This window comes from Xenopus tropicalis, chromosome 7, assembly GCF_000004195.4.
Source record: "Xenopus tropicalis strain Nigerian chromosome 7, UCB_Xtro_10.0, whole genome shotgun sequence".
Classification (NCBI taxonomy): Eukaryota; Metazoa; Chordata; class Amphibia; order Anura; family Pipidae; genus Xenopus; species Xenopus tropicalis.
Genome location: NC_030683.2, coordinates 9,094,427 through 9,156,427, shown reverse-complemented (window position 1 = coordinate 9,156,427; position 62,001 = coordinate 9,094,427). Strand labels below are relative to the sequence as shown.

The window sequence follows — 62,001 nt, the reverse complement described above, 5'->3', positions numbered from 1 at the left end:
GGCTTCAAAATTGGGTCAAGTTGTTATTATGGGGGACTTTAATTATCCGGACATTGACTGGAGTAATGGGGTGGCTAAGTCAGAAAAAGCTAGTAGGTTTGTAAATATGCTAAATGACAACTTTTTATTTCAGGTGGTTCAAGAACCTACTCGGAATGAGTCTATTTTGGACCTGGTAATATCTAATAATACTGAACTTATCTCTAACATTTGTGTGGGTGAGCATTTGGGGAACAGTGATCACAACATGGTCTCCTTTGAGATAATGCTGCAGAGACAGCGCTATAAGGGAGTAACTAAAACGCTCAATTTTAGACGTGCAGACTTTGCCAGTTTAAGGGCATCTCTGCAATGTGTCAACTGGGAAAGGCTTTTCATGGGGTTAGACACAGAAGGAAAATGGAACATCTTTAAAACATTGCTTTGCAGGTATACACAGCAGTATATTCCCCTTGTAAGCAAGGAGAGGCATCGCAAAGCAAAACCCTTATGGCTGAATAAAAGAGTTAAGGTCGAGGTTGGTAAGAAAAAACGTGCTTTTAAAGCATTCAAGTTAGCTGGGACAGCGGAAACTTTCATCAGGTACAAGGGGGCAAATAAAGCATGCAAAAAAGCTATCAGGCAAGCTAAAATAGAGATGGAAAGGGATATTGCAGCTAGGAGTAAAAAGAATCCAAAATTATTTTTTAATTATGTGAATAGTAAAAAAATGAAGCAAGAAGGGGTGGGAACTTTATTATCACGGGGAGGTACGTTGGTTGATGAGAACGGGGAAAAAGCTGAAATTTTGAACTCTTATTTTTCATCTGTCTATACATCTGAGGAGCCAGATAATGAAGGCTTCCCTTTTAATATACCCAGTGCTAGTAATTTAGCTACTGGCGCGTGGGTCACTCAGGAGGAAATTCAAAAGAGACTTGAACATGTAAAGGTAAACAAAGGTCCAGGACCGGATGGGATTCATCCCAGGGTATTAAATGAGCTGAGCGCTGTGATTGCCAAACCTCTTCACTTAATTTTTCAGGATTCATTGAGGTTTGGCATGGTGCCGAGAGACTGGCGGATTGCTAATGTGGTGCCGTTATTTAAAAAGGGATCTCGTTCTCAGCCTGAAAACTATAGGCCTGTTAGTCTCACATCAGTAGTAGGAAAGCTTCTGGAAGGGGTAATAAGGGATAGGATAGTTGAATACATTGCAGTTCACAATACTATTAGTTTGTGCCAGCATGGTTTTATGCGTAACAGATCTTGCCAGACTAATTTAGTTGCCTTTTATGAGGAGGTGAGCAGGAACCTTGATGCTGGAATGGCAGTTGATGTCATCTACTTAGATTTTGCTAAAGCGTTTGATACAGTACCTCACAGAAGTTTAATGATCAAATTGAGGAATATTGGCCTAGAACATAATATTTGTAATTGGATAGAAAACTGGCTGAAGGATAGAGTACAAAGAGTGGTGGTAAATGGAACATTTTCTAATTGGGCCAGTGTGGTTAGTGGAGTACCGCAGGGGTCAGTCCTTGGTCCTTTGCTTTTTAACTTGTTTATTAATGACCTGGAGGTGGGCATAGACAGTACTGTTTCTATTTTTGCTGATGACACTAAATTGTGCAAAACTATAAGTTCCATGCAGGATGCTGCCGCTTTGCAGAGCGATTTGACAAAATTGGAAAACTGGGCAGCAAACTGGAAAATGAGGTTCAATGTTGACAAGTGCAAAGTTATGCACTTTGGTAGGAATAATATAAACGCAAACTATCTACTGAATGGTAGTGTGTTGGGGGGATCCTTAATGGAGAAGGATCTGGGGGTTTTTGTAGATAACAAGTTGTCTAATTCCAGGCAGTGTCATTCTGTGGCTACTAAAGCAAATAAAGTGCTGTCTTGTATAAAAAAGGGCATTGACTCAAGGGATGAGAACATATTTTTGCCGCTTTATAGGTCCCTGGTAAGGCCTCACCTTGAGTATGGGGGGCAGTTTTGGGCTCCAGTCCTTAAGAAGGATATTAATGAGCTGGAGAGAGTGCAGAGACGTGCAACTAAACTGGTAAAGGGGATGGAAGATTTAAGCTATGAGGTTAGACTGTCAGGGTTGGGGTTGTTTTCTCTGGAAAAGAGGCGCTTGCGAGGGGACATGATTACTCTGTACAAGTACATTAGAGGGGATTATAGGCAGTTGGGGGATGTTCTTTTTTCCCATAAAAACAATCAGCGCACCAGAGGTCACCCCTATAGATTAGAGGAAAGGAGCTTCCATTTGAAGCAGCGTAGGTGGTTTTTCACGGTGAGGGCAGTGAGGCTGTGGAATGCCCTTCCTAGTGATGTGGTAATGGCAGACTCTGTTAATGCCTTTAAGAGGGGCCTGGATGAGTTTTTGAACAAGCAGAATATCCAAGGCTATTGTGATACTAATACCTACAGTTAGTATTACTGGTTGTATATATATAGTTTATGTATGTGAGTGTATAGATTGGTTAGTATAGGTTGTGTGCTGGGTTTACTCGGATGGGTTGAACTTGATGGACAATGGTCTTTTTTCAACCCTATGTAACTATGTAACTACAGTAGCCTTTACTGTAAACTGTCAGCGAGAGAATGTGACGTGTTTCAATCTACCTGCACTGCCCCATCCTATCAGGAAGGTTGTTGCCAGCCTGTCAATGACAATTCATGTTGCTAATGAGACAAGAAGGGTTGCTTTATAGCCTTATAAATAAGGGAGCTGCCCTACTGCTAAACTGTGAGCGGCTCATTCCTCACCTCATCTTCGGTGGCTTCTCCGAGAGGCTTGGATACCTAAACACAAAGAAGAGGATGGGGGACATATGAGGAGGCAATAAATGACATAATTCATGGGTCTGATTCTATATTAGGGAGTAATCTAACATTAAGTTATATAAATGACAGAATATACCTATATCATATTGGTAACTATATTATTATATGGATGGGTGCAGGCTGCCGCACTACACTGATACCCTGAAAGGGAGTTATACATAGCTACACATGCGGGAAGGAGTGTCACTCACCACTGTGGCCCCTGGGGGCCAGGACACGTGCTGCAAGCCTTCTTCCCGCAAGGCTTTGTCCTGAGTGAAATGATTGGTCAGTTTCATGAGGGGGTTGGATCCCCCGCATTCAGCTTCTACTAGTCCCCTCATTGCCATGGCGACACACTGCTAACAAAAAAAAAAAACAGGTCTGTTAGTCTTAACCAACATAGAAAGTGAATAGGGAGGGCACGCAGGTCAATTTCTAAACAGAGCCCTTAAAACTCCCCCAGAGCTTGAGGGCCACAGTTTGGGTGTCCCTGTTACAGACTTGCACTGCTCATCATTCCGATGTTTGTGTTGCACCGTCACAGGCTAACGATCAAATGATTAACGGGAATATAGGTGCCAGAGTGACAGACAGGGTGAGAGGGACAGCAGAATGGCCGTGGGTATGTAGGTGCCAGGCAGTGAGTATGTAGGTGCCAGGCAGTGGGTAGTTAAGTGCCAGGCAGTGGGTAGTTAAGTGCCAGGCAGTGGGTAGGTAAGTGCCAGGCAGTGGGTAGGTAAGTGCCAGGCAGTGGGTAGGTAAGTGCCAGGCAGTGGGTAGGTAAGTGCCAGGCAGTGGGTAGGTAAGTGCCAGGCAGTGGGTAGGTAAGTGCCAGGCAGTGGGTAGGTGGGTGCCAGGCGGGTGCCAGGCAGTGGGTGGGTGGGTGCCAGGCAGTGGGTAGGTGGGTGCCAGGCAGTGGGTGTGTAGGTGCCATGCAGAGTGACAGACAGGGGGTGAAGGGAATAGCATTACAGCTGTGGGTAGGTAGGTGCCAGGCAGTAGGTAGGTAGGTGCCAGGCAGTGGGTAGGTAGGTGCCAGGCAGTGGGTAGGTGAGTGCCAGGCAGTGAGTGTGTAGGTGTCAGGCAGTGGGTGTGTGGGTGCCAGGCAGTGGGTGTGTGGGTGCCAGGCAGTGGGTAGGTGGGTGCCAGGCAGTGGGTAGGTGGGTGCCAGGCAGTGGGTGTGTGGGTGCCAGGCAGTGGGTGTGTGGGTGCCAGGCAGTGGGTGTGTAGGTGCCAGGCAGTGGGTGTGTTGGTGCCAGGCAGTGGGTAGGTGGGTGTCAGGCAGTGGGTGTGTGGGTGCCAGGCAGTGGGTGTGTGGGTGTCAGGCAGTGGGTGTGTGGGTGCCAGGCAGTGGGTAGGTGGGTGCCAGGCAGTGGGTAGGTGGGTGCCAGGCAGTGGGTGTGTAGGTGCCATGTAGAGTGACAGACAGGGGGTGAAGGGAATAGCATTACAGCTGTGGGTAGGTAGGTGCCAGGCAGTGGGTAGGTGAGTGCCAGGCAGTGGGTGTGTGGGTGTCAGGCAGTGGGAGTGTGGGTGCCAGGCAGTGGGTGTGTGGGTGCCAGGCAGTGGGTAGGTGGGTGCCAGGCAGTGGGTAGGTGGGTGCCAGGCAGTGGGTGTGTGGGTGCCAGGCAGTGGGTAGGTGGGTGCCAGGCAGTGGGTAGGTGGGTGCCAGGCAGTGGGTAGGTGGGTGCCAGGCAGTGGGTGTGTGGGTGCCAGGCAGTGGGTAGGTGGGTGCCAGGCCAGTGGGTAGGTGGGTGCCAGGCAGTGGGTAGGTGGGTGCCAGGCAGTGGGTGTGTGGGTGCCAGGCAGTGGGTGTGTGGGTGCCAGGCAGTGGGTAGGTGGGTGCCAGGCAGTGGGTAGGTGGGTGCCAGGCAGTGGGTAGGTGGGTGCCAGGCAGTGGGTAGGTGGGTGCCAGGCAGTGGGTAGGTTGGGTGCCAGGCAGTGGGTAGGTGGGTGCCAGGCAGTGGGTAGGTGGGTGCCAGGCAGTGGGTAGGTGGGTGCCAGGCAGTGGGTAGGTGGGTGCCAGGCAGTGGGTGTGTGGGTGCCAGGCAGTGGGTAGGTGGGTGCCAGGCAGTGGGTGTGTGGGTGCCAGGCAGTGGGTAGGTGGGTGCCAGGCAGTGGGTGTGTGGGTGCCAGGCAGTGGGTGTGTGGGTGCCAGGCAGTGGGTAGGTGGGTGCCAGGCAGTGGGTGTGTGGGTGCCAGGCAGTGGGTAGGTGGGTGCCAGGCAGTGGGTAGGTGGGTGCCAGGCAGTGGGTAGGTGGGTGCCAGGCAGAGTGACAGACAGGGGTGAGGGCAATCACATTCCAGCTGTGGGTAGGTGCCAGTATGAGCAGGATAAGGTTGCTGGGAGTTGCTGCCCATTCCCTGTGGGTAGAGCCATGAGGAGCCGGTGGGACAGAGAGGTGAGTGGGTTCCGGACAGGGGGCAGTCGGGCCGGTAGGACAGAGGGGGGGGTGTATGGGAGGAAGCGGGGGGCCCGGGTACCGCAGGGAGTTATACCGGTGACAGGCAGCTCGGGTCCAACAGCCTCAGCCACTCACGTGACCGCGCACAGTTCCGCGCAGCCACCGCCCGGAAGTGACGTCACAGTTCTGCGCCCGGGCGCCTGCGTCATGTGGCTATTCCCCCCCGTCACACACAATAAAAGTTATATCAGTATGAGCGGGCGGGGAACACATGGGAACGCGTTGGGCCGACTGGGGCAGCTCAGAGCCGAGCCGATACTGACTGACTGACTGACTGAAGTGATCGCTCCGCCTCCTATTGAGCCCAATGTACAGTACCCTGGTTTCACCTGTAGGTGGCGCAGTGCTGAGAGTAACAGTACCCTGGTTTCACCTGTAGGTGGCGCAGTGCTGAGAGTAACAGTACCCCGGGCCAGCTACGATAGGGGAGGGTCACATTTATGTTATATCTTAATGCGTTCTAGACTGTGCTATTACTAGCAACTTTGCACTTGGTCTTCATTGTTTAGTGGACTTATAGTTTTTGAATTATTTGCCTTCCTTTTCTACATCTTTCCAGATTTCCAATGGGGGTGACTGATAGTTAAACTATTGCCCTGTGAGCTTGTTATAGTCCTTGTATTACATATCTTTCTTTTCAGCTCTCCCCCTATTCATATTACAGTCTCTCATTCAAACTACTGCCTGGTCGTTAAGGTAAACAAGACCCTAGCAACCAGATAGCTGCTGAAACTCCAAAGTGGAGAGCTGCTGAACAAAAAGCTAAATAACTGAAAACATTAAAACTAATTGCAGTTTTTCTCGGAATATCATTTTCTACATCATACAAAAACTTACTATAAATGTGAACAACCCATTAAAAAAGAGGGAGTCTAGGCTACTAAGAATGGGCTCAGAACACCTCGGGGTGGGGTTGTTGTTAAGTACTCCCAGTAATTACACTTTTATTTCTCCTTTAAACTATAATCAGGCGGGGGTGGGTTAGATGCCTAACGAGGTGCCTAACGAGACACGCCGGTGCCACATAAGGCTGATGCCACACCAGGCGTAGGGCTGATTTTTTCGGCAAGCGGAAAAACGCTTGCCGAAAAATCAGCCCTACGCCTGCTACTTGTGCCAGCACCCGAATGAATGGGATACGCTCGGGTGCAGGCACATGTAGCCGATATACGCACGAAAACGCGTGAGAATGCAAAGTCTCGCGTTTTCTTGCGTATATCGGCTACTTGTGCCTTCACCCGAGCGTATCCCATTCATTCGGGTGCAGGCACAAGTAGCAGGCGTAGGGCTGAATTTTCGGCAAGCGTTTTTCCGCTTGCCGAAAAAATCAGCCCTACGCCTGGTGTGGCATCAGCCTAATACAGAAATCATTTCAGTGTGGATCCCTAGAGAATGGTGTTTAGTTAGGAGGGACAGGTTTCCTAAACATTTATATTTTATAAAGTGCTCTGGGTTTGTTTATGTGGCCTGTGTTTTTGGCTACATTGTTGTTTGCACATTGCTGGGCCAGCCTTTGGGCCATAATCACTCCCCAGGGTCGGACTGGGCCGCCAGGACACTGGGAAAAAAAACACGGTGGGCCCCGGCAGCCCAGACCCCGGCCGACTGTTCCACCCCCTGACGCGTTAAACTTCTAAGTGCTCAGGGGAGGATGTTGGGTGGGGGTTAGTGAGACTCAGCGGTGGCCCCTGCAGGGGGGGTTAGTGAGACTCAGTGGTGGCCCCTGCAGGGGGGGTTAGTGAGACTCAGTGGTAGCCCCTGCAGGGGGGGTTAGTGAGACTCAGTGGTGGCCCCTGCGGGGGGGGTAAGGAAGGCTCTGCAGGGGAGGTGCAGGGGACGCGGCGGTGGGTGCCCCTGTGGCGGCAGCCCTGGTGGGCACTGCACCCCTCCCCCCAGTCCAACCCTGTAAACTATATGCAAAAGGTAGGAGCGCCGCTGCCTTGTGAGTATGAAATGACTTATTCAGCCCCAGACATGGCTTGGGAAGTGCAATCAGTGTTTGTTTGGGGGGGGGGGGTACACGGTCAGGAAGGCAGAGCTCAGCAAACTGCTTTCTACACCAGAGGCTACATGCAGAGACACCTTTAAGCTAACTTTTAGTACGTTATAGAATGGCCAGTTCTAAGCAGCTTTTCAATTGGTCTTCATTATTTATTTTGTATCGTTTTTTGAATTATTTGCCTTCTTCTTCTGCCTCTCTCCAGCTCTCAAATGGGCAGCCGGCAGCCAAAACCTATTGCTCTGTGAGGCTCCAGTTTTATTGTTATTGTTACTTTGTTGTACTTATTTTTCTATTCAAGTCCTCTCCTATTCATTTATCAGTCTGGTTTCTAAGGTCATTGGGACCTAGCAACCAAATAGCTGCTGAAACTCCTATAATATTAACATTCAGTAATTTGCAATTAGTCTTTTTTTTTTTTTATTCTTTGTGTTTTTTTTTCAGTTATTTGGCTTCTTGTTTGGCAGCTGCTTGGTTAGTATTCCAGCAGCCATCTAATTGCTATTATTTACCCAGCAACCAGGCAGTGATTTGAGTTTGTAACTGGAATGTGAAAAGGTGAAGGACAGAAAGGATAAGTAATGAAAAGTTACAATAAAATTGTAGCCTCAGACAGCAACAGATTGTTGTGTGCCGGGGTCAGCGACCCCCATCTGAGAGCTAGAAGGAGGCAGAAAAGGAAGGAAAATAATTAAAAAATTAAATAACGAAGCCCAGCTGTTGCTAGCAATAGGCCATTCTATAACACACCTAGGGGTATATCAATCATGCTGTGTAAGAAGTGGAGTAAAAGATTACTGCTCATCATTTCTTTCATTTTCTAGCATTTGAAATCTAATTGCTGATTGGTTGCCCAGGGCAACATCACCGGTAACGCTTCACTCCACTTTTTACACAGCCTGATAAATATACTCCTAAAAGGCGCCCCAGGCAACCTGGTCGGCCAACTCCGCAGGGGGGGCGGTGCGATTAGATCGGTCATTGAAGGCAATGACAAAGTAGCACTAGGGGTAGGTAGGAGAGGCCCCCCAATCGTTGTGCCCTAGGCAGCTGCCTCTTCTGCCTACCCCTAGTTCCGGCCCTGGCCCCAGCTTCAGGCTACTCAGTCTTATGGCCAGTAGCCCTGATACCCAGTTCCAAGGGGAGCTTGCACTTCCTATATTGGCCCAGTTCAGACTGGGGCAGTTAATATGATCCAGTTGAATAATACATGATTTGGCCACATACGTACAGTGGGCCAATCTTCTCTCTGGGCAGACCAACTGCAATATGACTCTTTCAAATCTGCAGCCTGAAAGATCAGTCCGACGGTCTGAGTGCATTTGCGGCTTTTGGGTTTTTCGTTTTGTTTGTTTAAAGAGACCAAAGAAAAGCAGCTTCCTGTTCCTGAAGAGCATGTGAAACAGAATTGAGTTTAAGAATACACTGAAACTAGAACGGCCAGTTCTGCATTAACAGCACCACAAGCCATCTGCAATATACCCCTAATGCTCCCTGTAGAACCTGCTGGCTGGATCCTGCCCCCCATTTCTAAGATGAGGCTTGGCTGTAACATGCAGGGATTATATCAGTAAGGGGGGGGGGGTACCTACTTACCTTTAATTCCATTAGCTAGCCAATCAAAACTAAACAAGACCTATAGGACCACATGACTTCCTCCTCACCACTGTTAAACAGTATAAGCCTAGTTTTTCAGCGCCCAAAATGTGCTGAAAAAGTCGCCCTCGGCTTATACTTGACTCGGGTGCCATGGGTCCCTCCAGACTAGCACCCTCTCTTCTTTGTGTGCAAATTAGGCCCCCCGCAACCAGACCCTCCAGTTCCCTGGCCTAGGCTCCCACTAGCAATACTTATTTCCTCTTACATCTCCTCCGGGACTGGGTCTGCTGCCAGTTTGCCAATGTGCAATGAGCATGGGGTAGTACTCATATTGCTTTTGTTGACTCTCTTCTCCGCTTACAGAGCTAGTTTACTGTTTTTCTTTGAAATAAATATTGAAAAACATATACCCCACTGATTCCTCAATTAATGTCATTTTATAGATATTTATTTTGATTATTAAAACTTAGCAGTAGCGGCTGCATTTCCCACCCTAGGCTTATACTCGAGTCAATAAGTTTTTCCAGTTTTCTTCGGTAAAATTAGGTACCTCGGCTTATATTCGGGTCGGCTTATACTCGAGTGTATATAGTATGTCAACGCAGTACAGAAACTCACGATAATCTCCATACTGATATGTCGGGACGTGGAAGAAATAGAATTTACAGCAATAAGTATGAAATTCCCATTTTCTTCCATGTCAGTTCACATTGGACCTACCAAGCAATGCCCAGTCTAACCAGGAGTGGGAATTAATATTATCCCTTTTAATCACAAGTAGATAAAAAAAGGCTCTATAAATCATAGAAAAGAATATTCAGTGCTAATGCTTTAACCGCCAGTGAATTTGAAACAAATTCCAACCATAGGAAATACTACCATGCCTGGCCCAAAACATACAGGACCTGTGGGTTCGGCCAGTGTCCTTGTTTAAGAGACAGCAAGTCAATAATACAATGAATGACAACATAACGCCCAGTGCAAACCATCAATCCGTACTGCTGCAACAGAACAGGACTTGTTGGCACAGACTTTAAAATAGACATGGGCCAGAAACTGCAAAAGCCAGATACAGTCTGGTGTAAAAGCCCAAAAAGTAAGCAAAAAATCAACTGCAAAGTGCAAACAATTCTAAAGTCAAACCAAGCTTGATACATAATAAGCCATACAGGTGTACAAGCACAGCCAGCTGCCATTCAAGCAGCTCCAGTTAAAAAAAACAGTTCTCACCAACCTGCTACCACGTGTGAACCTGACCAACATACAACACTGGGGCCCAACCCAGCATAAGAAAACCCAGCACACAAGTACCAGCAAACACTGGCCTAGCCGGCTGTGGCACATGGAAACAAAAAAAGAAACAAACAAAAACGGCCACATATGTATGTTGCCAAAAAACATTACATGTATAACTGGTTCCAATGCCAGCTACCGCACAATAACCTCTGGGACAGACTATATTACAAACAACAACAGCTCATACACGTATGAGAAAACTGCTAACAAGGCCAGCCCCTGCAGATAAACACTAAAACCAGAAAACTGCTACCATGCAAAAGCTGCTACAAGCCAGTTAAAAAACCCTCTGATTTGCTTAGAAACCCTGGCAAAAATCACCAACGGTAAGTCCCATAAACACTGGTGCAAGACTAGGAGCACAATTTGCAAGCACTGGCACAACAGCCAGGGCACAGCCCCACAAAGCACTGGCACAACAGCCAGGGCACAGCCCCACAAAGCACTGGCACAACAGCCAGGGCACAGCCCCACAAAGCACTGGCACAACAGCCAGGGCACAGCCCCACAAAGCACTGGCGCAACAGCCTGCCCACGGTTCCTAAGAGCACTGGTGCAAAAGCTAGAAGCAAAATTGAGCACCTTGGAGGTATTAGACAGGGGGGCTAATCCAGCACCAGGTAACACCATGGGCATACCCACACCTGCATTTCTTTCCAAAAAGCATCAATCTGAGGATTGTACATCATTGGGGCATCATGCAAAAATCTTCTAGCAGACTTGGAGCGAGCACCCCCGTGTCTGTGCAGAGGTGAAAAAAATACCCCTCGGAACACATAAACCATAAAAAGCAAAAAGAGTAAAACCTCTCATTCTGAGAAATTGGCACCGTACAGCTAAGAACTCAGTGGGTGTTGTTGAACTATAACAGCGCTCACCCATCAGCCCTTATACTGAACTTCGCTAAAGAGAAAACCCATTTCTCAGTAATGCACTGCTTAGAAAGGAAACAGTAGAATCATTACCAAACAAGGAGTAGCAGCTACTTGTCACGGCTACTATACTAAAGAAAATCCCCTGCCATAGACAATACTGAGAATTGCCTCTGCTAAAACACACACACACACTCCTATAATAATAGGTAACCCAGGGTTTCTCCCAGGCAGTGACAGGAGAGCCTATCACTGGTGGGAATCAAGGGGCATTAATATTCTGAAACAGATGGAATAGATTCCAACAAATCCATTCAGCTCCCACATCAGAACAGTATAGATTTATATAAGTTTACCACTTCCCTAAGGAGACACTGCCATGATATTTATGGGGTACTGTTTATCTCTAAATGACACTGTTACACAGCAAATAATTCCCTCTGCCATTTATCCTTTTATTCTTGTACCAACAAATGTATTTGTAGCTGTAATATTGGTGTGTAGGCGCCATCTCAGTGCATTGTGCTCGGGACTCCTCCAGTTACATGGGAGTAGGAGAAACAATAGGCTAGCTCAGTGCTGTCCAACTTCTGTTGTACCGAGGGCCGATAATGGAAGCCAGTTTTGACCACTCCCCTTTTTGAAACCGCACCCACTTGAAACCACACCAATGTTATCACATGACCATACCCATATTAATGGTTGTAGTACAGCAAAAACCTGCCATACTCTGCCTGCCCTACCCTGCCTGTGTGCCATACTCTGCCTGCCCTACCCTGCCTTTGCGTGTGCCATACTCTGCCTTCCCTACCCGGCCTGTGTGTGCCATACTCTGCCTTCCCTACCCTGCCTGTGTGTGCCATACTCTGCCTGCCCTTCCCTGCCTGTGTGTGCCATACTCTGCCTGCCCTACCCTGCCTGTGTGCCATACTCTGCCTTCCCTACCCTGCCTGTGTGTGCCATACTCTGCCTGCCCTACCCTGCCTTTGTGTGTGCCATACTCTGCCTTCCCTACCCTGCCTGTGTGTGCCATACTCTGCCTGCCCTACCCTGCCTGTGTGCCATACTCTGCCTTCCCTACCCTGCCTGCCCTACCCTGCCTGTGTGTGCCATACTCTGCCTGCCCTACCCTGCCTGTGTGCCATACTCTGCCTGCCCTACCCTGCCTTTGTGTGTGCCATACTCTGCCTTCCCTACCCTGCCTGTGTGTGCCATACTCTGCCTGCCCTACCCTGCCTGCGTGCCATGCTTTCACTGTGTGTGCCATTCTTGGCTGGTTTGTGCCATACTTGGCCTGTGTGTGCCATACTCTGCTTGCCGTATGCTGCCTGTGTGTGCCATACTCTGCTTGCCCTATGATGCCTGTGTGTACGGCACACACAGGCAGCATACAGTGACACAATGCTGGCACTGCTCCTACAGTCTGCACAATAACTATATATTTAAAAACTTTTTAATTGCAGTACCACCTCAGTATATGTTCTTTTTGTAGTGTGCAGGGATTATTTGTGGGTTTCTACTGCTCCTGAGGGGGGAACAGGGGAACAATGGGGGTGATTACAGCCTGAGCCTGAGGTGTGAACACTGCAGGGGGGGAACAATGCAGAGATTAAAAGGTGTGAACAGTACAGGGGATTACATATTTAAACAATACAGCCTGATTACAGCCTGAATCTGAGGTGAGAACCATGCAGGGGGGGCAGTTAATCTCAGTACTGATACCATTTAATGCTTACACAAGAGTAAGCCATCAAAGCAGCCAGACAGGTGGGGGGCCACACAGAGGGGGGTCGCGGGCCACCAGTTGGACAGCACTGGGTTAGCTGAAAGCAGTTCTAATGTGTAGCGCTGGCTGAAAGCTCAGACTCAGGCACACTTTACTGCTGCGCTGCAAGTTGGAGTGATATCCCCCCCCCTCCCCCTCCCCCTCCCCCTCCCCCTCCCCCCTCCCCCCCAGCAGCCGATCAGCAGAACAATGGGAAGGGAGCAAGATAGCAGCTCCCAGTAGGTATCAGAATAGCACTCAATAGTAAGAAATCCAAGTCCGGCTTGGGACTCCTCCAGTTACATGGGAGTAGGAGAAATAATAGGTTAAAAGAATTTGTTTCAGAAAGATTAATATATGGCCGGGGGCAGCCATTCAGGCTGGGAAAAAGGAGAAAAGGCACAGGTTAAATAGCAGATAACCGATAAACTCTGTAGAATACAATGGTGTTTTATCTGGTACTTTATAAATACAAATTGTTGTCACACAAATGCAATCGTAAAAAACCCGGAAAAGCTCTAAAACCATGAAGCAAAGATGCAGTAGATCTTCCAGTTGTAAAGAGAGACACCCGCCATTGACTTCCACATGATCTCGACAGGTTTTAGCCGGCGTGTTTTTTTCGGATTTATCGCAGTTTTTCTTTTGTTTTTTCCTGCAACCAAATCGTATTGTGGCACAAAAAATACAAAAAAATAAAATAAAAGTAAATGCCCCCCCCCTTAGTTCCATTGTCCGGAGGTTATGGGAAGGGAATGGCTACTGGAATGTCCCTAGTTATCCCACACACAGCGCCGGCTGCGGTCGTGGCACCGACAATGAACCTGTATCTGCCTGTTTAGCAATTTGGGATTTTGCCGATGTCGGCAGATGAATGTGCGGTTTCGGCGCTTGTGCATTTTATTTTTTCACACCACTTCCTGTTCTCCCTCTCACCACTTCCTGTTCCCTATTATCTCTCATTGCTTCCCCTGCCGTTGTGTAAATCACAAGCAGTCTATTTAGCACTTTGGTTAAAGAGAGATTACAGCCTCATTCCATGCAGCGATTGATTGGCCACAGCCTCGATTCTTATTTATGTGACATCACTTCCTGATCGAACACTTATTTGGAATATTTCATCAATTTCTGGCCACCATTTGCCATTGGGCCATGTATCAGTTTTGTTATAGGCCAGTACAGTTAATTCTTTGTATAAAATACAGCATGTCTATTCCATACCCCCCAACTGTCCCGCTTTCCGTGGGACAGTCCCGGTTTTGATAGCGCCTCGTTGGCGTTCCTTCTTCTTCAGCGGCTCCTCTGCGCATGCGTCTCCTTTCGTGTCAGTGACAGGCCCTTTTATAAGGTTGCGCCCCGTGCGTATTGACGTCACACGTACCCAGGGGCACAACCTTATAAAAGGGCCTGTCACCGACACGAAAGGAGACGCATGCACAGAGGAGCCGCTGAAGAAGAAGGAAGCACTGTGCATGGGTGGGGGGCACTGTCTCAATTGGGGGCACTGTGTATGGGGGGGTACTTTCTATTGGGGCAATTGGGGGCACTTTGTGTGGGGGGTATGGTCTATGGGGGCAGTTAGGGGCACTGTGTATGGGGGGGTACTCTCTATGGGGGCACTGTGTATGGGGGGTACTGTCTATGGGGGCAGTTGGGGGCACTGTGTATAGGGGGCACTGTCTATGGGGGCAGTTGGGGGCACTGTGTATGGGGGCACTGTGTATGGGGGTTACTGTGTATGGGGCAATTGGGGGCACTTTCTATGGGGGGCATTGTGTATGGGGGCACTGTGTATGGGGGTACTGTGTATGGGGCACTGTGTATGGGGGCACTGTGTATGGGGGGTACTGTGTATGGGGGGTACTGTCTATTGGGCCATTGGGGGTACTGTGTATGGGGGGGCAAAACTGGTACATAGTTATAACTCACTTATAACTCACTGCCTTCTCTCTATATTTGTATTTTATATGTAGGAGTTGCTATATTGGTTTCCTTAGGTAGTACAGTATGTGGGTATAGCACATTTGCGTCTGATCCCACCATTTCAACTATATAAAAGGAGTATTTTTTGAAAAAAAAATGGATGGGGTGTGGTAATTGGGGCTTTATTTATCCTTTAATGCGCATCTTTAATTCCACATTTGAAAAGACAATTCCCACATTTACTGCATTTCATTTTATTCTTTTCTTCAGCAAATGAAACCTGCCACTGAGTGAGAGTTACTGGAGTCAATGGGGGCTTCGTAGCTCAAATACCCCCAGCTTCACTATCGTGGGGGTGCTGGGCAGTTGTTGGGGGGTCAATGTAACAAAGCCCAGTGTGGCTGCAGGTGAAGCAGAACATCTTCCCCAAGGCAGGGGTAGGAGCTAGGACCCTTCTCCAAGGTGATTTCTAACATGGCCTTGACTTGTTGAATTAAAAAACTGATGATGGGAGCTGTAGTTCTCCAATATCTGGGGACCCAAGGTTGAGAAGCGCTGCCCTAAAGTCACATGTTTCAGTGGTTGAGGCCACAAGGCAGGCAGCAGAATCATGGTTTCTTATTTATAGCTTTCTGGTAACCACAGGCTTCCTGCCACGGGGCAGCAAGGCACCATGGGAAGAGGGTTTATATAGAATATATCACACAGGCTTCCTGGCACGGGGCAGCGAGGCACCATGGGAAGAGGGTTTATAAAGAATATATCACACGGGCTTCCTGGCACGGGGCAGCAAGGCACCATGGGAAGAGGGTTTATAAAGAATATATCACACAGGCTTCCTGGCACGGAGTAGCAAGGCACCATGGGAAGAGGGTTTATAAAGAATATATCACACTGGCTCCCTGGCACGGGGTAGCAAGGCACCATGGGAAGAGAGGTTTATAAAGAATATATCACACAGGCTCCCTGGCACGGGGTAGCAAGGCACCATGGGAAGAGGGTTTATAAAGAATATATCACACAGGCTCCCTGGCACGGGGTAGCAAGGCACCATGGGAAGAGGGTTTATAAAGAATATATCACACTGGCTCCCTGGCACGGGGTAGCAAGGCACCATGGGAAGAAGGTTTATAAAGAATATATCACACAGGCTCCCTGGCACGGGGTAGCAAGGCACCATGGGAAGAGGGTTTATAAAGAATATATCACACAGGCTCCCTGGCACGGGGTAGCAAGGCACCATGGGAAGAGGGTTTATATAGAATATATCACACAGGCTCCCTGGCACGGGGTAGCAAGGCACCATGGGAAGAGGGTTTATATAGAATATATCACACAGGCTTCCTGGCACGGGGTAGCAAGGCACCATGGGAAGAGGGTTTATAAAGAATATATCACACAGGCTTCCTGTCACGGGGTAGCAAGGCACCATGGGAAGAGGGTTTATAAAGAATATATCACACAGGCTTCCTGGCACGGGGTAGCAAGGCACCATGGGAAGAGAGTTTTTAAAGAATATATCATACAGGCTTCCTGGCACGGGGTAGCAAGGCACCATGGGAAGAGGGTTTATATAGAATATATCACACAGGCTTCCTGGCACGGGGTAGCAAGGCACCATGGGAAGAGGGTTTATAAAGAATATATCACACAGGCTTCCTGTCACGGGGTAGCAAGGCACCATGGGAAGAGGGTTTATAAAGAATATATCACACAGGCTTCCTGTCACGGGGTAGCAAGGCACCATGGGAAGAGGGTTTATAAAGAATATATCACACAGGCTCCCTGGCACAGGGTAGCAAGGCACCATGGAAAGAGAGGTTTTAAAGAATATATCACACAGGCTCCCTGGCACGGGGTAGCAAGGCACCATGGGAAGAGGGTTTATATAGAATATATCACACAGGCTCCCTGGCACGGGGTAGCAAGGCACCATGGGAAGAGGGTTTATAAAGAATATATCACACAGGCTCCCTGGCACGGGGTAGCAAGGCACCATGGGAAGAAGGTTTATAAAGAATATATCACACAGGCTTCCTGTCACGGGGTAGCAAGGCACCATGGGAAGAGGGTTTATAAAGAATATATCACACAGGCTCCCTGGCACGGGGTAGCAAGGCACCATGGAAAGAGAGGTTTTAAAGAATATATCACACAGGCTCCCTGGCACGGGGTAGCAAGGTACCCCACTGATTGGCAGTTCTGCTCCTGTCTGCCAGTCCTGCTGCTAATCTACCCCAATACATCTGCAAATAAACTCTTATATAAACCATCAAACATATATATAATTGTGGCTGGCGAGCCCGCTGTGTGAACTCTCTCATATAACCCATAGCTATGTAAGTTTCTTATGGTTAAATGTTTTTCAAAAAGCTTTGTACCAAATATTGGGTTATGTACAGTGCAGCAGATTCTTATGTTTTATACACTGTACATAAACAGCGCCCCCTAGTTGTACAGTTATGTTAATTACAAGTGAATTAATGGGCTTTGCAAATAAACTGATTTCCTACAAATTAGGCGTTACCTGTACTCCCAGTTTTTGTATACTATTCAGGCTTAGTCTAGAAAAATCAGTTTTTGGCTGATGACCGCCCATACGCTGAGGAAGCCCATGCCTTCTTCTGCTCTTTATATACCCGGGGTCAAGGGACCACTACCCAATCCTCCCTGTCACCTAGACACCCCAATACAGGATCAACACCATATAGGCACTCCCAGGGCATTTTCCTCTGCCTCCCACAGTAGATTAATGTTCCCTAGATCCATCCAGGGTCAGACTTACTGGCAAGAAACCACCAGTTCCTTTGTCAATCTGGCCCAGTTTTGCTGAGCAGTGTTCTGTGTGCCCCCCAGAGGTCAGATTGTGGTTTCAAGAAGAAATGATGTGAGTAGGAAACCAGCAAGATGCTCATCACACCTCAAAGTTACACTTGTACCCTGGGTGCAACTTATTCTCACAGTGGAGTCACAACTGGTGGAGAGTGAGTCAGTGCCTGCTACTGCTGCTGTGCAAAGGTGGTAAGTTAGTGTTCATTTTGTGCACTAATAATGAATTAATAAGTAATCAATAAGAACCTGCAAGGGTGCTCTGGGCTGACAGAATGCACTAGGGGGCTGCTGAATTGGGTTTGAATGCCAATTTGCCATCTCAATGACGTTGTGTCATTTTGGGGACTCCGGTTAGGCCCCCTTAGAAACCAATGGGGGTCACCATTAACGAAAATGCAGAATCTTTCATTTTTTTTCAATATAGTTATCTTCTTTATGAAATATTGATGATGTAGTCACATTATAAGTAAAGAAAGAGGAAGGATGCCTTGCAAACCCTTATATACACAAAGGCTCATTGTGTAACACTGGAAGCTCCATTTCACATCTCAGTACAGCACTTGGGTTCTGGTTCCGTCACTTGAACTGGTAAGTGCCGGCTTTATTCCTCACCCCCAGGCTGTATAAGGGCAGTGGTCCCCAAACTGTGAGGATGGACCCCCGGCTTGGAGAAAAGGCAGGGGAGGGCTGATAGGCTGACAGTTGGAAATAGTGCCCATTTTGCTTTACCCAAAGCCCAGTGTGAGGGTCAGTTAGGGTGAGAAACATATGGGGGAAACATATTTGCTGCTCTAGATCTTGAGAATGTGGCTGGACTGATTATTTCCTATACCTGCACCAAAGTCCAGTCCTTCAAATGGGGCTTGAACTGAAAACATCTGGTGTAAGGTGTATGTACTAGTCTGTTGGCCAACTATCATCCAGAATGGCTGGTTTCATAGATAGGGCCTTACATGTACAGACATATTCTTAACACTTAGGGGCAGATTTATTAACATGTGAGATTAGAGCTCACCACAGAAAAACTCTCCCACTTTCTATTCTTTCCAATGGGATTTTTAGAAATGTATTTACCATTGGGTGAAAGCTAGAGTTCACCCATTTAATAAATACACTTCTAAAATTCCCATAGGAACGAAGAGAAAGTGGGTGAGTTTCTATGTATTAAACTCTAAACTTACATTTGGATAAATAAATAATGTTCCCCAGTATGGGACTGAGGATACGACTCCTGGCACATTCACCCCAAGGCAGGATTAACAGCAGGGAGGTGGACAGTGTTGCAAAAATAGACCCATAAGAATCGGGGTCCTGAAAGCCCAAGTCATATAGAGCATAGGGCTGGTATTAATAAAAAGAGCAGGTCTGAGACCTTATTAAAGGGAAAGTTTGCCTAATGAAAGCAACTTCCAAATTTACATGCATTAATCATGTTCAGTGGTTTGAAAGTAATGTGTATTGTAAATGTCACTGCTACCGACAGCCTGAACTGCTGGTTCTGAGTCATGAAATAATACTCCAGGAGCGAGCTCCACTCCTCATCTAGCTTCTGCTACATTGTTTCAGGAGTCAGAACCGGTGGTGCAGTGACTAGCAAGGGACAGGCAGGTACTGCTTTTAATAACAATTGATATATCTGCTTTAGAATGACATTTTCTTTTATCATCCCTATGTTTTCTCTTGGGCTGAGTTCCCCTTCAACCTGACAATAAAACATAATAAATAGTGGTGCTGCTCACTGTTGTAGGAAAACCATTTCTATGATATTGGGGAAATTGTGTATAAAGCTGAATTAAAGAGGGATTTAATAGAATCTCGTGGAAATAAGGAACTGCCTCAGTGTAATTGGTCAAATATACTGTAACTCTAATGCATTCTATAGGCCAGGGATCCCCAACCTTTTATACCCGTGAGCCACATTCAAATGGAAAAAGTGCTGGGGAGCAACACAAGCATGGAAAAAGTTCCTAAGGGGGTGAAAATTAGAGCTATAAATGGCTATTTGGTAGCCACTATGTGGACTGGCAGCCTATAGAAGGTTCTGTTTGGCTTTACACTGGGTTTTATGCAATCCCCACTTGCCTCCTAGCCAAATAAGCACCTACTTTTGATGCTACCGGGAGCAACTTCCAAAGGGTTGGTGAGCAACCACTGGTTGGGGATCACAGGCTATAGGCTATTACCAATCTGACCAGGGTTTATTTGACCACTGTTATAGCTAAAATCACCAGTTTGTATTGGTATCTACACCCCAAAATCTCGCAGAGAGGCGCAGAGACTGCCTATGGGGAAGTGAAAGGAAAAGTAATAGGAAAGTGGAAGTGAGGGGTCAGTAGGAGACAGGGAAGTCAGAGAAGAGACATATAAATAAGGAGAAAGGGATTGTTAGCACCAAGGACAACTTTGTGTGTTCCTTCTGTACCATTTATACTCACCGGCTAATCAGTCGCCAGTACATCAGGGAAACGGCATTAAGGAATCATTAGGATTTCCCGCTGGGGTTGTTTCTCATTAGTGAGCGACGAGCCAATTCTATTGCAGCATTTCAGTTAATCAGCCAATGGGACTGGGAGTGAACGTGCAGGCAGTAGCCCCTAGGGTGTGATGGCTGATGGGAGGTTTTACCTGTGGAAAAGTCTCTGATACATCAGCACATTCACTTCACTATTCAATTTTGTAATAAAAAATATGAAACAAACTACCATTGATAATGATCATGAAAATAATGAGCTTTTTGGGCAAATCCTCCCTGATTTCCTCCGGAGAGAATCCTCCCCCAGTCTTTTTAAAACTAAGGTTAAAGACTACCTTTTGGAGCACTCGCCCAGCACCTGAACTGGGAACTGGCACTTATATTTGTCTATTTGTGTGTTAGTTACCCTCCCATATAGATTGTAAGCTCTACGGGGCAGGGACCTCCTTCCTCTTGTGTCCTCAACTCTTAACTTATTGCTGCTGTATTTATCTGTATTTATTGTTATACTTTGTATTTATCTATTATTATCTTATTAACCCCCTGTTTGTATTAATGTATTCTACTGTACAGCGCTGCGTACATAAGTAGCGCTTTATAAATAAAGATATACAGATACAGAGGGAACATTCAGCCCTGTAAATCTATGAGGCTTATGTAGGGATAATAGAATATTTTACATGTAAGCCATGGCAGCCAATCAGCATTTAGCGTTAACTGATATAGTTCAATTAGACCAGTGGATCTCAGCCTCCCTAATGCCGCGACCCTTGAATACAGTTCCTTGGGGTGACCCCCAACCATAAAATTATTCCTAAGACCATTGGAAATATGTGTTTTCCAATTGTCTTAGGCGACCCCTGTGACAGGGACGTTCCACCCCCAAAGGAATCCTGACCCACAGGTTAAGAACCGCTGAATTAGACTGATAAAAGCAAGTAATTCATTTTCCTGTTGTTCAGAGTTGGTGCCACGGCACCCCTTTAATACTGGCCACATATTGAATCCACATCCTGCCTGGCTAATGAGCAATTCATTTAGATGGCTGCACATAGGACGAGCAGTGGCGTTCTCCTGCAGTCCACCATAGGGGAGCACCCAATTTGTTGGTGCCCAGGGTAGTGGGACCTTGGGGTTGGCTTTCCCAGTGGGTACCCCAGACACTGAATATTTGAATTATTTTGAAAATTGGTGGCCACAAAGAGACAGCAGGCCACAAGTGGTGCCCAAAACACCAGTTTGATATGGGGGATACAGGGGGCCCACAGGGGGTTCTGAATATATTGTGTCCAACCCATTTCATGTTCCCAAGGGTTTTGCTGGGAGGCCCAGAAGCCCCTAGTTATACATCAGGGGGTCTGCAAGGTCCTGCAAGGGATTTGCTCCTCTGGGCACAAGTCATGGTTGGAAAAACACCCCTGCACAGTTATCAGCACAATCATATTGCTATTGAGCTCCCCAAAATGAGCGGCATCAGTAGGCCCAACCAATTGGATGAAAATGCCATTTTGGAACACTCCCTCCAAAGCGATTACCACTACTTGGCAACTGCTTCGAAACGCAATAACAATTCCATCCATTTCGCCACGGCAGATGCAACTCCAAACTTGGGTGAAATAATGCTACAATTATGGGGAAAATGTTGCATTATGGGTAAAAAAAAAAAAAGACTTGGCAATTTGCACTTGTGTTTGTAAATGACCCCTTTTGTTTTGTCTGGTACTGCAGGGGGTGTTTAACCCTTACTCTGCTCTTGTGGTGTAACAATGAGGGGGAAATGAATTAGGAGTTGTGTCTGGAGTACCTGACTGGGGGTCTGGGTGGCACATGTAGGGGCATGTCTGGGCGGGTTCCCTTCCCGGGTCATTATAGCCCGTGTGTAGTAGGGCTCAGTCTGTAGAGCAACTGGAGCCGCCGAGGAATCATCTGAGCCCCCTTCTTCTGCTCAGGGCTAGTAAGGAGTCTAATAAGGAACATTTGGGCAGATTTGAGTCATTTTCATTTGATGGTCAGGAGACAGAGGAAAAGGTACGTGTAATATTGATTATACAAAAGTACATACACGCTACATGCCTGCCATTCTTTGTGATATTATTGTATGTATATATATATATATATATATATACATACATATACATATATATACAAGCAGAATATCCAAGGCTATTGTGATACTAATATCTACAGTTAGTATTAGTGGTTGCATATATAGTTTATGTATGTGAGTGTATAAATTGGTAAGTATAGGTTGTGGGTGCTGGGTTTACTTGGAAGGGTTGAACTTGATGGACTCTGGTCTTTTTTCAACCCTATGTAACTATGTCACTAATATATATATATATATATATATATATATATATATATATATATATATATATATACACACACAGGTATAGGACCTGTTATCCAGAATGCTCAGGACCAAGGGTATTCCAGATAAGGGGTCTTTCCGTAATTTAGATCTTCATACCTTCAAGTCTACTAAAAAATCAATAAAACATTAATTAAACCCAATAGGATTGTTTTGCATCCAATAAGGATTATTTATATCTTAGTTGGGATCAAGTACAGGTACTGTTTTATTATTACAGAGAAAAGGGAATCATTTAACCATTAAATAAACCCAATAGGGCTGTTCTGCCCCAATAAGGGGTAATTATATCTTAGTTGGGATCAAGTACAGATACTGTTTTATTATTACAGAGAAAAGGGAATCATTTAACCATTAAATAAACCCAATAGGGCTGTTCTGCCCCAATAAGGGGTAATTATATCTTAGTTGGGATCAAGTGCAGGTACTGTTTTATTATTACAGAGAAAAGGGAATCATTTAACCATTAAATAAACCCAATAGGGCTGTTCTGCCCCAATAAGGGGTAATTATATCTTAGTTGGGATCAAGTACAGATACTGTTTTATTATTACAGAGAAAAGGGAATCATTTAACCATTAAATAAACCCAATAGGGCTGTTCTGCCCCAATAAGGGGTAATTATATCTTAGTTGGGATCAAGTACAGGTACTGTTTTATTATTACAGAGAAAAGGGAATCATTTAACCATGAAATAAACCCAATAGGGCTGTTCTGCCCCAATAAGGGGTAATTATATCTTAGTTGGGATCAAGTACAGGTACTGTTTTATTATTACAGAGAAAAGGGAATCATTTAACCATGAAATAAACCCAATAGGGCTGTTCTGCCCCAATAAGGGGTAATTATATCTTAGTTGGGATCAAGTACAGATACTGTTTTATTATTACAGAGAAAAGGGAATCATTTAACCATTAAATAAACCCAATAGGGCTGTTCTGCCCCAATAAGGGGTAATTATATCTTAGTTGGGATCAAGTGCAGGTACTGTTTTATTATTACAGAGAAAAGGGAATCATTTAACCATGAAATAAACCCAATAGGGCTGTTCTGCCCCCAATAAGGGGTAATTATATCTTAGTTGGGATCAAGTACAGGTACTGTTTTATTATTACAGAGAAAAGGGAATCATTTAACCATGAAATAAACCCAATAGGGCTGTTCTGCCCCAATAAGGGGTAATTATATCTTAGTTAGGATCAAGTACAGGTACTGTTTTATTATTACAGAGAAAAGGGAATCATTTAACCATTAAATAAACCCAATAGGACTGTTCTACCCCCAATAAGGGGTAATTATATCTTAGTTGGGATCAAGTACAGGTACTGTTTTATTATTACAGAGAATTCTGTATTATTTGATTAAAATGGACTCTATGGGAGATTGGCTTTCCGTAATTCGGAGCTTTCTGGATAATGGGTTTCCGGATAAGGGATCCCATACCCGTATGTGTACATTATATATATATATATATATATATATAATTACTCCCCTCAGGAGTTGGACTGAAAGATAGAATTTAGCCTTGGTTTAACTTTTTTTCTTGCATCTACCTATTCTCTCTGTTCATTTTGTTTTTCATCCATGATTCTCTGATGTTAGGGAATGATAAGTATAAGAACAAATTTCGCTGATGCTTTTCTTGCTCTCCACACAGACATCCCTGCCTAGACTTGCTGAGGAGTGGAAGGTATGGCCTCTAATGTGCAATATCAGGAATGGGACGAAACTACTGCCTTCTACTTACATATAAATGGATCACAGACATATTTGGAGGTAATTATTATGTCTTCTGCTTCATATGGACTGATTCAGGTACACTACCTGGTCATAGACATCATCAGGGCAGCCCTCCAGCTCCTTATACCTTTCCTAAGCATTCATACAATTTCCTATATGTACACCAGAAAATCTTAAAAAAAAAAAATATAAAGATACTAGAAATTACCTTCAGTGACTTCTCATATCCTTATCATTTACAGCAGGGGGTACATTATCCCTTATAATACATGAGTGATACTCAGAGTTCCCTGTATAACTCAGCCTGCAGCCTTGTGCCTTTATATGGGCACAGAACCCCTCAGTGACTGCTAATATCCTTATCATTTACAGTAGGGGGTACATTATCCCTTATAATACATGAGTGATACTCCGAGTTCCCTGTATAACTCAGCCTGCAGCCTTGTGCCTTTATATGGGGGGCACAGAACCCCTCAGTGACTGCTAATATCCTTACCATTTACAGTAGGGGGTACATTATCCCTTATAATACATGAGTGATACTCAGAGTTCCCTGTATAACTCAGCCTGCAGCCTTGTGCCTTTATATGGGGACAGAACCCCTCAGTGACCTCTAATATCATTTACAGTAAGGGACAGGGCCCAGAACCCCAAAAATACCCCCCAGTGCTGCCCATAATGTAACATTTCCCTTTGCTAGTGTTAGACACATTTAGTGACGCAGAATATCGTTACAGGTATCCAGCACGTTACCGGAAGTGAATAGGAGCTACGTTGGCAGTAGCACCCCACAGATGGAGCACTACAGCCCAGAGTCAATGGTGACCCTAATAGTTATGGCTCTTACCTTCGTTGTGGGGGTGCCTGGGAATATCCTTGTTATCTGGGTGACGGGTATCAAGATGAGGAGGACAGTGAATACAGTTTGGTTTTGTAACCTTGCCGTGGCCGACCTTATCTGCTGTTTGTCTCTTCCTTTCTCGATGGCTCATGAGATCCTCCATAACGCCTGGCCAAACGATTCCATCTCCTGCAAGGTGTTACCCTCCATCATTATCCTCAACATGTTTGCCAGCGTCTTCACTCTGGTGGCCATAAGCGTGGATCGCTATATTCTGGTAGTCAAGCCAGTGTGGGCCCAGAATCACCGCAGCGTGCCTCTGGCTTATCTCCTGTGCTTGGTCATCTGGCTCGTGTCCCTAACGTTGTGCCTCCCCGTGTTCATGTACCGAACAATCACATATTACAATAACCACACCTACTGCGGCTACACCTACAAGCAAGTGGAGGGAGATTTTGAATATAGTGGTTTAGAAGAGGATTATGATTTTGGCAACTATACTTATAATAATTTTGCTCATGATAATTCGGATGTGGAACCCTCAGGCCATGAAACTTCCGTTGCCATCACTATAACCCGAGTGATCTTTGGCTTCTTCTTGCCTCTGCTCGTTATCCTTTTCTGCTATATCCGACTCAGCTGGAAGGTACAAAGTGGACGCTTTGCCAACGTAGGCCGAAAGACACGCAAGGTGGTTATTGCTATCGTGCTGGCCTTTTGCATGCTGTGGACCCCCTACCACGTTATCGGAATTGCTCTCGAGTACATCAGTAGTTCCACCCTGACGCGTCTCGACCACTTGTCCCAGGCATTGGCCTACAGCAACAGCTGCATCAATCCCATCATTTATGTTTTTATGGGTAAGGACTTCAAGAGCAAGATGTCCAAGTCGATACGGGGGCTGCTGCAGAGTGCACTTACTGAGGAAATTACAAGAACTACCGGTGGCAGCAAGAGCAGAGAGAGTGCCCGTTACAGCTCAATGTTATAGGCCAATATAAAGACCATACACTTTAAAAGCAACAATCAGTATATGACATTAATCATGGATATTGTCATTCTGCCAGTCTCTGTGGGGTTCACTTTATGCCAGAGGAGAATGGGCCTGTGCTCAGCTTAATACAAGTGATAAGTGATTGGCTGGCTCACTTTTATATTGTATATATTGTATATAGTATGAAGCATTTTTCCTGCATTTTGTATTTTTTTTTTCTTTGCAGCAAACACCTAGCAACCAATTCCCAAACGGTTGGGCCTACGTCAGTGACCAGGAAGGTATGCTCTACCTAAAGGCCAGTTAGGGTGAGATTTGGGGAAAATTTTTGCTACCCCTGACAGCCCAGGTCTATTCTACTGAGTACTGGGGGGGAACACTTTTGCCATCCCATATATGTATTTGGTCTAATTGCTAATGCGTAAGGGTGAAGACACACAGACAATGTTGATCATTTACTGATAACTGTCTCTACGTGTTTTAGCAGAGGCAATTCGCAGTATCGTCTGTGGCAAGGGATTTTCTGGAGTTTAGTAGCCTTGAAAAAGTAGCAGCTACTAGTAGCCCAGTGTGTCTTCACCCTAGGGGAAGTGGTACACGGGGAGATTAGTCGCCCCGTGACAAATCTTCGTTGTCGCAAGTGACTAATCTCCCCGCAATCTCGCCCAAAGTTGTCTTGAGAGGAAACTTTGGGCGACTGTGGGACGTCGCAGCAGCGCATATGCCATCCCACCAGAGATTTACATTCTAGCCAGTGGGATGGCATTGCCCCGCGACTAATCTCCCCATGTACCACTGCCCTAAACGTTTCCCTGTATCTGTAACCTTATCAGCTCAGTGAGAACTTGAACCAAAGCAGCCCAGCAACCACTGTCCTAGAGGCTTAGATAAGTGTTTTACAACTTCCCAAATAAAGTAAATAGGCAGTACTCAAACCCTTGCACCTTGGCACAAACTGCCTCATAACAAGATTAACATTTTAACAATTATTAAATTGCTGATGTGATAAACGTTGAGGAAAATAAAACATAAATCAGACATTTGTTGTTGGCTTCTCATTAAAGATGATACAATACAAAACTGGGTTCCTAAAGAAGCGGGCGGCTCTTTAGTGCTACAGTGCCCTTCCCTGAGCTACAGTGTTTTGGTGACTCTGGTCACAGCCACAGTCTGTCAGTGAGCATTGGGGTCACAGGTATTCAGGGACCGGTATGTTCTAACTCTGATTCTCAGTTTAGTTATGAAGGCAACATACACATCCTCGTAAGCAGAAGCTGATACAGTTTTGTTTATTTCAAATTACTTTTATTTTTTTTAGCCAGTGGTGTAACTAGAGACCAAAGAACCATAGTTATGCCACTGTTTTCAACCATCCCACAACAAAGCTTACTGACTGTACTGTATCTGGCACAGGCTCCATTTTGGACCTTTTCTAACCCCTGGTTAGAATGATAAACTTTGGGAGGAAAACTTCCTAGAGAAGACAGCACCCTGCCTGCATATTTAATATGCCAAATGTTCTTAGCCCTGATTATGTCATAGAAATAAGTTTATCTAGCCAATGGCCAGGCTGGGGGCTATAGCCATTACTCTGAGGGCCACATCTAAAACTTGGGCTTCCAGACAGTCCTGGCTTAAGGTCTGGGGCCAAAAATGTTTTCTGCCTCTATTTTTCACAAACTCCTCTCTATACAGAGCAATACAAGAGACAGATCAATACAGGCCCATCCTCCCTCTGAGTATTTTCTAGTATAACTAACTTGTTATGTATCTCATATGCCACCGCAGAAAGTACCACCGATACCAGACAGAGTGGGACAAAATGATTCCCTCTGAGGGAGAACTGGAGCCTGAAATGTTAAAGTAACAGACAGAAAAAGATTCCTTAATCCCATGCCCCCCCCCCCCCCCGACTGTCCATTAATGAGGGGCCAAGTGTGTAACAGCCAAAGGGAGGAGTGATGGATGTTTCAGGCATAGCCTGCTATTTCGCAACAAGAAGTGGAACAGTTCATGATGAAGGGGCGGAGAGACCAGCGTGGGGGGGAAGCGGTAACGGCGGCAGGAAGAAGGACTTCAGTTTGCTGGACATAGCGGCAATTTCAGGGTCCTGTGATTCATAAGACTTGACAAGTCTGGCAAATCTGAGGACACCTAAAACCAGAAAAAGAGAAATAGTGGATTTTATGCACAATGCTTGCTCCACCTCCCAAACCCAATAAAGGGCAAGTAAAGAGAAAACTCAATTTATTTAGGTCTACTTCCAGCAGGAAAGTGCTATTCTGATACCTACTGGGAGCTGCTATCTTGCTCCCTTCCCATTGTTCTGCTGATCGGCTGCTGGGGGTGAGGGGGGGGGGATATCACTCCAACTTGCAGCGCAGCAGTAAAGTGTGCCTGAGTCTGAGCTTTCAGAAGGAGCCAGCGCTACACATTAGAACTGCTTTCAGCTAACCTATTGTTTCTCCTACTCCCATGTAACTGGAGGAGTCCCAAGCCGGACTTGGATTTCTTACTATTGAGTGCTATTCTGATACCTACTGGGAGCTGCTATCTTGCTCCCTTCCCATTGTTCTGCTGATCGGCTGCTGGGGGTGAGGGGGGGATATCACTCCAACTTGCAGCGCAGCAGTAAAGTGTGACTGAGTCTGAGCTTTCAGAAGGAGCCAGCGCTACACATTAGAACTGCTTTCAGCTAACCTATTGTTTCTCCTACTCCCATGTAACTGGAGGAGTCCCAAGCCGGACTTGGATTTCTTACTATTGAGTGCTATTCTGATACCTACTGGGAGCTGCTATCTTGCTCCCTTCCCATTGTTCTGCTGATCGGCTGCTGGGGGTGAGGGGTGGGGGGGATATCACTCCAACTTGCAGCGCAGCAGTAAAGTGTGCCTGAGTCTGAGCTTTCAGCCAGCGCTACACATTAGAACTGCTTTCAGCTAACCTATTGTTTCTCCTACTCCCATGTAACTGGAGGAGTCCCAAGCCGGACTTGGATTTCTTACTATTGAGTGCTATTCTGATACCTACTGGGAGCTGCTATCTTGCTCCCTTCCCATTGTTCTGCTGATCGGCTGCTGGGGGTGAGGGGTGGGGGGGATATCACTCCAACTTGCAGCGCAGCAGTAAAGTGTGCCTGAGTCTGAGCTTTCAGCCAGCGCTACACATTAGAACTGCTTTCAGCTAACCTATTGTTTCTCCTACTCCCATGTAACTGGAGGAGTCCCAAGCCGGACTTGGATTTCTTACTATTGAGTGCTATTCTGATACCTACTGGGAGCTGCTATCTTGCTCCCTTCCCATTGTTCTGCTGATCGGCTGCTGGGGGTGAGGGGGGGGGATATCACTCCAACTTGCAGCGCAGCAGTTAAGTGTGAGTGAAGTTTATCAAAGCACAGATCACATGGCTGTGGCACCCTGGGAAATAAAGAATATGGCTAGCCCCATGGGAAATAAAGAATATGGCTAGCCCTATGGGAAATAAAGAATATGGCTAGCCCTATGGGAAATAAAGAATATGGCTAGCCCTATGGGAAATAAAGAACATGGCTAGCCCTATGGGAAATAAAGAATATGGCTAGCCCTATGGGAAATAAAGAATATGGCTAGCCCCATGGGAAATAAAGAATATGGCTAGCCCTATGGGAAATAAAGAACATGGCTAGCCCTATGGGAAATTTCAAAATTAAATATAAAAATTATAGGCATCCCATTTCCAACTCACTGATGTTAAGTGTCGGACACTCACCCTCACCATCAGGACTAAATCCGTAATTCTGCAGAACTTCCTGCTGGATCTGAACAGCTGCCGGGAGAAGAAGCTGCAGGACTTTCCCGAGGTCATTCCCGGAATTCTCTCTTGCCTCTTCCAGCCGGGCACTTCCCGTAGGCGACTGCAGAGCGTTCAGCACTTCCCCTAGAGCCTCTGCAATGGTACAAACATGGGCATTTACACATGGCTGAGATAGGGCACCAACGACTCTCTATAGCCGGGGGGGGGCAGGTTTACAGCCACATTATAGAATGGCCTAATCCTAGCAACTTTGCAATTGGTCTTTATTATTTAGAGTTTTCAAATTATTTGCCACTTCTACATTTTTAAAGCTTTCAAATGGGGGTCAGTGACCCCGGCAGCCAAAACCCTATTGCTCTGTGAGGCTCCGGTTTTGTCGTTACTGTGTATTCCTTATCATTCAATGCAGCCCCTCCCCTATTCATATTCCCGTCTCTCGTTTAAACCACCACCGCCTGGTTGCTAGGGTAAATAAGACCCTAACAACCAGCTGCTAAAATACCAGATGGAAAGCTGCTGAACAAAAAGCCAAATAACTGAAAAAAACTTAAAAAATAAAGATGGACGACCAATTGCAAATTGTCTCAGCATCTCAATGGCATATTACTGGTTAATTTAAAGGTGGACTACCCCTTTAAGTGCCCTATAAATGGTCCCCATACTGTTTGTTGCAGAACTGGCCTATATATAACTGCCTATAAAACAGCTTTGTGCAGAGGGAAACCAGGGCTGCCCAACTATGTAACCTAGGGACTGGCAGGGCATGCTGGGAGTTGTGTCCAGCTATTATAGGACTACAAACCCCTTATTTATTCGAGGTATTCCCCCAGCCTATGAACACCTCCTGCTTTCCCCTGTGTGAGACTCACCCTTAACCTGCTCCAGAGGCAGGGACACATTCTGTGAGGCAGGGGCCGATCTCTGCAGGCTGGACATGTCTATACCCGCTCCGAGCTGCTACAAAGGGACTCCTCTGTGCATTATGGGTAACGCAGTCCCTTCTCACAGCGCCTGACGCATCCCGGAACCGCCCAGCTAAACAAACGAGCCTGTCTCTCTGGCCAGAGAATGACAAAAGTTGTGCGACCCCCAGCGGCCTGAGGAGGAATGACAACAGGAATGCAAATGACGCAGGGAACTCCTTCCCGCTCAATTTCCTCGTACATTTCCCCGCCCCTTTTCACCAATTACCCGCATTGTCTCCTCCCTTCTTGCTTATATCTATCTGCAGACTTGTGGGAGTTTTGTATCACCGTGTGTGTTGTGTTTGCGCTGTTGTTAGAAGCATACATATGGCTGACAGGGAATGCTGGGGTTTGCAGTTCAGTACTAACAGATGGAGACTGGCACAACAGTTATAAGCTCTCTATGTGTGTTTGAGCTACATAGTAAGTTGGGGTGAAAAAAGACACCCATAAAGTTCAACCTTTTCTGTCTCTGGTTCTGCTGCTTTTTCTATAGCTCCTGCCCCCACATTGCCCTTACTCCTGTCTGCCCTCTCCTCTGTTAGCCCTTCATCTGCCCTAGCGCTCCTCTGTTAGCCCCTGGTCTGCCCTAGTTCCCCTCTGTTAGCCCCTGGTCTGCCCTAGCGCTCCTCTGTTAGCCCTTCATCTGCCCTAGCTCTCCTCTGTTAGCCCCTGGTCTGCCCTAGCGCTCCTCTGTTAGCCCCTGGTCTGCCCTAGCGCTCCTCTGTTAGCCCTTCATCTGCCCTAGCTCTGCTCTGTTAGCCCCTGGTCTGCCCTAGCGCTCCTCTGTTAGCTCTTCATCTGCCCTAGCGCTCCTCTGTTAGCCCTTCATCTGCCCTAGCGCTCCTCTGTTAGCCCTTCATCTGCCCTAGCTCTCCTCTGTTAGCCTCTGGTCTGCCCTAGTTCCCACTCTGTTAGCCCCTGGTCTGTCCCCTAGCGCTCCTGCTGTTAGCCCCTGGTCTGCCTAGCGCTCCTGCTGTTAGCCCTTCATCTGCCCTAGTCTCTCCCTCTGTTAGCCCCCTGGTTCTGCCCTCCTCATCTGTTAGCCCGTGGTCTGCCCTAGCGCTCCTCTGTTAGCCCGCTGGTCCTGCCCTAGGCGCTCCTCTGTTAGCCCCATGGTCTGCCTAGTTCCCCTCATGTTAGCCCCGGGTCTGCCCGTAGCGCTCCTCTGTTAGCCCCTCGGTCCTGCCCTAGCGCTCCTACCTGTTAGCCCCTGGTCTGCCCTAGCGCTCCTCTGTTAGCCCCTGGTCTGCCCTAGCGCTCCTCTGTTAGCCCCTGGTCTGCCTGCCCCTAGCGCTCCTCTGTTAGCCCCTGGTCTGCCCTAGCGCTCCTCTGTTAGCCCCTGGTCTGCCCTAGCGCTCCTCTGTTAGCCCCTGGTCTGCCCTAGCTCTCCTCTGTTAGCCCCTGGTCTGCCCTAGCTCTCCTCTGTTAGCCCTGGTCTGCCCTAGCTCTCCTCTGTTAGCCCCTGGTCTGCCCTAGCTCTCCCCTGTTAGCCCCTGGTGCCTACTTCCCCGTAGCCCTGGTCGCCCTAGCCTCCTCCGTTAGCCCTGGTCTGCCCTAGCTCTCCTCCGTTAGCCCCTGGTCTGCCCTAGCTCTCCTCCGTTAGCCCCTGGTCTGCCTAGCTCTCCTCCGTTAGCCCCTGGTCTGCCCTAGCTCTCCTCCGTTAGCCCCTGGTCTGCCCTAGCTCTCCTCTGTTAGCCCCTGGTCTGCCCTAGCTCTCCTCTGTTAGCCCCTGGTCTGCCCTAGCTCTCCTCTGTTAGCCCCTGGTTTGCCCTAGCTCTCCTCTGTTAGCCCCTGGTCTGCCCTAGCTCTCCTCTGTTAGCCCCTGGTCTGCCCTAGCTCTCCCCTGTTAGCCCCTGGTCTGCCCTAGCTCTCCTCTGTTAGCCCCTGGTCTGCCCTAGCTCTCCCTCTGTTAGCCCCTGGTTTGCCCTAGCTCTCCTCTGTTAGCCCCTGGTCTGCCCTAGCTCTCCTCTGTTAGCCCCTGTCTGCCCTAGCTCTCCTCTGTTAGCCCCTGGTCTGCCCTAGCTCTCCTCTGTTAGCCCTGGTCTGCCCTAGCTCTCCCCTGTTAGCCCCTGGTCTGCCCTAGCCCCCGTAGCCCTTCTGCCCCTCCTCCGTTAGCCCCTGGTCTGCCCTAGCTCTCCTCCGTTAGCCCCTGGTCTGCCCTAGCTCTCCTCCGTTAGCCCCTGGTCTGCCCTAGCTCTCCTCCGTTAGCCCCTGGTCTGCCCTAGCTCTCCTCTGTAGCCCCTGGTCTGCCCTAGCTCTCCTCTGTTAGCCCCTGGTCTGCCCTAGCTCTCCTCTGTTAGCCCCTGGTCTGCCCTAGCGCTCCTCTGTTAGCCCCTGGTCTGCCCTAGCGCTCCTCTGTTAGCCCCTGGTCTGCCCTAGCTCTCCTCTGTTAGCCCCTGGTCTGCCCTAGCTCTCCTCTGTTAGCCCCTGGTCTGCCCTAGCTCTCCTCTGTTAGCCCCTGGTCTGCCCTAGCTCTCCTCTGTTAGCCCCTGGTCTGCCCTAGCTCTCCTCTGTTAGCCCCTGGTCTGCCCTAGCTCTCCTCTGTTAGCCCCTGGTCTGCCCTAGCTCTCCTCTGTTAGCCCCTGGTCTGCCCTAGCTCCCCTCTGTTAGCCCCTGGTCTGCCCTAGCTCTCCTCTGTTAGCCCCTGGTCTGCCCTAGCTCTCCTCTGTTAGCCCCTGGTCTGCCCTAGCCGCTCCTCTTGTTAGCCCTGGTCTGCCCTAGCTCTCCTCTGTTAGCCCCTGGTCTGCCCTAGCTCTCCTCTGTTAGCCCCTGGTCTGCCCTAGCTCTCCTCTGTTAGCCCCTGGTCTGCCCTAGCTCTCCTCTGTTAGCCCCTGGTCTGCCCTAGCGCTCCTCTGTTAGCCCCTGGTCTGCCCTAGCGCTCCTCTGTTAGCCCCTGGTCTGCCCTAGCGCTCCTCTGTTAGCCCCTGGTCTGCCCTAGCTCTCCTCTGTTAGCCCCTGGTCTGCCCTAAGCTCTCCTTCTGTTAGCCCCTGGTCTGCCCTAGCTCTCCTCTGTTAGCCCCAGGTCTGCCCTAAGCTCTCCTCTGTTAGCCCCTGGTCTGGCCCTAGCGCTCCTCTGTTAGCCCCCTGGTCTGCCCTAGCTCTCCTCTGTTAGCCCCTGGTCTGCCCTAGCTCTCCTCTGTTAGCCCTGGTCTGCCCTAGCTCTCCACTGTTAGCCCTTCATGTGCCCTAGCTCTCCTCTGTTAGCCCTTCATCTGCCCTAGCTCTCCTCTGTTAGCCCCTGGTCTGCCCTAGCTCTCCTCTGTTAGCCCCTGGTCTGCCCTAGCTCTCCTCTGTTAGCCCCTGGTCTGCCCTAGCTCTGCTCTGTTAGCCCTGTCGTCCTGCCCTTAGCTTCTGCTCTGTTGCTCTGTTAGCCCTTCGTCTGCCCTAGCGCTCCTCTGTTAGCCCTTCATCTGCCCTAGCTCTCCTCTGTTAGCCCCTGGTCTGCCCTAGCTCTTCTTTGTTAGCCCCTGGTCTGCCCTAGCTCTTCTTTGTTAGCCCCTGGTCTGCCCTAGCTCTTCTCTGTTCGCCCCTGGTCTGCCCTAGCTCTTCTCTGTTCGCCCCTGGTCTGCCCTAGCTCTTCTCTGTTAGCCCTTCGTCTGCCCTAGCTCTCCTCTTTTAGCCCCTGGTCTGCCCTAGCTCTCCTCTGTTAGCCCCTGGTCTGCCCTAGCTCTCCTCTGTTAGCCCCTGGTCTGCCCTAGCGCTCCTCTGTTAGCCCCTGGTCTTCCCTAGCGCTCCTCTGTTAGCCCCTGGTCTGCCCTAGCTCTCCTCTGTTAGCCCTTGTATGCCTTAGCTCTCCTCTGTTAGCCCCTCGTATGCCTTAGCTCTCCTCTGTTAGCCCTTGTATGCCTTAGCTCTCCTCTGTTAGCCCCTCGTATGCCTTAGCTCTCCTCTGTTAGCCCCTCGTATGCCTTAGCTCTCCTCTGTTAGCCCCTGGTCTGCCCTAGCTCTCCTCTGTTAGCCCTCGTATGCCTTAGCTCTCCTCTGTTAGCCCCTCGTATGCCTTAGCTCTCCTCTGTTAGCCCCTCGTATGCCTTAGCTCTCCTCTGTTAGCCCCTCGTATGCCTTAGCTCTCCTCTGTTAGCCCCTCGTATGCCTTAGCTCTCCTCTGTTAGCCCCTCGTATGCCTTAGCTCTCCCACCAGCCCACTTGCCAGCCCAGCCTGCCCGGTGCCTTTCTGGGCTGCCTTACTCTGCTGTGACTTAGTTTCACAAAACTACACCAGGGCAGTTACCAATAGCAACCAATCAGCAATCTGTTTTATCCAGTCTACTACATGTGAAGCATTAAAACATTGATCTGATTGGTTTTAGACCTATGCTAGTGCAGTTTAGCGCCTTCATTAGTAAATCACCCCCACCCTTTCTTCTGTGGTCCCCTCCTTCTCTTTGTCCTGTGTCTTCTCTCACCTCTCTAAAACTGTCTGTATCTCCCCAATGTCACCCCCATTTCCAGAACTGTGTCTTCTTCCCTCTCTTGATCCATTCTTCCTTTTCTCTGTATTCTCTCCAGACTCTCGTACCCCTCTCTCCCTGCCCTCTGTCTCCTTTCTCCCCTCTCCTTTCCTGTCTCTCTTTTCCCACAAATGCGTCTCTCTCTCTCTGTGCCGTCTCTCTCTCTCTGTGCCGCCTCTCTCTCTCTGTGCCGTCTCTCTCTCTCTGTGCCATCTCTCCTCTCCAGTTCTCAGTATCTCTCTCCCCTTTCCCTGTCTCTTCTCTCCTCTCTTTCTTCCTGGTCTCTGTCTGTATTATTATTAAGATGTATTTATAAAATGGCAACATATTTCACAGCGCTGTACAATAAATGGGTGTATACGTTAAACATACAAGAAATCATACAAAAACAAGCTCTCCCCAAAAGAGCTTACAATCTTCCCCCCGCCTCCTCCCCTCAGAGTAGCCCTATGGCCCCACACCATGTGAATAAGCGGTATCCAGCTGGAAGGGCTGCACTGAGTGCATTTGTGTCTCCATGATGTGCTAGACCTGTCTCCCTCCCCTCTCTCAGTCCTCCCTCCCCTTCACACTTATGGCCCGGAAGAAAACCCAACCCTGCAGGAAGCAGAAGTTCCTCCTCCTCTAGCTGTCTGTGTATTCCCCCCCATCCAGAAATCCTGTCGTTCCCCCCTCCCCAGCCTTTGCCGTGGAGAGGGGGCGACCCCGGAGAAGAGAAGGGAGAGGAGGTGCAAAATGTGAGCAATGACAAGAGGGCAACTGGGAGAGAGGGAAGGGGAGAGGGGCAGAAAGGACGGAGAGGAGGGGAGGGGTGGGGGGAAGTGACAGATGCAGACAGACAGATGTGTGAGCAGGCACAGACACACACACACACAGCTCCACTGCACTGGCACATAATTACACACACACACACACACACTCTCACCTGCAGTCATAGCAACACACAGACACAAATATTGTCACACACCCAGACTGTCACACAGACACCCACGCTGTCACACACACCCAGACTGTCACACAGACACCGACGCTGTCACACACACCCAGACTGTCACACAGACACCCACGCTGTCATACACACCCAGACTGTCACACAGACACCCACGCTGTCATACACACCCAGACTGTCACAAAGACACCCACGCCGTCATATTTACATTACACTTCCAGACTGATATACAGGCACCCAGTCTGTTACACAGACATCCATAGACTCCTACAGAAACCCACACACATAGAGACACCCAGCCTGTCACACAGACATCCATAGACACCTACAGAAACCCACACTCATAGAGACACCCAGCCTGTCACACAGACATCCATAGACACCTACAGAAACCCACACACATAGAGACACCCAGCCTGTCACACAGACATCCATAGACACCTACAGAAACCCACACTCATAGAGACACCAGGCCTGTCACACAGACATCTATAGACACCTACAGAAACCCACACACATAGAGACACCCAGCCTGTCACACAGACATCCATAGACACCTACAGAAACCCACACTCATAGAGACACCCAGCCTGTCACACAGACATCTATAGACACCTACAGAAACCCACACACATAGAGACACCCAGCCTGTCACACAGACATCCATAGACACCTACAGAAACCCACTCTCATAGAGACACCCAGCCTGTTACACAGACATCCATAGACTCCTACAGAAACCCACACACATAGAGACACCCAGCCTGTCACATAGACATCCATAGACACCTACAGAAACCCACTCTCATAGAGACACCCAGCCTGTTACACAGACATCCATAGACTCCTACAGAAACCCACACTCATAGAGACACCCAGACTGATACATAGATGGCTAGGCAGACAGACACCCAGCCTGGCGTGTAGACAACCAGATTATATCACAAGACCACCGCAAACTGACCTACAGACGCTTAGACTGCTATTCTGAGGATGCAATAGACACCTGGATTTTTTTGCCAACACCAAGATTGGGGTAGTCCATTTAACATACAGACAGCCGGATGGCATACAGACATCAAAACTGGTAAAAAGACCTCTAGACTATTATGCAGACAGGCAGACAGGCAGACAAACGGACTAGCAACCATACAGGCATGCAGACTGTAGACTGGCAGAGATAGCCACATTGTGTAGATACAAGTTGGTATATTAGTCAATAGGTGCAACTGTTTGTATCAAGCCTGCAGTACAGACAAAGGACGTATACAATTAATATATATATACTGTATATATAGCCCCAGACACGTAGTGCAATCATGCAGTTATACAATGGGCACTACCAAGCTTGGCCTTCTCCTTCCTGGCACCACTGCACTGGCACACGGTACAAATACTAACACAAGTGACAGTGGATCAGGGCCTGGGTTTGTAGACATTGGGGTCAAGTTAGAAGTCATAAATGAATGACCCAAAATTCTCTCCTTCAGTTCCAAGATGGCGTCCGATCTGGGCAGCAGCCTCACCTCCATAGACTGGCTTCCACAGCTCACAATCCAGGCGGCCATGAAGGGCTCCCAACAAAACAACGCAGGGCGTAAGGGCCCAGGATCCCCCACAGACCCCAGTGCCATGCTGAGCAAGGAGGAAGCTGCAGCGCACCGTGATGGGAAGCCCCCTTACAGCTACGCCAACCTCATCCAGTACGCCATCAATTCTGCTCCAGCCAAACGCATGACCCTCAGTGAGATTTACCGCTGGATCTGTGACAACTTCCCATATTATCGCAATGCTGGCGTGGGCTGGAAGGTGAGAGCAGGAAGGGGTTCCATTTAATGTGGGTCAGTAGTCTCTGTGGGGGTTGGTGGGAGTGACTGAATGTCAGGGGCAGCTCTGATTATACATATTTTAAGGGTATACAAGCAAAAGTGATGGGTTCCAGTTAAACCATTCAGTTATACAGGTTATTTTTTTCCATTTGAGCTGTTAGGGTATACAGATGATCCCCCCATTCCAGCTATTTTGGTGTACAGGCAATGGGTTATTATTATTATTATTTATATAGCGCCATCAATTTATGCTGCGCTTTACAGAATAGAGGGGTACAAAAGACAGAACAGTTAACATGTACATATAAACAATTCACAAAAATGGTTTGCGGTTATATTGGATGAGGATCGGAGACACCAAGGGGAGGGCCCTGCTCGCAAGAGCTTACATTCTAAAAGGGAGGGCTGAGACATAAGGTCAGGGTAACTAGCATGGCATTAGAGTTTATGTAGGTGTGTAAAGTGACAGTGCGGAGTGAGAGGTGAAAACCAGTGGTTATTGAATGTTTGGGGGGTTTAGGTTATAGGCTTAAGTGAAAAGGTGAGTTTTAAGAGACCGTTTAAAGGCTTGGAGAGTCTGGCGGTGCCTAATGGGACGGGGAAGAGTGTTCCAGAGGATGGGTGCAGCGTGTGAGAAGTCCTGGATGTGAGAGTGAGAGGAGGTGATGAGTGAGAAGGAGGTCATGTGTACAGTAAAGGTTACAGCTGGGGGTGTACTTGGGGATAAGGGTGGTTATATAGAGGGGTGAAGCACCAGTGAGTGCTTTGAAGGAGAGTACAACAATCTTGAAATGAATCCTGTACATGACAGGCGCCAGTGTAAGGATTGGCAGAGAGGGGCGGCACTTGTGGCGCGGGAGGAGAGGTGCATGAGTCTGGGTTCCATTCTAGCTGTTGGGTTTTATAGGCAATTGACCCCATTCCAAATATTCAAATGTATAGACGATGGGTTCCATTCTAGCTGTTGGGGTGTACAGGTGATGGATTCCATTCTAGCTGTTGGGGTGTACAGATGATGGGTTCCATTCTAGCTGTTGGGGTGTACAGGTGATGGATTCCATTCTAGCTGTTGGGGTGTACAGGTGATGGATTCCATTCTAGCTGTTGGGATGTACAGGCAATGGGTTCTATTCTAGCTGTTGGGTTATATAGGCAATAGGCCCCATTCCAGCTGTTAGGGTGTACAGGTGATGGGTTCCATTCCAGCTATTTTGGCGTATAGGCAATGGGTTCCATTCTAGCTGTTGCGTTATATAGGCAATGGGCCCCATTCCAGCTGTTTGGGTGTACAGGCGATGCAGTCCATTCTAGCTGTGGGGTTTTATAGGCAATGGGCCCCATTCCAGGTATTTGGGTGTACAGGAAAAGGGTTCCATTCTAGCTGTTTGGTTTTATAGGCAATGGGCCCCATTCCAGCTGCTAGGGTGTACAGGCGATGGGTTCCATTCTAGCTGCTAGGGTGTACAGGCGATGGGTTCCATTCTAGCTGCTAGGGTGTACAGGCGATGGGTTCCATTCTAGCTGCTAGGGTGTACAGGCGATGGGTTCCATTCTAGCTGTTGGGTTATATAGACAATGGGCCCCATTTCAGCTGCTAGGATATTCAGGCGATGTGTTCCATTCTAGCTGTTGGGTTATATAGGCAATGGGCCCTATTCCAGCTGCTGGGGTGTACAGGCGATGCGTTCCATTCTAGCTGTTGGGTTTTATAGACAATAGACCCCATTCCAGCTGCTAGGGTGTACAGGTGATGGGTTTTATTCTAGCTGTTGGGTTTTATAGACAATAGACCCCATTCCAGCTGCTGGGGTGTACAGGGGATGGGTTTTATTCTAGCTGTTGGGGTGTACAGGCAATGGGTTCCATTCTAGCTCCTAGGGTGTAAAGGCAATGGGTTCCATTCTAGCTCCTAGGGTGTAAAGGCAATGGGTTCCATTCTAGCTCCTAGGGTGTAAAGGCAATGGGTTCCATTCTAGCTCCTAGGGTGTAAAGGCAATGGGTTCCATTCTAGCTGTTGGGTTTTATAGACAATAGACCCCATTCCAGCTGCTGGGGTGTACAGGTGATGGGTTTTATTCTAGCTGCTGGGTTTTATAGACAATAGACCCCATTCCAGCTGCTGGGGTGTACAGGTGATGGGTTTTATTCTAGCTGTTGGGGTGTACAGGCAATGGGTTCCATTCTAGCTCCTAGGGTGTAAAGGCAATGGGTTCCATTCTAGCTCCTAGGGTGTAAAGGCAATGGGTTCCATTCTAGCTCCTAGGGTGTAAAGGCGATGGGTTCCATTCTAGCTCCTAGGGTGTAAAGGCAATGGGTTCCATTCTAGCTCCTAGGGTGTAAAGGCAATGGGTTCCATTCTAGCTGTTGGGTTTTATAGACAATAGACCCCATTCCAGCTGTTGGGGTGTACAGGTTATGGGTTCCATTGCAGCTGTTGGGTGTTTTAGGCAATGGGCCCTATTCCAGGTGTACAGGCAATGGGTTCCAGTTTCCAGCATTCCCTGTTGACTAGGTCCAAACCTACTGGGCGCACTTCCCTTGGCCCAGCTTCTCCTCTATACTGTATAGATGTATCCTCTAACCACATGCACCTCTGTGGCCCTTTCTACCTGTTGCCATTTCTACCTGTGGTTGACAGAAGAGTTGGCAAAGTATAGGCTGGTGTAAGGAAGCTTAGGGAAGGGGGTCCCAGCTATGCCGTGGTGGCAGTGGTGTTGCCATGGCTGTTCTGACTAGGAGAGTCAGACAATCTCACTGGGTAAAATTCTCACATGCTTGTCTCTTGCAGAACTCAATACGACATAATCTGTCCTTAAATAAATGTTTTAGGAAAGTTCCACGCCCCAGAGATGATCCCGGAAAGGTGAGCAGATTGTGCCATATAGGGTGGGCAACAGGGAGAGGCAAGGGGGAATGGCAACCTAAACCACTCGTTGACTTGCCCTTTATTGCAGGGATCCTACTGGATGATCGACAGTTGCCCAAAAGAAGACGTAGCTCTGCCTCGCAGGAAAAGGCCGCATCCCGACGATGAGGTACCTGCATCCCTCCTGCTGCCATCTGCATGGGTGCAATAGGCAAACAGCCCCTGCACCCTACACCTGCCCCTGCACCTTACACCCGCCCCTGCACCCTATGCACTGCAGGAATGTGACTCCTATAACATCCTGCACAAACTATAATACATACATTGGGGCACAGTCCTCTGTTAGTTCTAGTTCTTTTTTAGGTAGGACTTTGGTCCTTTCAAAGGACCACGATCCCCCAAAAAATATATATATATATATATCCTTACACTAGATCTAATTACTCAATAGAGAGAATACATTCAGGGATCTATTTATAAAGCAAATATAAACAGTGCCGGCAATATCCTTATACATGATCTGCAGTGTGTGGGGCTCTCTTGCAGGTTTCCCAGGATTCATTTGAACAAGATGTCAACAAAAGCCCCCTAAGGTCAGCCAGTGAGGTGTCTATGCCCCAAGAAGGCACCCAAGGGCATCCTATGAATAATAACTCCCCTCTCCCTTCCTACAGCCAGGTAAGTGTGCTCCAAAAACTGCACCAACCGCCAACAAATGTGAAGGCTCTGTATGATCTCATAACTTTCCCTTTCATTCTTCCTACTATTCTTCTGACCCAAACAGGCCAACCCCACTCAGATGCCACCAGATTCCCGGGCTCCTACGTACAACAACAACGACTGCTACAAGTTCTCCTTCTCAGAAAGCACCTTCCCAGATCTGGGCTGTTCCTTCCGGAGTCTGTATCACTCTCTGCTGGGCAAACAGGGGGAGAGAGGAGACAAGGATCTGTACAACTCTATGCAGAGCAAGCAGGGTGAGGATAGCGGCAAATGGGCAACTGTCAGTCACTGGTAGCCATAGGGTGCGGGTAAAGGCTGCCATACACGGGCCGATTGTAGCTGCCAATATTGGTCCCTTAGACCTATTCGGCAGCTTATCGGCCCCTGTAGGGGCACAAATGATGGGCCTGCCCGACCGACATCTTGCCTGAAATCGGGCAGATATCAATTGGGCAGGTTAAAAAATTTAGTCGGATCGGGGACCGCATCGGCTCATTGATGTGGTCCCCAAACGGACTGCATCCATTACTGGCGTTCTAATTCAATCGTTTCGCCCTGGGGCCACTGAATTAGCCTACATTTTCCCGATATCGCCCACCCGTAGGTGGGGATATCGGGAAAGGATCCTCGCCAAGTGAGCAGATCTTATCATGTATGGCCACCTTTAGGGAATATGGAATTGTATTGGCCAATGCTGGGCACATAGTGTTAGTGAGAAGGTAGTGTACAGACAGAGGTACTTTTCATGCAGCCCCATTGGCCTTTTTGCCAGCAGTCGAATGACTGTATATAGCAGTTCACTGACACCCAAGGGAGAGATTACTGGAAGGAAATTGGAAGGATTGCCTTGGTGAGTAAAGTGAAATGTAGATTTGTTAATTCCATTAATTCCATTAGATTTGTTAATTCCACTTACCCTTCCACATGCTTTAAAAGTAAACATTAAAAAAAACTAAATGTAAAAATGTTTACGGTGCTTATCTAAATTAATTACATTCATTATTATGTTTCAGGGGTATTTAAGTTTTTATTAACAATATAATGAATTGTGTAACAACAGCGCCATCTGCTGGTCAGTTCCCATAACTGTACAGGCAAAGATATAAACCTTCAGAAGGGAAACAGAGAAGAGTTCTGATGTTGCTCAGGAAGGAGATAGGAAAGGGCCCTGAGGCTGCTGATCTCTTTCCTAAGCAGAGCAACATCAGACCACAAAAATAAATACCCTAATTACCTCTGAAACTAAAAAAAAAATAATGAATTCAAATTGCTTTGAAATGCACTCTGGGCAATTTTTTCATTCAATTTTTGAAGGTGTAGCCTTGTGTAGTCATGTAGGCAGAAGGGGAAGTAGAGAGTGGAATTGCTCCAACCTCTTTACTATTTGTCTCCCCCAGTTCTGCCCCCTGTACATTCAGAGGTACAGTCATCGAGCTGCTGTATGTACCAGCAGAATTCTGGTGCTGCTCCCTCTAACCTGCATCCTCACAACGTCCCCAGTATCAGTGGCCCGCCCCCTCCTCACCATCAAGCTCAACACCAGCAACCCCCATATCTGCCCCAGCAGCAAATGCCTCGCCCCCCAGCTCCTGGCATGTCTTTGGGTAAGTGCTCCTTGGTGTGTCTGGGTATAAAGGGCACAGCTCTCTGAAATACCGGCTAACTAACTCTCCTCAATCTGCCTCCCATAGGGCTTCCCAGCGACTGGTGCTCCAACATCGACTCTTTAAAGGAAAGTTTCAAGATAGTCAGCAGTTTGGACTGGTCCAGTGTGGATCTGTCCCAGTTCTCAGGTAAGTACCCAGGCCCATTACAGTAGCAAATAGTAGAAACTGAAACTATAAAGGCTTGTGGGGCTTTCAGGCTGATTTATTGAGAAATTTCTCCAAAAACCCCACTAGATTGTAAGCTCTACGGGGCAGGCACCTCCTTCCTACTGTGTCTCATACCACATGGCACTTATTCCCTGTGCATTTATACTTATTTATTGTATTTATTTATTATTACACTTATCCTCCCTGTGTGTAATTTTGTATTCTGTAAGATTGTACAGCGCTGTGTACCCTTGTGGAACTTTATCAATAAAGTTATACATACATACATACACTACCCCCGCCCATCTGTTCCACTTCCTGCTGCCTCCTTTCCCAGGCTGTGCAGGGGGGCCGGCGGCACTCAGCATTGTAGGATAGGAACCAATCAGCAGATAGAACTGAGGCCTGTCTTTGCTTGTGTGACTGCAGGGCTGTGATTGGTTATCCCCCTCCTGCTATGCTTCTGTCAGGGACCGTTAGGACACGCCCACCCCTCATAAGAGACACATACAGAGACCTGAGAGGATCTATAGGGAGCTCCAATAAAGGGGCTGTTATTACAGATAGGATTAATGTTTAGCCCAAAGTGGAACCAGCAGCAGGTCTTTTTGTTTATCCTATGTTTCCTAAATGAACATTTAATATAAGTGGGTCCACTGCATTATCTTTATTTCTTTAGATCTGATGGAGAGTCTGCGCCAGGCTGAACTGAAGAACTGGAGCCTGGACCAGGATCACATTGCCAGCCTGTGTGACTCCCTGAGCCATCTGCTGAGTACAACTGGCCTCCTTCCCCCGACCCATGGACAGCCTCCATCTTGCCAGGCTCCCTGTATGCCACCAACTACCAGCAGTGCCTGCGCTCTACGGGGAGGGAAGCCTGTACATAACATGACAGGTAAGAGCAACGTAAGAAATCACTAGCAGAAGGAAGAACTGGAATGGAGGAATGTAGAAGCAGGTAACGTAGGGTCTGAGGGTCTTGTAACCCATAGCAACCAGTAAGCAGTTAGCATTTGCTAATGAAGCAAGCCTCTAATTGGATGCTGTGGGTTACTATTCCTAGAGAAAACACTACACTATGTTCTTCCCAATAAAGGGCAACAAGAAAGAAAGGAACAGGCATAACCACTCTGATCTTACAAAGCTTTTCCATTTCCTCCTCAGTAAATTCATACGGGCAGAATCAGCCTCCTCCCGTGTCCTGCGGTCACACTTTCACCGCTTCCTCCGGTTATCCCATCCAATCCCAGGCACCGCCGACCTACAGCCAGCAAGGTGAGCAGCTCATTGGGAATATCCGTAACGCATGAAGCTACCAATGGGCACTCCCAGGGGAATGAGGGGGAAATGTGACAAAGTGTTTTACTGGAGCTTAATGGTAGGGTATCTGGTGGTTCATTTTGGAGAGATCAGAGTAGATGTGAGCAAGAACAATGTTAGGGTACCAGTGCGGGGAATGGGGGCCACACAGGTCTTTAAAGGAGAAGGAAAGGTAAAAACTATGTAAGCTTTATAAGAAAGGTCTATATAAATACAGCCATAAGCACTCAAGGAAACGCTGCACTGAGCCCTCTATCAAAAGGTAGGATTTCTTGTCTTACTTTGTGTACACATGTTCTTCTGTGTCAGACTTCCTTCTCTCAGAGAAATCCTTCAGGGCATGGGGCTCCAGTATGCACAGTTCTCTCCTCTATCCCTTCCTTCTCCAGCTCCTCCTCCCTTCTCCTGCTCCCCCTCCCTTCTCCAGCTCCTCCTCCCTTCTCCTGCTCCCCTTCCCTTCTCCACCTTCCTTCTCCTGCTCCCCCTCCCTTCTCCTGCTCCCCCTTCCTTCTCCAGCTCCTCCTCCCTTCTCCTGCTCGCCCTTCCTTCTCCAGCTCCTCCTCCCCCCTCCCTTCTCCTGCTCCTCCTCCCCCCTCCCTTCTCCTGCTCCTCCTCCCTTCTCCTGCTCCCCCTCCCTTGTCCTGCTCCTCCTTCCTTCTCCAGCTCCTCCTACCTTCTCCTGCTCCCCATTCCTTCTCCAGCTCCTCCTCCCTCCTCCTGCTCTCCCTTCCTTCTCCAGCTCCTCCCTTCTCCTGCTCCCCTTCCATCTCCCCTCCCTTCTCCTGCCCCCCATTCCTTCTCCAGCTCCTCCTCCCTTCTCCTGCTCCCCCTCCCTTCTGCTCCCCCTTCCTTCTCCAGCTCCCCATTCCTTCTCCAGCTCCTCCTCCCCCTCCCTTCTCCTGCTCTCCCTTCCTTCTCTAGCTCCTGCTCCCTCTCCCTTCTCCAGCTCCTCCTGCTCCCCCTTCCTTCTCCAGCTCCTCCTCCCATCAGAATTCATTCCCCCTCCCTTCTCCTGCTCCCCCTCCCATCCCATGGTTTTGCTGCTCCCTTTCCTATGGTCAGCCTTGGGTGCAGGCAGTTAGGAAGGTTCCATTGATTTCTGTGGGGGGAACGGTAACACAGGTTCATGGAGCTTTGGCCAGGGAGCTAGTAACATTATAATCTCAGGAGAGCTTACTTACCTTTTCTTTTGTTGCACAGGACGCCACCCACAACGCGCTTTGTACCCGCCCCAACGTCCAACACTCCGTTACCCACAGAGCAGCGACGACATTCAGGATGATTTTGACTGGGACTCCATTGCCTAGAGACATTACCCAATCACCCACTGGGGGGTACAAAACAAAGAAAAAAGAGGCAAGGGGCCTAAGTATCCCCTCCCCGTGTATAATATATATGAATATATATAAATGTATATCTTCGCCTGACAATCAGGGACAAAAGCCACGCCGTACCACGTGGGGACGGCCTGTTTATCAACAAAACCCTTTCTGCTAAACCACAGCCTAATGCCTTTTGCTGCATTGTGAAGATTGTGACTTCCCAGCCAATGTATCTGCCATCAGCCGAGCACAGATGTGCCAAGGACAGAGGAAACGGGCACCCAGCAGGGGGCGCCCACTGGGAGAAGCATGGGTAACTTCATTTCATTTATTTACATGGCACACACGCTCCGCACCTCGGCCCCACTTGTCCTGTGAGCAACAGCGGCTCCGGAACCCTAGTGGCCAGCTTGGAGGGCAGTGACGGGGGAGATTCCTGACGGCTTCACCGGATAGAAGAATAGATGGACTCACAAAGGCCCAGGGGGAATGGTTCGGTTGTGCCCACAGTTGTGTTTTATTAACCAATCTCGTGTTTTGGCACTTGGGATTTTCTTATTATTTACTTGTGTGTGTGTGTGTGTGTGACCCTTTAATTGTGCGTTGGACTGCGAGCCGGAACAGAAGATGAGTTCATTCTAGTATTAAATACCACGTTATCCTCTTCTCCCACTGTGTAAATACGGTGCCTTGGATCCCTACTAGCAAGTGCCGCTCTGACGCAATCTGTGCGCATACAGACAGGAACACAAATAATGCTGCAGGTACAAAGGGGTTAACAGGAAAGTGTACCGAAAATACAAGCTGCTTCTATATGAGACTGTTGTATGGTGATTTTCTCCCACACGTTGGGCACTTTGGTATCGGCACAGCTTTATATGTTATACATTGGATTTGCTGTTCCGCAACTGTTGAACCGGGGCCCTTATGGGGCGAATAGCAGTGTCTGGGAAGGGGAATGTAGCTGAAGGGTAATTGTAGGTATGCCCTCCTAGGTACTCCTGGGAGCCAAGCTTGTTGGTCAGTTAGGGACAGATTTGGGTTGAACCCGTATTTTGCAGGACTGATTAGTGTTGAAATTATGGCTGAATGGTGAAATTAGCATTCATTTACTATCTGTAACATTGTTTTTTAGATGGGAGGGGGGGTCTGACAAAATATTAGACCTTCAGGGGAAGTCTAAACCAAAAAAGGGACGTACACCCTGCTAATATCATAAAGGTGTAACCTGAGTGCCCCCTGCAGGCCAGGCAGAATGGCAAAAGTCTTCCCTGCTCAGTCCTATTGCTGCTGTCATACTGACAGATAGTACTGAGAGACGGATAGAACTGAGCATCGGATAGAACTGAGCGACGGATAGAACTGAGCGACGGATAGAACTGAGCGACGGATAGAACTGAGCGACGGATAGAACTGAGCGACGGATAGAACTGAGCGACGGATAGAACTGAGAGACGGATAGAACTGAGAGACGGATAGAACTGAGAGACGGATAGAACTGAGCGACGGATAGACTGAGACGGATAGAACTGAGAGACGGATAGAACTGAGAGACGGATAGAACTGAGAGACGGATAGAACTGAGAGGAGAACTGGAGACGGAAACTGAGCGACGGATAGAACTGAGCGACGGATAGAACTGAGCGACGGATAGAACTGAGCGACGGATAGAACTGAGAGACGGATAGAACTGAGAGACGGATAGAACTGAGCGACGGATAGAACTGAGCGACGGATAGAACTGAGAGACGGATAGAACTGAGAGACGGATAGAACTGAGAGACGGATAGAACTGAGAGACGGATAGAACTGAGCGACGGATAGAACTGAGAGACGGATAGAACTGAGAGACGGATAGAACTGAGCGAAGGATAGAACTGAGAGACGGATAGAACTGAGAGACGGATAGAACTGAGAGACGGATAGAACTGAGAGACGGATAGAACTGAGAGACGGATAGAACTGAGAGACGGATAGAACTGAGAGACGGATAGAACTGAGAGACGGATAGAACTGAGCGAAGGATAGAACTGAGAGACGGATAGAACTGAGAGACGGATAGAACTGAGAGACGGATAGAACTGAGAGACGGATAGAACTGAGAGACGGATAGAACTGAGAGACGGATAGAACTGGGCATCGGATAGAGGAGGTTCAAGAGATTCTTCCTGCTTTACTATAAAAAGCTCACCTCCATAATATCAGCGGTGCCAAATTGCTTCTATCTAAAAAAAAGAATAATGTAAAATTGTTCAAAGTGTTGTTCTGAGCGGTTTTGCAATTTCAATTAGGTTATACCTGTACATAGGGTAAATGTCCCCTTTAAAGGATGTTTAAAACTTGTTGGGGATCAGAGGCAGCGGTTTAGCACACAGGCACCCCCACGGGGCCGGGGACACACCAGGATAAGTATCAGTGATATAAGAGGAGTTTCTTTTAAAAGAAAGCAATGTTCTTAGGGTGGCAAGTTTTATTTGCTCCCATAATTGCTCTGCTGCCTTAGCGGTGGGGTCAGTCTCAGTGCCACTATTGCTCCGGGTGGGGGGTAAACATGCTTTGTCCAGGTAGAAAAGTTCACAATAATTGGTACTTTTGCTCGAGTTTACTAATAAAGGTGGCCAAACACGTTAAGATCCGCTTGCTTGGCGAGGTTGCCAAGCGAGCGGATCTTCTCCTGTTATCCCCACCTACGGGTGGGCGATATCAGGGGAATCTAGGCTAATTTGGCCCAGGGGCCAAACGATTGAATTAGAACACCGGTAACCGGCACAGTCGCTCCGGGGACCACATCAACGAGCCGTTGCGTTCCCCGATCCGACTAAATTTTTTAACCTGCCCGATCGATATCTGGCCAATTTCAGGGCAGATAGCGGTCGGGCAGGCCTGTCGGTGACAAGTTCTACCCATGAGGAGTACTTAGGTACTCTGGTGCAGACAGATAGGGCCATTCTGCTGTGTAAAGGCTTCAGTTCTGGCTGCACCCTCAGGCCATAGTTGCCATGTTTGGCTGCCAGGTTTATATATAATCTTCTTATGTTCAAAGAAGGAGTATATATATCAGTAGGTGTATATATATCAGTAGGTGTATATATATATCAGTAGGTATATATATCAGTAGGTGTATATATATCAGTAGGTGTATATATATCAGTAGGTGTATATATCAGTAGGTGTATATATATCAGTAGGTATATATCAGTAGGTGTGTATATATCAGTAGGTGTATATATCAGTAGGTGTATATATCAGTAGGTGTATATATATCAGTAGGTGTGTATATATCAGTAGGTGTATATATATATCAGTAGGTGTGTATATATCAGTAGGTGTATATATATCAGTAGGTATATATATCAGTAGGTGTATATATCAGTAGGTGTGTATATATCAGTAGGTGTATATATATATCAGTAGGTGTGTATATATCAGTAGGTGTATATATATCAGTAGGTGTATATATATCAGTAGGTATATATATCAGTAGGTGTATATATATCAGTAGGTGTATATATCAGTAGGTGTATATATCAGTAGGTGTATATATATCAGTAGGTGTATATATATCAGTAGGTGTATATATATCAGTAGGTGTATATATCAGTAGGTGTATATATATCAGTAGGTGTATATATCAGTAGGTGTATATATATATCAGTAGGTGTGTATATATCAGTAGGTGTATATATATCAGTAGGTATATATATCAGTAGGTGTATATATCAGTAGGTGTATATATCAGTAGGTGTGTATATATCAGGAGGTATATATATCAGTAGGTGTATATATCAGTAGGTATATATATCAGTAGGTGTATATATATATCAGTAGGTGTGTATATATCAGTAGGTGTATATATATCAGTAGGTGTATATATATATATCAGTAGGTGTATATATATATCGGTAGGTGTATATATCAATCAGTAGGTGTATATATCAGTAGGTGTATATATATCAGTAGGTGTATATATATCAGTAGGTATATATATCAGTAGGTATATATATCAGTAGGTGTGTATATATCAGTAGGTGTATATATATCAGTAGGTGTATATATATATCAGTAGGTGTGTATATATCAGTAGGTGTATATATATATCGGTAGGTGTATATTTATATCAGTAGGTGTGTATATATATCGGTAGGTGTATATATCAATCAGTAGGTGTATATATCAGTAGGTATATATATCAGTAGGTGTATATATATCAGTAGGTGTATATATATCAGTAGGTATATATATCAGTAGTGTATATATCAGTAGGTGTATATATATCAGTAGGTATATATATCAGTAGGTATATATATCAGTAGGTATATATATCAGTAGGTGTATATATCAGTAGGTGTATATATATCAGTAGGTATATATATCAGTAGGTATATATATCAGTAGGTGTATATATATCAGTAGGTGTATATATATCAGTAGGTGTATATATCAGTAGGTGTATATATATCAGTAGGTATATATATCAGTAGGTGTATATATCAGTAGGTGTATATATATATCAGTAGGTGTATATATATCAGTAGGTGTATATATATCAGTAGGTGTATATATCAGTAGGTGTATATATATCAGTAGGTGTATATATCAGTAGGTGTATATATCAGTAGGTGTATATATATCAGTAGGTGTATATATCAGTAGGTTATGCGGTGTGTATATATATCAGTAGGGTATATATATCAGTAGGTGTATATATATCAGTAGGTGATATATATCAGTAGGGTATATATATCAGTAGGTGTGTATATATCAGTAGGTGTATATTATCAGTAGGTGTATATATCAGTAGGTGTATATATATCAGTAGGTGTATATATATCAGTAGGTATATATATATCAGTAGGTGTATATATATCAGTAGGTGTATATATATCAGTAGGTATATATATATCAGTAGGTGTATATATATCAGTAGGTGTATATATCAGTAGGTGTATATATCAGTAGGTGTATATATCAGTAGGTGTATATATATCAGTAGGTGTATATATATCAGTAGGTGTATATATATCAGTAGGTGTATATATATCAGTAGGTGTGTATATATCAGTAGGTGTGTATATATCAGTAGGTGTGTATATATCAGTAGGTGTATATATCAGTAGGTGTATATATATCAGTAGGTGTATATATATCAGTAGTGTGTATATATCAGTAGGTGTATATATATCAGTAGGTATATATATATCAGTAGGTGTATATATATATCAGTAGGTGTATATATCAGTAGGTGTATATATCAGTAGGTGTATATATATCAGTAGGTGTATATATATCAGTAGGTGTATATATATCAGTAGGTGTGTATATATCAGTAGGTGTGTATATATCAGTAGGTGTATATATCAGTAGGTGTATATATATCAGTAGGTGTATATATATCAGTAGGTGTGTATATATCAGTAGGTGTATATATATCAGTAGGTATATATATATCAGTAGGTGTATATATATCAGTAGGTGTATATATCAGTAGGTGTATATATCAGTAGGTGTATATATCAGTAGGTGTATATATATCAGTAGGTGTATATATATCAGTAGGTGTATATATATCAGTAGGTGTATATATATCAGTAGGTGTATATATATCAGTAGGTGTATATATATCAGTAGGTGTATATATATCAGTAGGTGTATATATATCAGTAGGTGTATATATATCAGTAGGTGTATATATATCAGTAGGTGTATATATATCAGTAGGTGTATATATCAGTAGGTGTATATATCAGTAGGTGTATATATATCAGTAGGTGTATATATATCAGTAGGTATATATATCAGTAGGTGTATATATATCAGTAGGTGTATATATATCAGTAGGTGTGTATATATCAGTAGGTGTATATATATCAGTAGGTGTGTATATATCAGTAGGTGTATATATCATCAGTAGGTGTATATATATCAGTAGGTATATATATCAGTAGGTGTATATATATCAGTAGGTGTATATATATCAGTAGGTGTATATATATCAGTAGGTGTATATATATCAGTAGGTGTATATATATCAGTAGGTGTATATACATCAGTAGGTATATATATCAGTAGGTGTATATATATCAGTAGGTGTATATATATCAGTAGGTGTATATATATCAGTAGGTGTATATACATCAGTAGGTATATATATCAGTAGGTGTATATATCAGTAGGTGTATATATATCAGTAGGTGTATATATATCAGTAGGTATATATATATCAGTAGGTGTATATATATCAGTAGGTGTATATATCAGTAGGTGTATATATATCAGTAGGTGTATATATATCAGTAGGTGTATATATCAGTAGGTGTATATATCAGTAGGTGTATATATCAGTAGGTGTATATATATCAGTAGGTGTATATATATCAGTAGGTGTATATATATCAGTAGGTATATATATCAGTAGGTGTATATATATCAGTAGGTGTATATATATCAGTAGGTATATATATCAGTAGGTGTGTATATATCAGTAGGTGTATATATATCAGTAGGTGTGTATATATCAGTAGGTGTGTATATCATCAGTAGGTGTATATATATCAGTAGGTATATATATCAGTAGGTGTATATATATCAGTAGGTGTGTATATATCAGTAGGTGTGTATATATCAGTAGGTGTATATATATCAGTAGGTATATATATCAGTAGGTGTATATATATCAGTAGGTGTATATATATCAGTAGGTGTGTATATATCAGTAGGTGTATATATATCAGTAGGTGTATATATATATCAGTAGGTGTATATATCATCAGTAGGTGTATATATATCAGTAGGTATATATATCAGTAGGTGTATATATATCAGTAGGTGTGTATATATCAGTAGGTGTATATATATATCAGTAGGTATATATATCAGTAGGTGTATACAGTATATATCAGTAGGTGTATATATATCGGTAGGTGTATATATATCGGTAGGTGTGTATATATCAGTAGGTGTATATATCAGTAGGTATATATATCGGTAGGTGTATATATATCGGTAGGTGTATATATATCGGTAGGTGTATATATATCGGTAGGTATATATATCGGTAGGTATATATATCAGTAGGTGTATATATATCAGTAGGTATATATATCAGTAGGTGTATATATATCAGTAGGTGTATATATATCAGTAGGTATATATATCAGTAGGTATATATATCAGTAGGTCTATATATATCAGTAGGTGTATATATATCAGTAGGTGTATATATCAGTAGGTGTATATATCAGTAGGTGTATATATATCAGTAGGGGTATATATATCAGTAGGTGTGTATATATCAGTAGGTATATATACTGTATATCAGTAGGTGTATATATATCAGTAGGTGTGTATATCAGTAGGTGTGTATATCAGTAGGTGTATATATATCAGTAGGTGTATATATATCAGTAGGTGTATATATATCAGTAGGTGTGTATATATCAGTAGTGTATATATATCAGTAGGTGTATATATCAGTAGGTGTGTATATATCAGTAGGTGTATATATATCAGTAGGTGTATATATCAGTAGGTGTATATATATCAGTAGGTGTGTATATATCAGTAGGTGTATATATCAGTAGGTGTATATATCAGTAGGTGTGTATATATCAGTAGGTATATATATCAGTAGGTGTGTATATATCAGTAGGTGTGTATATATCAGTAGGTGTATATATCAGTAGGTGTATATATCAGTAGGTGTGTATATATCAGTAGGTGTATATATCAGTAGGTGTATATATATCAGTAGGTGTATATATATCAGTAGGTGTATATATCAGTAGGTGTATATATATCAGTAGGTGTATATATCAGTAGGTGTGTATATATCAGTAGGTGTGTATATATCAGTAGGTGTATATATCAGTAGGTGTGTATATATCAGTAGGTGTATATATATCAGTAGGTGTATATATATCAGTAGGTGTATATATATCAGTAGGTGTATATATCAGTAGGTGTATATATCAGTAGGTGTGTATATATCAGTAGGTATATATATCAGTAGGTGTATATATCAGTAGGTGTATATATCAGTAGGTGTATATATCAGTAGGTGTGATATATCAGTAGGTATATATATCAGTAGGTGTATATATCAGTAGGTGTATATATCAGTAGGTGTGTATATATCAGTAGGTATATATATCAGTAGGTGTGTATATATCAGTAGGTGTATATATCAGTAGGTGTGTATATATCAGTAGGTGTATATATATCAGTAGGTGTATATATCAGTAGGTGTGTATTTATCAGTAGGTGTATATATCAGTAGGTGTGTATATATCAGTAGGTATATATATCAGTAGGTGTATATATATCAGTAGGTGTGTATATATCAGTAGGTATATATATCAGTAGGTGTATATATATCAGTAGGTGTATATATCAGTAGGTGTGTATATATCAGTAGGTATATATATCAGTAGGTATATATATCAGTAGGTGTGTATATACAGTGGTGTGAAAAACTATTTGCCCCCTTCCTGATTTCTTATTCTTTTGCATGTTTGTCACACAAAATGTTTCTGATCATCAAACACATTTAACTATTAGTCAAAGATAACACAAGTAAACACAAAATGCAGTTTTTAAATGAGGGTTTTTATTATTTAGGGAGAAAAAAAATCCAAACCTACATGGCCCTGTGTGAAAAAGTAATTGCCCCCTGAACCTAATAACTGGTTGGGCCACCCTTAGCAGCAATAACTGCAATCAAGCGGATGCGATAACTTGCAACGAGTCTATTACAGCGCTCTGGAGGAATTTTGGCCCACTCATCTTTGCAGAATTGTTGTAATTCAGCTTTATTTGAGGGTTTTCTAGCATGAACCGCTTTTTAAGGTCATGCACAACATCTCAATAGGATTCAGGTCAGGACTTTGACTAGGCCACTCCAAAGTCTTCTTTTTGTTTTTCTTCAGCCATTCAGAGGTGGATTTGCTGGTGTGTTTTGGGTCATTGTCCTGCTGCAGCACCCAAGATCGCTTCAGCTTGAGTTGTCGAACAGATGGCCGGACATTCTCCTTCAGGATTTTTTGGTAGACAGTAGAATTCATGGTTCCATCTATCACAGCAAGCCTTCCAGGTCCTGAAGCAGCAAAACAACCCCAGACCATCACCCTACACCACCATATTTTACTGTTGGTATGATGTTCTTTTTCTGAAAATGCTGTGTTACTTTTACGCCAGATGTAACGGGACACGCACCTCCAAAAAGTTCAAGCTTTTGTCTCGTCGTCCACAAGGTATTTTCTCAAAAGTCTTGGCAATCATTGAGATGTTTTTTAGCAAAATTGAGACGAGCCATAATGTTCTTTTTGCTTAAAAGTGGTTTGCGCCTTGGAAATCTGCCATGCAGGCCGTTTTTGCCCAGTCTCTTTCTTATGGTGGAGTCGTGAACACTGACCTTAATTGAGGCCAAGTGAGGCCTGCAGTTCTTTAGATGTTGTCCTGGGTCTTTTGTGGCTCCTCGGATGAGTTGTCTCTTTGCTCTTGGGGTAATTTTGGTCGGCCGGCCACTCCTGGGAAGGTTCACCACTGTTCCATGTTTTTGCCATTTGTGGATAATGGCTCTCACTGTGGTTCGCTGGAGTCCCAAAGCTTCTAGAAATGGCTTTATAACCTTTACCAGACTGATAGATCTCAATTACTTTTTGTTCTCATTTGTTCCTGAATTTCTTTGGATCTTGGCATGATGTGTAGCTTTTGAGGTGCTTTTGGGCTACTTCCTCTGTGTCAGGTAGCTCCTATTTAAGTGATTTCTTGATTGAAACAGGTGTGGCAGTAATCAGGCTGGGGGTGACTACAGAAATTGATATTGGAAATTGAAAATTGAAATTGGATAAACCACAGTTAAGTTATTTTTTAACAAGGGGGGCAATCACTTTTTCGACACAGGGCCATGTAGATTTGGAGTTTTTTTCTCCCTAATAACGTAAACCTTCATTTCAAAACTGGCATTTTGTGTTCAATTATGTTATCTTGACTAATAGTTAACGGTTTTTGATGAGCAGAAACATTTAAGTGTGACAAACATGCAAAAGAATAAGAAATCAGGAAGGGGGGAAAATAGTTTTTCACACCACTGTATCAGTAGGTGTATATATCAGTAGGTGTGTATATATCAGTAGGTATATATATCAGTAGGTGTATATATATATCAGTAGGTGTGTATATATCAGTAGGTATATATATCAGTAGGTGTATATATATATCAGTAGGTGTGTATATATCAGTAGGTATATATATCAGTAGGTGTATATATCAGTAGGTGTATATATATCAGTAGGTATATATATCAGTAGGTATATATATCAGTAGGTATATATATCAGTAGGTGTATATATATCAGTAGGTATATATATCAGTAGGTGTATATATATCAGTAGGTGTATATATCAGTAGGTGTATATATATCAGTAGGTATTATATATCAGTAGGTGTATATATATCAGTAGGTGTATATATATCAGTAGGTATATATATATCAGTAGGTATATATATCAGTAGGTATATATATCAGTAGGTGTGTATATATCAGTAGGTGTGTATATCAGTAGGTTGTATATATCAGTAGGTGTATATCAGTAGGTATATATATCAGTAGGTATATATATCAGTAGGTGTATATATATCAGTAGGTGTATATATATCATTAGGTATATATATCAGTAGGTGTATATATATCAGTAGGTGTGTATATATCAGTAGGTGTATATATATCAGTAGGTGTATATATATCAGTAGGTGTATATATCAGTAGGTATATATATCAGTAGGTATATATATCAGTAGGTGTATATATATCAGTAGGTATATATATCAGTAGGTGTGTATATATCAGTAGGTGTGTATATATCAGTAGGTGTATATATCAGTAGGTATATATATCAGTAGGTGTATATATATCAGTAGGTGTATATATCAGTAGGTGTAAATAATCAGTAGGGGTATATATATCAGTAGGTGTGTATATATCAGTAGGTATATATATCAGTAGGTGTATATATATCAGTAGGTGTGTATATATCAGTAGGTGTGTATATATCAGTAGGTATATATATCAGTAGGTGTATATATATCAGTAGGTGTGTATATATCAGTAGGTGTGTATATATCAGTAGGTATATATATCAGTAGGTGTATATTATATCAGTAGGTGTATATATATCAGTAGGTGTAATATATATCAGTAGGTATATATATCAGTAGGTGTATATATCAGTAGGTGTATATATCAGTAGGTTGTATATATATCAGTAGGTGAATATATATCAGTAGGTTATATATCAGTAGGTGTATATATATCAGTAAGGTGAATATATATCAGTAGGTGTATATATCAGTAGGTGTAATATATATCAGTAGGTGAATATATATCAGTAGGTGTGTATATCAGTAGGTGTATATATCAGTAGGTGTATATATATCAGTAGGTGTAATATATATCAGTAGGTGAATATATATCAGTAGGTATATATATGCAGTAGGTGGTATATATCAGTAGGTGTATATATCAGTAGGTGTATATATCAGTAGGTGTATATATCAGTAGGTGTATATATATCAGTAGGTGAATATATATCAGTAGGTGTATATATATCAGTAGGTGTATATATATCAGTAGGTGTATATATCAGTAGGTATATATATCAGTAGGGTGTATATATATCAGTAGGTGTGTATATATCAGTAGGTATATATATCAGTAGGTGTATATATCATCAGTAGGTGTATATATCAGTAGGTATATATATCAGTAGGTGTATATATATCAGTAGGTGTATATATCAGTAGGTATATATATCAGTAGGTGTATATATATCAGTAGGTGTGTATATATCAGTAGGTATATATATCAGTAGGTGTATATATATCAGTAGGTGTATATATATCAGTAGGTGAATATATATCAGTAGGTGTATATATATCAGTAGGTATATATATCAGTAGGTATATATATCAGTAGGTGTATATATATCAGTAGGTGTATATATATCAGTAGGTGTATATATATCAGTAGGTGTATATATATCAGTAGGTATATATATATCAGTAGGTATATATATCAGTAGGTATATATATCAGTAGGTGTGTATATATCAGTAGGTGTGTATATATCAGTAGGTGTATATATATCAGTAGGTGTATATATATCAGTAGGTATATATATCAGTAGGTGTATATATATCAGTAGGTGTATATATATCATTAGGTATATATATCAGTAGGTGTATATATATCAGTAGGTGTGTATATATCAGTAGGTGTATATATATCAGTAGGTGTATATATATCAGTAGGTGTATATATCAGTAGGTATATATATCAGTAGGTATATATATCAGTAGGTGTATATATATCAGTAGGTATATATATCAGTAGGTGTGTATATATCAGTAGGTGTGTATATATCAGTAGGTGTATATATCAGTAGGTATATATATCAGTAGGTGTATATATATCAGTAGGTGTATATATCAGTAGGTGTATATATATCAGTAGGGGTATATATATCAGTAGGTGTGTATATATCAGTAGGTATATATATCAGTAGGTGTATATATATCAGTAGGTGTGTATATATCAGTAGGTGTGTATATATCAGTAGGTATATATATCAGTAGGTGTATATATATCAGTAGGTGTGTATATATCAGTAGGTGTGTATATATCAGTAGGTATATATATCAGTAGGTGTATATATATCAGTAGGTGTATATATATCAGTAGGTGTATATATATCAGTAGGTATATATATCAGTAGGTGTATATATCAGTAGGTGTATATATCAGTAGGTGTATATATATCAGTAGGTGAATATATATCAGTAGGTGTATATATCAGTAGGTGTATATATATCAGTAGGTGAATATATATCAGTAGGTGTATATATCAGTAGGTGTATATATATCAGTAGGTGAATATATATCAGTAGGTGTGTATATCAGTAGGTGTATATATCAGTAGGTGTATATATATCAGTAGGTGTATATATATCAGTAGGTGAATATATATCAGTAGGTATATATATCAGTAGGTGTATATATCAGTAGGTGTATATATCAGTAGGTGTATATATCAGTAGGTGTATATATCAGTAGGTGTATATATATCAGTAGGTGAATATATATCAGTAGGTGTATATATATCAGTAGGTGTATATATATCAGTAGGTGTATATATATCAGTAGGTGTATATATATCAGTAGGTGTATATATCGTAGGTATATATATCAGTAGGTGTATATATATCAGTAGGTGTGTATATATCAGTAGGTGAATATATATCAGTAGGTGTATATATATCAGTAGGTGTATATATATCAGTAGGTGTATATATCAGTAGGTATATATATCAGTAGGTGTATATATATCAGTAGGTGTGTATATATCAGTAGGTATATATATCAGTAGGTGTATATATATCAGTAGGTGTATATATCAGTAGGTATATATATCAGTAGGTGTATATATATCAGTAGGTGTATATATCAGTAGGTATATATATCAGTAGGTGTATATATATCAGTAGGTGTGTATATATCAGTAGGTATATATATCAGTAGGTGTATATATATCAGTAGGTGTATATATATCAGTAGGTGAATATATATCAGTAGGTGTATATATATCAGTAGGTATATATATCAGTAGGTATATATATCAGTAGGTGTATATATATCAGTAGGTGTATATATATCAGTAGGTGTATATATATCAGTAGGTGTATATATCAGTAGGTGTATATATATCAGTAGGTATATATATATCAGTAGGTGTATATATATCAGTAGGTGTATATATATCAGTAGGTATATATATATCAGTAGGTATATATATCAGTAGGTATATATATCAGTAGGTGTGTATATATCAGTAGGTGTGTATATATCAGTAGGTGTATATATATCAGTAGGTGTATATATATCAGTAGTATATATATCAGTAGGTGTATATATATCAGTAGGTGTATAATATATCATTAGGTATATATATCAGTAGGTGTATATATATCAGTAGGTGTGTATATATCAGTAGGTGTATATATATCAGTAGGTGTATATATATCAGTAGGTGTAATATATCAGTAGGTATATATATCAGTAGGTATATATATCAGTTAGGTGTATATATATCAGTAGGTATATATATCAGTAGGTGTGTATATATCAGTAGGTGTGTATATATCAGTAGGTGTATATATCAGTAGGTATATATATCAGTAGGTGTATATATATCAGTAGGTGTATATATCAGTAGGTGTATATATATCAGTAGGGGTATATATATCAGTAGGTGTGTATATATCAGTAGGTATATATATCAGTAGGTGTATATATATCAGTAGGTGTGTATATATCAGTAGGTGTGTATATATCAGTAGGTATATATATCAGTAGGTGTATATATATCAGTAGGTGTGTATATATCAGTAGGTGTGTATATATCAGTAGGTATATATATCAGTAGGTGTATATATATCAGTAGGTGTATATATATCAGTAGGTGTATATATATCAGTAGGTATATATATCAGTAGGTGTATATATCAGTAGGTGTATATATCAGTAGGTGTATATATATCAGTAGGTGAATATATATCAGTAGGTGTATATATCAGTAGGTGTATATATATCAGTAGGTGAATATATATCAGTAGGTGTATATATCAGTAGGTGTATATATATCAGTAGGTGAATATATATCAGTAGGTGTGTATATCAGTAGGTGTATATATCAGTAGGTGTATATATATCAGTAGGTGTATATATATCAGTAGGTGAATATATATCAGTAGGTATATATATCAGTAGGTGTATATATCAGTAGGTGTATATATCAGTAGGTGTATATATCAGTAGGTGTATATATCAGTAGGTGTATATATATCAGTAGGTGAATATATATCAGTAGGTGTATATATATCAGTAGGTGTATATATATCAGTAGGTGTATATATATCAGTAGGTGTATATATATCAGTAGGTGTATATATATCAGTAGGTGTATATATATCAGTAGGTGTATATATATCAGTAGGTGTATATATCAGTAGGTATATATATCAGTAGGTATATATATCAGTAGGTGTATATATATCAGTAGGTATATATATCAGTAGGTGTGTATATATCAGTAGGTGTGTATATATCAGTAGGTGTATATATCAGTAGGTATATATATCAGTAGGTGTATATATATCAGTAGGTGTATATATCAGTAGGTGTATATATATCAGTAGGGGTATATATATCAGTAGGTGTGTATATATCAGTAGGTATATATATCAGTAGGTGTATATATATCAGTAGGTGTGTATATATCAGTAGGTGTGTATATATCAGTAGGTATATATATCAGTAGGTGTATATATATCAGTAGGTGTGTATATATCAGTAGGTGTGTATATATCAGTAGGTATATATATCAGTAGGTGTATATATATCAGTAGGTGTATATATATCAGTAGGTGTATATATATCAGTAGGTATAATATATCAGTAGGTGTATATATCAGTAGGTGTATATATCAGTAGGTGTATATATATCAGTAGGTGAATATATATCAGTAGGTGTATATATCAGTAGGTGTATATATATCAGTAGGTGAATATATATCAGTAGGTGTATATATCAGTAGGTGTATATATATCAGTAGGTGAATATATATCAGTAGGTGTGTATATCAGTAGGTGTATATATCAGTAGGTGTATATATATCAGTAGGTGTATATATATCAGTAGGTGAATATATATCAGTAGGTATATATATCAGTAGGTGTATATATCAGTAGGTGTATATATCAGTAGGTGTATATATCAGTAGGTGTATATATCAGTAGGTGTATATATATCAGTAGGTGTATATATATCAGTAGGTGTATATATATCAGTAGGTGTATATATATCAGTAGGTGTATATATATCAGTAGGTGTATATATATCAGTAGGTGTATATATCAGTAG

The 62,001-nt window shown here is 44.4% G+C and overlaps 4 protein-coding genes across 12 annotated transcripts in view; 2 read left to right on the top strand and 2 right to left on the bottom strand.

Moving 5' to 3' along the window:
* Positions 1-5,442, bottom strand: part of pex5 (peroxisomal biogenesis factor 5) — a 17,645-nt gene extending 12,203 nt beyond the window's left edge. For 2 of the 5 annotated variants that reach the window (XM_012966521.3, XM_012966524.3), the window contains exons 1-3: positions 5,320-5,442; positions 3,030-3,179; positions 2,761-2,796 (exon numbers count right to left, since the gene is read on the bottom strand). In XM_012966521.3, coding sequence (XP_012821975.2) covers positions 2,761-2,796; positions 3,030-3,167 — 174 coding nt within the window. In that variant the 5' untranslated portion in view covers positions 3,168-3,179; positions 5,320-5,442. 5 annotated transcript variants of the gene reach the window in all.
* Positions 5,443-21,769: 16,327 nt separating this feature from the next.
* c3ar1 (complement component 3a receptor 1) lies at positions 21,770-27,028 on the top strand. The gene is made up of 3 exons (XM_002941206.5): positions 21,770-22,072; positions 24,073-24,191; positions 24,893-27,028. Exons 2-3 carry the CDS (start codon positions 24,108-24,110, stop codon positions 25,985-25,987), a joined length of 1,179 nt encoding a protein of 392 aa, XP_002941252.1. The 5' UTR covers positions 21,770-22,072; positions 24,073-24,107; the 3' UTR covers positions 25,988-27,028.
* Positions 27,029-27,254: 226 nt separating this feature from the next.
* Positions 27,255-35,736, bottom strand: c12orf57 (chromosome 12 open reading frame 57). 2 transcript variants are annotated; one of them, XM_031904918.1, is made up of 4 exons: positions 35,664-35,736; positions 30,653-30,880; positions 29,739-29,915; positions 27,256-28,144 (listed from the first exon to the last, which is right to left on the bottom strand). In XM_031904918.1, exons 2-4 carry the CDS (start codon positions 30,717-30,719, stop codon positions 28,002-28,004), a joined length of 387 nt encoding a protein of 128 aa, XP_031760778.1. In that variant the 5' UTR covers positions 30,720-30,880; positions 35,664-35,736; the 3' UTR covers positions 27,256-28,001.
* foxj2 (forkhead box J2) lies at positions 30,993-46,846 on the top strand. Of its 4 annotated transcripts, XM_031904978.1 has the most exons (12): positions 30,993-31,171; positions 35,857-35,939; positions 37,642-37,960; positions 40,769-40,843; positions 40,935-41,015; positions 41,393-41,524; positions 41,631-41,823; positions 42,967-43,173; positions 43,261-43,362; positions 44,063-44,281; positions 44,551-44,661; positions 45,907-46,846. In XM_031904978.1, exons 3-12 carry the CDS (start codon positions 37,649-37,651, stop codon positions 46,011-46,013), a joined length of 1,539 nt encoding a protein of 512 aa, XP_031760838.1. In that variant the 5' UTR covers positions 30,993-31,171; positions 35,857-35,939; positions 37,642-37,648; the 3' UTR covers positions 46,014-46,846.
* Positions 46,847-62,001: the final 15,155 nt, after the last annotated feature.

What these genes read in the sequence shown, in the direction of transcription:
- foxj2 (XM_031904977.1), top strand. Translation starts at nt 37,216, where the DNA reads ATGGCATACAGACATCAAAACTG. An exon ending in CTCTATGCAGAGCAAGCAGG is followed by an intron (nt 41,824 to 42,966) that starts GTGAGGATAGCG and finishes TGTCTCCCCCAG; the next exon opens with TTCTGCCCCCTGTACATTCA. An exon ending in AGCTCCTGGCATGTCTTTGG is followed by an intron (nt 43,174 to 43,260) that starts GTAAGTGCTCCT and finishes TGCCTCCCATAG; the next exon opens with GGCTTCCCAGCGACTGGTGC.
- c3ar1 (XM_002941206.5), top strand. Translation starts at nt 24,108, where the DNA reads ATGGCCTCTAATGTGCAATATCAGGAATGGGACGAAACTACTGCCTTC. An exon ending in GATCACAGACATATTTGGAG is followed by an intron (nt 24,192 to 24,892) that starts GTAATTATTATG and finishes ATATCGTTACAG; the next exon opens with GTATCCAGCACGTTACCGGA.
- c12orf57 (XM_031904918.1), bottom strand. Translation starts at nt 30,719, where the DNA reads ATGTCCAGCCTGCAGAGATCGGCCCCTGCCTCACAGAATGTGTCCCTG. An exon ending in GCCTCTGGAGCAGGTTAAGG is followed by an intron (nt 29,916 to 30,652) that starts GTGAGTCTCACA and finishes GTACCATTGCAG; the next exon opens with AGGCTCTAGGGGAAGTGCTG. An exon ending in ATTTAGTCCTGATGGTGAGG is followed by an intron (nt 28,145 to 29,738) that starts GTGAGTGTCCGA and finishes TTCTGGTTTTAG; the next exon opens with GTGTCCTCAGATTTGCCAGA.